The sequence below is a fragment of the Coregonus clupeaformis genome, chromosome 16 (assembly GCF_020615455.1).
Source record: "Coregonus clupeaformis isolate EN_2021a chromosome 16, ASM2061545v1, whole genome shotgun sequence".
Classification (NCBI taxonomy): Eukaryota; Metazoa; Chordata; class Actinopteri; order Salmoniformes; family Salmonidae; genus Coregonus; species Coregonus clupeaformis.
The window spans coordinates 43,030,481-43,098,054 of record NC_059207.1 but is presented as its reverse complement, the minus strand read 5'-3'; the positions used below and the strand labels follow the sequence as shown (position 1 = coordinate 43,098,054).

At 44.2% G+C, this 67,574-nt stretch overlaps 1 protein-coding gene across 2 annotated transcripts; it reads left to right on the top strand.

The window, feature by feature from the left end:
• The first annotated feature begins 10,204 nt into the window (after positions 1-10,204).
• On the top strand, positions 10,205-55,032 carry LOC121584681 (spermatid perinuclear RNA-binding protein-like). 2 transcript variants are annotated; one of them, XM_041900721.2, is made up of 18 exons: positions 10,205-10,352; positions 14,954-15,127; positions 27,149-27,387; positions 27,580-27,745; positions 28,735-28,879; positions 39,180-39,268; positions 41,737-41,832; positions 42,061-42,172; positions 42,356-42,453; positions 43,732-43,837; positions 43,930-44,013; positions 50,760-50,968; positions 51,473-51,631; positions 52,132-52,266; positions 52,434-52,574; positions 52,707-52,833; positions 53,718-53,768; positions 54,696-55,032. In XM_041900721.2, the coding sequence occupies exons 2-18, from the start codon at positions 15,125-15,127 to the stop codon at positions 54,782-54,784; spliced, it is 2,049 nt and encodes a 682-aa protein (XP_041756655.1). In that variant the 5' UTR covers positions 10,205-10,352; positions 14,954-15,124; the 3' UTR covers positions 54,785-55,032. The 2 variants fall into 2 exon arrangements, with proteins under 2 accessions (XP_041756655.1, XP_041756654.1); XM_041900720.2 differs by having other exon boundaries at positions 51,464-51,631.
• Positions 55,033-67,574: the final 12,542 nt, after the last annotated feature.

The following is a 67,574-nucleotide window of genomic DNA, read 5'->3' as shown; positions in this document are numbered from 1 at the left end:
AACATTAGAAATGTATACTCAAAAGATAAAGACATACTGTAACAAAGCCAATTGCCCATCTACTAAATCCAATATGTAGTTCATGAAGTAATAAACAGCCAATGCTTGAGAGGAAAATACTTTAAAATGGCTGAACTTTATAAGGCTGACTTTACAAGGTTCAATGGTTGTTATGGGGGCAGAATGTGGGCTGTTGTACAGTACATCTGCCCATCTGTTACATTAAGTGATGTCTGGTGACATTGTCAAGGTCTCTATAATGCAAATAACCACAAAGTCTATGAGGACATCTGGAGTATTAAAATTAAAATGGGCCCATCACTGCATTACCATCTGCCTTTTGAGATGTAAGCTTGTTCATTTATTAGGGTTTCACATGTTCAGACAAATAAAAGCTGTGTCATTGCACACCATGTACACTATACCTATCAAATCATTTTTAGACCTTCACAAGTTACTAGGGTGTTAGAGACATATGATCATAGAGATGATATACCCATGGAATATATATTTAAATAATAAAGACAACAGGCAATCTCACAGACCTTTTATTGTAGAGCTGACATGACGTTCTGATTTTATGCATTATGCATTGGCGGATTGATTAAATCCTGATGTTCTTACTCTCTAAACTCTTTGTCTTTTTATCCCTTTCTGATGGATGCAACGTTTTTTTAAGTGACACTGGGACCCCAGATGATGTGAAACAATGGTGCTTGTGTTCCGACAGCTGCAATGTTTACATCTTTGTCATATTAAAGCTCTGTGACTAGATACATGTGAATAAGGGAATGTGGATGGGAACATTTCTTAGATATCTTTTTGTGAGCCCATTGCAAACATTTTGTCAATACTACCCTGTAAAGGTGCAGATGTATCTTCTCCTTTTCACTATCATAATTCAACGTGCTTTTCATGTCTTTACCCATCAAAGCTAGTTAAACATATCTCCCTAAATTAATCAGTGTCTTATTTGTAGTGACATATAATTTGATGGGTCATGAGAAGACATCACAGGCAGTAGCTCTTTTTAATTGGTGTGATTTATCACCTTCCTCTCTGCAGTAATTCCCTGGTGAACGTACCTGTCTTCTCAGCCCTGAAAATGATTTATTTCTTGGGCCAGTGAGGTTTTGAGAATGTAGATATTTCCTTGCTGGATCCACCCAATGTTTTGTCCCAGGCTGGGCTATTAAAATGGATCCTGACTCATTATTCTGCTTGGAACCGCCTAGGTGTAACTATCTTAAAGGAAAACAAAAGGTTTGTCTGAGCTGGCCGATGTCCTCTTTTAATTCCCTTCAACAGCAGAAAGATGGACCCCTCAATTCCTTCTAAAAGGCAGTCAGGCTGCATCTAAAATGGCACCCTATTCCCTATGTAGTGCACTACTTTTGTGCACATAGGGATAGGGTGTGGGCCCTGGTCAAATGCAGTGCATTAAAATGGTAATAGGGTTCTATTTCAGACTCACACAGAGCAATCAGAAGCTGTTATCTAATTTTTTAGTGTTTTGAAGTGTTGCTGCCTTATTTTTGGAACAGATGGGTAGCTACCCACCGTTAGTCTGGCTGACATCAAACTCAAAGTCTTCCTGATTACAGTCTGGAAAGGATCCTTTATGTTGTAGACACGATGCATGGATAATGAGGGGGCTGTGCTTTTTTTCTGATTGAGTGAGAAAGACAGAGGAGAACCAAACACCCACATGGACAACACAGTCCCTGAGTGCCGCCCCCTTCCAATACAACTGTTGAATTTTCAAATCCAAACAATGAGAGGTCTCAACCCCCCAGGATTTTTGTTGTTGTTGACACAGGTGAGAGTGTTGACGAGGACAAGGCTGGAGATCACTCTGTCATGCTGATTGAGTTAGAATAACAGACTGGAAGCTTTAAAAGGAGGGTGGTGCTTGAAATCATTGTTCTTCCTCTGTTAACCATGGTTACCTGCAAGGAAACACGTGCCGTCATCATTGCTTTGCACAAAAAGGGCTTCACAGGCAAGGATATTACTGCTAGTAAGATTACACCTAAATCAACCATTTATCGGATCATCAAGAACCTCAAAGAGAGAGGTTCAATTGTTGTGAAGAAGGCTTCAGGGCGCCCAAGAAAGTCCAGCAAGCGCCAGAACCATCTTCTAAAGTTGATTCAGCTGCGGGATCGGGGCACCACCAGTGCAGAGCTTGATCAGGAATGGCAGCAGGCAGGTGTGAGTGCATCTGCACGCACAGTGAGGCGAAGACTTTTGGAGGATGGCCTGGTGTCAAGAAAGGCAGCGAGGAAGCCACTTCTCTCCAGGAAAACATCAGGGACAGACTGATATTCTGCAAAAGGTACAGGGATTGGACTGCTGAGGACTGGGGTAAAGTCATTTTCTCTGATGAATCCCCTTTCCGATTGTTTGGGGCATCCGGAAAAAAGCTTGTCTGGAGAAGACAAGGTGAGCGCTACCATCAGTCCTGTGTCATGCCAACAGTAAAGCATCCTGAGACCATTCATGTGTGGGGTGGCTTCTCAGCCAAGGGAGTGGGCTCACTCACAATTTTGCCTAAGAACACAGCCATGAATAAATAATGGTACCAACACATCCTCCGAGAGCAACTTTTCCCAACCACCAAGAACAGTTTGGTGACGAATAATGGCTTTTCCAGCATGATGGAGCACCTTGCCATAAGGCAAAAGTGATAACTTAGTGGCTCGGGGAACAAAACATCAACATTTTGGGTCCATGGCCAGGAAACTCCCCAGACCTTAATCCCATTGAGAACTTGTGGTCGATCCTGAAGAGGCGGGTGGACAAACAAAACCCCACAAATTCTGACAAACTCCAAGCATTGATTATGCAAGAATGGGCTGCCATCAGTCAGGATGTGGCCCAGAAGTTATTATTAAATATATTATTAATTATTATTAATTATTATTAAATTATTATTAAATTATTATTATTATTATTATTATTAAATGCCATTTAGCAGACGCTTTTATCCAAAGCGACTTACAGTCATGCGTGAATACATTTTTTTTTTGTGTGTGTGTATGGGTGGTCCCGGGGATCGAACCCACTACCTTGGCGTTACAAGCGCCGTGCTCTACCAGCTGAGCTACAGAGGACCACCAAGTTAATTGACAGCATGCCAGGGCGGATTGCAGAGGTCTTGAAAAAGAAGGGTCAACACTGCAAATATTGACTCTTTGCATAAACTTAATGTAATTGTCAATAAAAGCCTTTGACACTTATGGAATGCTTTTAATTATACTTCAGTATACCATAGTAACATCTGACAAAAATATCTCATAACACTGAAGCAGCAAACTTTGTGAAGACCAATACTTGTGTCATTCTCAAAACTTTTGACCATGACTGTATGTGTCACTGTCAATGTTGCCAGTACTGTAATTTGCTTTGGATAAAAGTGTCCATAATGATATTATTATAATATTATTGTCAGCCGAACAGCAGTGAGGTGTGTTAGCCATCCATCCTCTCTCCCTCCCTCCCTATAGCTGCAGTCACTTCCTCTTGACCTTGAATGCCCATGAAGCAGCAGAGTTGTTGTGAACATGGAGCAGCTCATCAAATATTTATACCCAGATCTAATTCAGGACTTCATGTGGTTTTCCTCTGCTTTGGGGCCAGGGTCTGTCTCTCTTGGGGTTGAATCTGTATGACTGCTCCAGCTTGCTTCAGAGTAATCATGGAGGAAAAAGGGAATGTTTGGAGGAGTGTATTTTATTAGATTTTTTTATATTAGCCAGTTGAATCGTCTCCCAAGGGCCTGTAGATAGTTAACAGGGAAAAAATCTTGAATTCACATAGAAATCTGTTTTAAATTCTCAAGTTTATTCGAAACATTGAGATGACCTCAATTGACTGGGAACCGTGATATCATTCACATCCCCTCTTCCCTTCCACATCAACATGCTTCCTCCTTCTGTATCACATATTACAGCTTTTAATGTTACATGTAATGTGCTCGCTGGCCTGGTAGCACCCCCACCCCCCACAATGCAGTTGATGCCCTGTCATCGCTCCAGCAGCAATCCCCTGTTGAGTGGAAACAATGTTGATTCAACTATTATTTTGCCGAGTGGGATTCTTCCTTTATTTGTGAATTTTCTCAAAATCTAAAGGCACAACCTAGATTCTAACCAATGTCTTAAGTATAGAATAAAAATACGTTGATGCTGAATAATGAACAATACCGAAATAGCCTTTGTGCAAAACAAACTTCCAGAAGTAATCAAGGCACTTCTTGCAATTCTATACATTGTGCCATATCTAATGTGTATTCATGTGATATTTGAGTGACTCAAACATTACAACAAAGTCTATGGGCTGAAAAACCTACCTAAAATGTTTTAGCTGACATAATCAGCCAGGTGTGTCTGCAGAAACACTGTGCTGGTGTGTGAAATCACACTCTACAGGATAAGATGAAACACATTGCACATCTACAGTTGAAGTCGGACGTTTACATAAACTTAGGTTGGAGTCATTAAAACTCGTTTTTCAACCACTCCACAAATTTCTTGTTAACAAACTATAGTTTTGGCAAATCGGTTTATGCATGACACAAGTAATTTTTCTAACACTTGTTTACAGACAGATTATTTCACTTATAATTCACTGTATCACAATTCCAGTGGGCCAGAAGTTTACATACACTAAGTTGACTGTGCCTTTAAACAGCTCGGAAAATTCCAGAAAATGATGTCATGGCTTTAGAAGCTTCTGATAGGCTAATTGACATTATTTGAGTCAATTGGAGGTGTACCTGTGGATGTATTTCAAGGCCTACCTTCAAACTCAGTGCCTATTTGCTTGACATCATGGGAAAATCAAAAGAAATCAGCCAAGACCTCAGAAAAGAAATTGTAGACCTCCACAAGTCTGGTTCATCATTGGGAGCAAATTTCCAAATGCCTGAAGGTACCACGTTCATCTGTACAAACAATAGTACGCAAGTATAAACACCATGGGACCACGCAGCCGTTATACCGCTCAGGAAGGAGACGCATTCTGTCTCCTAGAGATGAACGTACTTTGGTGCGAAAAGTGCAAATCAATCCCAGAACAGCAGCAAAGGACCTTGTTTCGAGGTTTTGCTCACCTGAGGTAGAGTATCTTATGATAAGCTGTAGACCACACTATTTACCAAGAGAGTTTTCATCTATATTTTTCATAGCTGTCTATTTACCACCACAAACCAATGCTGGCATTAAGATTGCACTGAATGAGTTGTACAAGGCCATAAATCAACAGGAAAACGCTCATCCAGATGCAGCGCTCCTAGTGGCCGGGGACTTTAATGCAGGGAAATTTAAATCCGTTCTACCTAATTTCTACCAGCATGTTAAATGTGCAACCAGAGGAAAAAAAACTCTAGACCACCTTTACTCCACACACAGAGACGCATACAAAGCTCTCCCTCGCCCTCCATTTGGCAAATCTGACCATAACTCTATCCTCCTGATTCCTGCTTATAAGCAAAAACTAAAGCAGGAAGCACCAGTGACTCAGTTAATAAAAAAGTGGTCAGATGACGCAGATGCTAAGCTACAGGACTGTTTTGCTAGCACAGACTGGAACATGTTCCGGGATTCTTCAGACAGCATTGAGGAGTACACCACATCAGTCACTGGCTTCATCAATAAGTGCATCGATGATGTCGTCCCCCACAGTGACCGTATGTACATACCCCAACCAGAAGCCATGGATTACAGGAAACATCCGCACTGAGCTAAAGGGTAGAGCTGCCGCTTTCAAGGAACGGGACTCTAACCCGGACGCTTATAAGAAATCCCGCTATGCCCTCCGACGAACCATCAAACAGGCAAAGAGTCAATACAGGGCTAAGATTGAATCGTACTACACTGGCTCTGACGCTCGTCGGATGTGGCAGGGCTTGAAAACTATTACAGACTACAAAGGGAAGCACAGCCGCGAGCTGCCCAGTGACACAAGCCTACCAGACGAGCTAAACCACTTCTATGCTCGCTTCGAGGCAAGCAACACTGAAGCATGCATGAGAGCACCAGCTGTTCCGGATGACTATGTGATCACGCTCTCCGTAGCCGATGTGAGTAAGACTTTTAAGCAGGTCAACATTCACAAGGCTGCAGGGCCAGACGGATTACCAGGACGTGTACTCTGAGCATGTGCTGACCAACTGGCAAGTGTCTTCACTGACATTTTCAACATGTCCCTGACTGAGTCTGTAATACCAACATGTTTCAAGCAGACCACCATAGTCCCCGTGCCCAAGGACTCTAAGATAACCTGCCTAAATGACTACCGACCCGTAGCACTGACGTCTGTAGCCATGAAGTGCTTTGAAAGGCTGGTCATGGCTCACATCAACATACTACCCACCCAATTTGCATACCGCCCCAACAGATCCACAGATGATGCAATCTCTATTGCACTCCACACTGCCCTTTCCCACCTGGACAAGAGGAACACCTACGTGAGAATGCTATTCATTGACTACAGCTCAGCATTCAACACCATAGTGCCCTCTAAGCTCATAACTAAGCTAAGGATCCTGGGACTAAACACCTCCCTCTGCAACTGGATCCTGGACTTCCTGACGGGCCGCCCCCAGGAGGTAAGGGTAGGTAACAACACATCTGCCACACTGATCCTCAACACGGGGGCCCCTCAGGGGTGCGTGCTCAGTCCCCTCCTGTACTCTCTGTTCACCCATGACTGCATGGCCAGGCACGACTCCAACACCATCATTAAGTTTGCCGACGACACAACAGTGGTAGGCCTGATCACCGACAATGATGAGACAGCCTATAGGGAGGAGGTCAGAGACCTGGCCGTGTGGTGCCAGGACAACAACCTCTCCCTCAACGTGACCAAGACAAAGGAGATGATTGTGGACTACAGGAAAAAAAAGAGGACTGAGCACGCCCCCATTCTCATCGACGGGGCTGTAGTGGAACAGGTTGAGAGCTTCAAGTTCCTTGGTGTCCACATCACCAACGAACTATCATGGTCCAAACACACCAAGACAGTCGTGAAGAGGGCACGACAAAGCCTATTTCCCCTCAGGAGACTGAAAAGATTTGGCATGGGTCCTCAGATCCTCAAAAAATTCTACAGCTGCACCATCGAGAGCATCCTGACTGGTTGCATCACCGCCTGGTATGGCAACTGCTTGGCCTCCGACCGCAAGGCACTACAGAGGGTAGTGCGTACGGCCCAGTACATCACTGGGGCCAAGCTTCCTGCCATCCAGGACCTCTATACCAGGCGGTGTCAGAGGAAGGCCCTCAAAATTGTCAAAGACTCCAGCCACCCTAGTCATAGACTGTTCTCCCTGCTACCGCACGGCAAGCGGTACCGGAGTGCCAAGTCTAGGTCCAAAAGACTTCTCAACAGCTTCTACCCCCAAGCCATAAGACTCCTGAACAGCTAATCATGGCTACCCAGACTATTTGCACTGCCCCCCACCCCATCCTTTTTACGCTGCTGCTACTCTGTTAATTATTTATGCATAGTCACTTTAACTCTACCCACATGTACATATTACTTCAACTATCTCAACTAGCCGGTGCCCCCGCACATTGACTCTGCACCGGTACCCCCTTGTATATATAGCCTCCCTACTGTTATTTTATTTTACTTCTGCTCTTTTTTTCTCAACACTTTTTTTGTTGTTGTTTTATTTTTACTTTTTTCGTTAAAAATAAATGCACTGTTGGTTAAGGGCTGTAAGTAAGCATTTCACTGTAATGTCTGCACCTGTTGTATTCGGCGCATATGACCAATACAATTTGATTTGATTTGATTTGAAGATGCTGGATGAAACGGGTACAAAAGTATCTATATCCACAGTAAAACGAGTCCTATATTGACATAACCTGAGCAAGGGAGAAGCCACTGCTCCAAAACCACCATAAAAAAGCCAGACTACGGTTTGCAACTGCACATGGGCACAAAGATCGTACTTTTTGGAGAAATGTCCTCTGGTCTGATGAAGCAAAAATAGAACTGTTTGGCCATAATGACCATCGTTATGTTTGGAGGAAAAAGGGGGATCTTGCAAGACGAAGAACACCATCCCAACCGTGAAGCACGGGGTGGCAGCATCATGCTGTGGGGGTACTTTGCTGCAGGAGGGACTGGTGCACTTCACAAAATAGATGGCATCATGAGGAAGGAAAATTATGTGGATATATTGAAGCAACATCTCAAGACATCAGGCAGGAAGTTAAAGCTTGGTCGCAAATAGGCCTTCCAAATGGACAATGACCCCAAGCATACTTCTAAAGTTGTGGCAAAATGGCTTAAAAACAACAAAGTCAAGGTATTGGAGTGGCCATCACAAAGCCTTGACCTCAATCCTATAGAAAATGTGTGGGCAGAACTAAAAAAGCGTGTGCGAGCAAGGAGGCCTATAAACCTGACTCCGTTACACCAGCTCTGTCAGGAGGAATGGGCCAAAATTCACCCAACTTATTGTGGGAAGCTTGTGGAAGGCTACCTGAAACGTTTGACCCAAGTTAAACAATTTAAAGGCAATGCTACCAAATACTAATTGAGTGTATGTAAACTTCTGACCCATTGGTTATGTGATGAAAGAAAAATAAAATATGAAATAAATCATTCTCTCTACTATTATTCTGACATTTCACATTCTTAAAATAAAGTGGTGATCCTAACTGACCTAAGACAGTGAATTTTTACTAGGATTAAATGTCAGGAATTGTGAAAAACTGAGGTTAAATGTACTTGGCTAAGGTGTATGTAAACTTCAGACTTTTTTTTCACCTCCTTTTGTAAGTGTTGAAAATAGCTGTTCCTTGTCTACTATCCTACAGCACACTCAGATGGTCGTATACGGTTCCTACAATTACAGTGTTTAGTATAGAAAGATTGAATCATGGGAGTTATTATTTTTTGGACATCATTGTATACATGCAACATTCTGTAGATATGAAGGTGTGATGTGACTTGATTAATACCAGAGACACAACTACCTGTGTAGCTAAGTATATACGCATTGTCAAAACCCTGCATATTAGCTGATCTTGTTCTGCGGTGCAATGGCTTCTCACCTTGAGGTACACCTGCTGCTGTCTGACGCAGGCTGAGAACACGTCATACTCCCTCCAGCCAAGCCTTCTGCTGATGGAGCTGAACCACAAGCAATCTCACAGCACTGAAATGAGACCATTCAATAGCACAGTACAATACTATCATATGACACAAGATACTATTATAATATGACAACTGAAAACCATAACGTCTAGCACAGTGAATCACACAGTCATGGGCTTTTAGAGTATGAATGATCCAACACTGGAGAACAAGCAATGAGAAAACTATTGATCCTTTGTTTCTTGATGATATTGCAGGCTAAGCGTCATCATCACCAATGCCTGTGTGTGTGTGTGTGTGTGTGTGTGTGTGTGTGTGTGTGTGTGTGTGTGTGTGTGTGTGTGTGTGTGTGTGTGTTTGGAGGTGATGCACACACGGCTTAAATTATCAGCTGTCAGAATGAGGCCAGTGACTCATTCTCATAAACAGAGTGTATGTGAAATGGGTGTGCAAGAGATTCTCAGCTGAAACTATAAACTAATGGTTCTTATTTAACAAACTGTATAATTATGCATGTAACATGTCGTGTAGGTCAGTTGGTAGAGCATGGCGCTTGCAACGCCAGGGGTTGTGGGTTCGATTCCCACGGGGGACCAGTATGAAAATGTATGCACTCACTAACTGTAAGTCGCTCTGGATAAGAGCGTCAGCTAAAATGACTAAAATGTAAAATGTATTACATCCACCCCTGACCTTTTCCTACCATTGAGGTTTGACATTATGTCCTGGTCTTATTTTGCACTGCTTTTCTTTGTTTTTAAGTAACACTGGTTAATGCCATGCAGTTTCTGTAGGACTATTATGTTTTATTGACTGGTTCAAGGTTGTGAATAATTCCAACTGTGAAATATTGGGACAATAAACAAGCACAACATAATTAAACAATCATTTGGACAGCCTGTTACCCACTACTTATTTTCAGTCATATTCATTCTCACACAATCACATATGCTTAGTCCAATTCTCCAAGGCATAATTTGCTTGCCAAATGCATATGTGTTGCATTTTAGCACTGAACAATAGTAACGCGCGTGCGCAACTATCCCGCTCTTCATTGCTGCCACTGTCAGTGAGTGCGGCTGATATAGTTGTGACCAAAAAACAAGCGTGTGCTGAATCCACGTCGTCCCAAACCGAGATGAAAACGGAGTTGGTTGTGAAGTCCTACCAGTAAAATTCTACCCTTGAAATATTTGGGATTTGTTACCTTGGCTTTGTTCAAGAACTGTAACTATGTAAGTATTTACTCAATGACACATTTTGCTTGAGATAGCGCAAGCAAGGATGCATATCCTGCTGCACTGTTGTCAGCGGTGCTGCTAGCAATTTAACAAGGCTTCATGCAAATTATGAACGTTTTCTAAGCATGATAGGTAGCTACTTGTTAATTTCCCGCTTTGTATAACATGCACAGCCTTCTGTATATTTTTGATTTTCTAGTGACATTCAGCGATCTACTCATTGATGTCTGTCAAGGTAACGTTAGGAATTCATGCCATTTAGCTAGCTAGCTAACGTAATATCACAATTCAAAAGAATGATTGTCAGAAACAAATTGAAAAACAGAGGACGACATGAACTTTGATGTTGGTTCGAGTTTTTGTATATTTATATTTTCACTTGAGGTTGTTTAATGTAGAAGTACTCCTGTCATATCCATGCAACTTAAAGTAATATCAAAATATTTAATAATGAAATCAATGTAAATGGAAAAAAGGCTTGCCTTTCTGTCTAACTTACAGGGGTTGGCATTTATTTATTATTATTATTTGAACTTACTCCTGAAAGTTGTAATAGTAGAATGCACAAGGTGTAATTTCGAAATTGGGTAGTGCATCAGAAGTTTGCCTCTTGTCATGTCAGCCAGTGCAGACCTAGGGGGCTATTTATAACTTGTCAGAAATGTACAGATCAACTAGCCCATGCCGGCAAAACATTTTTTGCTAGGTTTTTTAGTCCATAGATGTTGCTGTAATGTTTGTCACTCAAATAACACATGAACACAGAAGACATGGCAAAACTGCAACATTTTCTCTGCACCCAATGACAAAATGTGTAGAATTGAATGAAATGAGCTTTAAAATGGCAAAAGAAAGTCTCTATCCCATGGCAAAATTTATAAAATTGCAGGAAATAAGCTTTAAACCTGCAACATGTTCTCTCGCTGCCAACAACATGGGTGTGAACAGTTTGTGTAAGGAACAGTGCTTGTGCCCATAGAAATAGTGGTGTGCGTGCATAGGGGGGGCGGGATGTTCCCCAATGCTGGAAGGGGGGCCTCAGTGTAAAAGTTTTGGAACCCCTGCTGACAAGACTGTAGAGCAGGGCGATATGGACGAAAATCTAGATAAATTGCCTGAATTGATGCGATAATGTTATAACAATGTGCACAACAGTTTTTCTTTTTATTACCCTTTAAACTACTACTAGTTTGTTTGATTGTAGCCATCAATTGTCCCATTTAACAATCACCCATATTAGCAAACGTATTTAATTTAAAACTTCACATTTCTCTAGTATAGGCAACTTATCGTAATGAACGATATCAGCAAAATGCCTGCGATAAGTGTTCGTTATGGTCGGTGTCGATAACGTTTGGTTTATCGTCCCAGCTTTACTGCAGAGTAAGCAGCAGAGTGCACAGACTGTAGCAGGTACATGGAAACTGTAACCGGAGCCTAATTTCCCAAGGCTCCCTGGCCCAGTCAAGCTAAACTAAACGGGCATAGAGAGCACGGCTTGTAAATGAGAAGTGTGTGAGTGACATTTTGTTTTGCAATTAGTGTTATGTGTCTTGTGTATACAGACTACACCACTGTTTTCTCAACCACACATCTAACTGTGAGGCCACTGTCAACAGTGCTGAGGTGGTGATGATGCAGTTTTTGCTCTCCAGTGTCTTTTTGGGTGTTACTTTTTCAGTAATAGGAGAAGCCATACTATAATCAGCTGATATGTAATTGAAGAGCAAGATATATATATATATATATATATATTTTTTATTGCATTGACAAGTTCAAAGTTTAAAGGAAGATGCCAGTAATGGACACCTCAGACTTTCTGCAGATTATTCTATACTGCACCTGTAAGAGGTTTGCAATGCATTATCATGCTCAGTTTGTAGCTACAGAGCTAGCCAGTAGCCACATTGTTGACCAAATTCCCAAATGGAGTTCCATATAAAGGCTAGAACTCGATTTGTCTCTTGTTGTTACTGTCACGGTGGTAGGCTAGGTTTGGAGCAGGTGTGGGGATAAATAGGTCTACCTGAGGTGATACACCTCAGATGAACACTAGCTAGCTACGCCTCGTCACACACATTTTCTATTTTCTTTTATCCTCATGTCTTCTTCAGCTCTGTACTGTACGGCTCATTGAAGTCTGCCTCTAACTGTTTTCAGCCTCACTGAAATAGGACCTTCAGAGCCAAAGAGGCTTTTTTTGTGACTGTTTTACTGGCACTGAAATATCCATGCACCACGTTTTCCTCTTTCACTGTGTTTTGAACAAGCACCAAGAGGCTCTCCTCTTTCTGACACATTTAGCTCTCCCTTCAGCTCTCCCATGGAGGACTTGCTAGGTCCCTTGGGGTAGTCACTGACTCGTGGGTTGCTGCAGGCTAGTTTGTTGAAGGTTTGGTAGTGGTGGTGGTAGTGGCGACAGTGGTTGCCTTTTACCTCGGCACCAGTTAAGTGGTAAAGCTATGTGAGCAGTGGTTTAGACACGCAAACATAATCCAGAGTTGTTGTAATGATATCCCCCAAGGTTGGCCTGCTGCTAGTCCAATGGACTTGGTGGATAATATTCTCATGGATGGTGAATCTGAATCTCTGAATTGGCTTGTATCTCGAGGTCTACTAGCCTATATGTAAGCTGTGCAGATGGTGTCCACTTGATCTGCATGAAAGTTGTATGTTTTGGGCACAGATTCAGCTACGGTAGTCTGTCTGCCTTGTCCATGTAGGCCTACTTGCACAGTGTGCTGCCCGGTTGCTCTCTGTCCTCCCCAGTACTGTCATCAGAGCCCCTGTGGCTCTGTCTGATGATGTGTAGTGGATGGGGCTGTGATTGCTGCTGTTCAGTGCTCACTCATGCATGGGAACATGATGTCTCCATTACCTGGGAAAGAGACAATGATAGCTCTCAGGTCAGGACAGGGGTACTCTGCTGCAGCTCCTATAGACTCATAGACCCAAACCCAACCTGAACATTCGTATTTCTTACTGTGGTGTGTGAATAGGAAATCGGCTAGGCCTGAAACGAGGACGAGCGCACACACTAACACGCATACACGCACACGCCCTTTCTGAGCTGCTTTTAGGAACATACTTTGATAAGAGCATTGTACGTATGCTGTATGCATACAGTACATCACACATTTTTCTCATAGATCCATTAATGTATTAACGAAGGCATAATCCTAAATATAAAATGTGTTTTACTTTAAGCCGATGTTTCATAACAGATGCAGCTGTCCAGCCTAACACAGCGGGACTCCATAAATACACTTTTGAGGACAGATAAAACATTTGAGGGAACCACAACATCTTCTAGGCCAGTTGTTGCATTCAAATTAACATGCAAATTAAGTTACGTTACTATAAGAATAGACAAAACTGTCCTCAAGTAGCCTGTAACTGAGTGGACTGGAGAGTCCTTGGGCAGATGGTTTGAACGAGACCTCCTGTGTCACTCTATTAAGTCACTTTACACTGTTTTATCAATCTCGTTGAATAAGAGCAGTTGTTAGTTAACCAAAACGGAGAGCTCTATGCATTGCTCGCTGCTCAAATTGTGTGTACCACTTAGCCTAATCTGTTTTTTAAAAGCAGCCAGCTGTGCCTCTGTTACATAAGGGCCAATTTCACTGACAGATTAAAGCTTCCCCCCTCAACTAAATTGCACTAAATTAGACTACATCAAGATAATTCAGAATTGTTGGTTTCATGAACATCGATTAGGACTAAGTGTACTCTCAAGTCCCGGAATTTGACTAGTCCAGATTTGACAGTTAAAAAAATGTTTTTTTGTCGATCTGACTCCAGGACTGTGTGATCCAAGATTATTTATGGAATTGGTGTAAGTTATAACTTTGAAATCATGTTAAAACAATGTGATTTACTAAGTGAGAAGTTGACATTGTCATACATCAAATGTTGAGCGACACACCATTTGAAGTGGATAGCTATAGGCTAAATAGGCCTTATTCAGTGGGTGCTCGTCTGTCCTGGCCAGCAACATGGTGCAGACAGAATGTCATTTGGGAGTCCTCTGCCAACATAAAACCACAGCTCATAAAGTCTACTGCAGTGAAAATGACCTAAATAAACACAACCCCCAAAATAAACCTCCCTGGGTTCAAATAACCTTCCCCAAATAGAGGACATGAATGGGAAGGAGATGAGCAGACAGACCACTTCTCTAAAAGTTGGAAATGAGGCTACCTGAGCATCCTGGGTTTTAGATTTCGAGATCCTACACCGTTTGCTACACTGGATCTGAGTACCTCTCTGACGATTTGTAAAATGCAAACACATTCTAATTGTTCTGATTGGTCCCAGAAACCGATGAGTTGGGCTAGAGCCAGCACACGTGGGTAAAGCGGCATTTTGAAAATTTGTTATTGGCTTTGACACTTTGATTGGGTAGAGATTATCCAATCGTTAATTACTTTGTTTTGTACAATAGCCTACCCCTCATTTTGACGTCACAACAAATAACTTCAGTGATGGCAGTCTGACTGAAGAATGTAGCAAACGACAGAGCAGTGGAAGAATTCCGTTTGAGTCGTCAGGCAATAGACAGTGTGCTAAATGTCTATCATTGTATCCCACAGCTTTTTCCACAGCTGTGCTGATTTACCTGTATCTCTGCCACGTGGGACACGAGCTAGCTGAAGGGTCAGAGGTGACTGCATGAGGAGGCAGAGTTAAGGGACCCTGGTCCTGACCTAGTCCACAACCAGTCACACTCCTAGACCAGAGGTCTGTGGTCCTCTCCTGTAGAGATGGTGAGTTCCCTCTGTCTGTGTGTGTCAGAGGAGGCTGGTGGGAAGAGCTATAGGAGGACAACTCATTGTAATGGCTGGAATGGAATCAATGGAATGGTACCAAATACATGGAAACAATGTGTTTGACTCTTCCATTGAATCCATTCCAGCTATTACAATGCGTCTGTCCTCCTATAGCTCCTCCCACCAGCCTCCTCTGGTGTGTGTGCCTGTCTGAGTGTGTGGATGTCTGAGTTTGCTATCTTTGTCTGTGGCTATATTGTATGTTTGGGTTTGACGATCTGTGTGTATGTTTCTGTATGTCAGGTCTTGCATAAAGACAGGTTGTTTGAGAGGAGAGAGAGAGAGACGGAGAGGTGATGTGAAATGTATATGTTGTGGTTGTTGATGTGCATGCCTCTCTCTGATATAGAGTTGTGATTGCCCTACAGTGTTAATTTCACTTTAGTCAACATTAACGAGACGAGAATTCCATGTGAGACTAATGGACATTCAAGTAGACATGAAACTCCTTTTCATCTGTTTTGTCCAATCATAAGCATGCATCCCTGTGCAGAATATATAATGCAATCCTCTCATTGGCTGATAACGTATTTCTGTTGCACAGGCTGATTCTGGCTCTCCCACAAGCACACAGCTCCTGGTCACTTCAGTCACTCGTCTCGGTTTCTTTTGAGCTGATGCACAGCCAGGACACTTCAATTGTAACAAACTAACCTCAATTAGAAACAATAATGTCTTTGAAAATCTTTACTTTCATATAGGCCACTTTTGATCTGATCACATCATAAGCTCTATTTTGTCATGTGCGCTGTTATTCATCTGTGTTGGCAATGGCGACTTGCGGTTGCCTTTTCTGATTGGAAAAACAATTGCTTTTTGCTGAAATATTAGGGAGAATAGTAATACTTCTGGCATTGTAGGAAGGCTCATTTTCCCCTTTTCAAGGAAATCAATGTTATTTACCCCCATCTGACAGTTATGATTGGGAGAAAATCTGAGCTAAATGGTTTAACTTGTAGGCTTTATATCCTATAGGCTATGGTTGGTAATGGCTGGCATTGGTTACCATGTTGCCAGTTAAGGTATACGAGGCGATAATAGGCTGAGTGTGCACATGATGCAAGTAACACTTTCCGATGACCCACTGACGGGAGAGGTTGTGTTTTCTCTAGCAGGAGGTAAGCTTGGCTTCTTATATGGTGTTGAGTAAAGCTTAAACCATGTATTTAGATTGTAGGTAGGTATTGTAGTTAGGTATTATAGGTAGTTTACTCAGGTAGTTATTGTAGGTAATTATTGTAGGTAAGGACTGTATTCGGCGGACCCCGGCGAAGCACGAGGCTAGCTTACCCACTACTTGGACCAACAAAGCTAGCTAGCTAGCGGGTAGCTACCGGTAACTTTTAGCAACTTTTAGCAACTGTGGTTAGCTGTTTCCAATGTTATTTCACGCTTAAGAGTGCCTGTAATTGAGCCAGCTAGCTGCCACCTTCAGCTGTTTTTCTAACCTCATTATCATTAACGTTAGGTGGTTGGTAGCTGCTGTACTTAATTTCGGCTACTGATTGCAGTCTGCCAGTTTGGCTTTATACATAGCTTGGGCTTTGTCGAGTAAGGCTTAAACGATGTATTTAGATTGTAGTTAGGTACTATAGGTAGGCATCGTGGGCTGTATATTATTAAGTAGTATAGGTAGGCATCGTGGGCTGTTGTGGATAGCTGTTGTGTAGTTATTGTAGGTTACTTTTGTATTCGGCGGTGCCGGGTGTAGCACGAAGCTAGCTAGCTAACTCACCTCCTGGATTAGCTGGCGAGTTGCTATTAGCAACGGTTGCAACTAAAAACAATATCCTTTTAGCCAGCTACATTCGTTCGCAGCGACGCCGTTTTTCAAACAAAGTCAACACAGTAGCCATTGCTAGCCAGCCAACACTACCAGCTGGCTGTACTGTGGTAGCTAAATACAATATCTTTGTGCTAGCTACCCAACGTTTAATCATTGCTGCGTTATGAAAGGTAAGCTTGGCTTCTTATATGGTGTTGAGTTAAGCTTAAACCATGTATTTAGATTGTAGGTAGGTATTGTAGTTTGGTATTATAGGTAGCTTACTCAGGTAGTTATTGAAGGTTATTGTAGGTAATTATTGTAGGTAAGGACTGTATTCGGTGGACCCCGGCGAAGCACGAGGCTAGCTTACCCACTACTTGGACCAACAAAGCTAGCTAGCTAGCGGGTAGCTACTGGTAACTTTTTGCAACTGTGGTTAATTGTTTCCAATGTTATTTCATGCTTAAGAGTACCTGTGATTGAGCCAGCTAGCTGCTACCATTCAGCTGTTTTTCTAACCTCATCCGAGGCATTAACGTTAGGTGGTTGGTAGCTGCTGTACTTAATTACAGCTACTGATAACAGTCTGCTGTAGTTTACAACGATTCTAATTTCTAAAGTGGAAGTTGGGAGAGTTTTACTCGGGTGGTTCAGTGAAACAATTATAGTTTCTGAGGTGGAAGTTGGGAGAGTTATATATTTTTTTTTTTGGTGAGGGAGGCCTGCTCTCTCCTTTCCCTGATGTTTAGTTCATTTCATTCCGATCTCCTCTGCATTATTGTAACCATCTGCTGCAGCCTGTCAACTATGCCTCTGCCTATCCCTGTTCTCTCCTCTCCGCACAGGCTACACAAACGCCTCACACCGCGTGGCTGCTGCCTCTCTAACCTGGTGGTCCCTGCACGCACCACACACCTGGAGTTCCAGGTCTCAGGCAGCCTCTGGAACTGCCGTTCTGCCGCCAACAAGGCTGACTTCATCCCAGCCTATGCTACCCTCCAGTCCCTCGACTTCCTGGCGCTGACGGAAACATGGATTACCACTGAAAACACTGCTACTCCTACTGCTCTCTCCTCGTCTGACCATGTGTTCTCGCATACCCCGAGAGCATCTGGTCAGAGGGGTGGTGGCACAGGAATCCTCATCTCTCCCAAGTGGTCATTCTCAATTTTTCCCCTAACCCATCTGTCTATCTCCTCATTTGAATTCCACGCTGTCACAGTCACTAGCCCATTTAAGCTTAATATCCTTGTCATCTATCGCCCTCCAGGTTCCCTTGGAGAGTTCATCAATGAGCTTGACGCCTTGATAAGTTCCTTTCCTGAGGATGGCTCACCCTTCACAGTTTTGGGGGATTTCAACCTCCCCACGTCTACATTTGACTCATTTCTCTCTGCCTCCTTCTTTCCACTCCTCTCCTCTTTTGACCTCACCCTCTCACCATCCCCCCCCACTCACAAGGCAGGCAATACGCTTGACTTCATCTTTACTAGATGTTGCTCTTCTACTAATCTCACTGCAACTCCCCTCCATGTCTCCGACCACTACTTTGTATCCTTTTCTCTCTCGCTCTCCTCCAACACTACTCACTCTGCCCCTACACAGATGGTAACAGCGCCGCCGCAACCTTCGCTCTCTCTCTCCCACTACTCTCTCCTCTTCCATCCTATCATCTCTTCCCTCTGCTCAATCCTTCTCCCTCCAATCTCCTGATTCTGCCTCCTCAACCCTCCTCTCCTCCCTTTCTGCATCCTTTGACTCCCTGTGTCCCCTATCCTCCCGGCCGGCTCGGTCCTCCCCTCCAGCTCTGTGGCTTGATGACTCATTGCGAGCTCACAGAACAGAGCTCCGGGCAGCTGAGCGGAAATGGAAGAAAGCTAAACTCCCTGCCGACCTGGCATCTTTTCACTCCCTCCTCTCTACATTTTCTTCATCTGTTTCTGCTGCTAAGGCCACTTTCTACCACTCTAAATTCCAAGCATCTGCCTCTAACCCTAGGAAGCTCTTTGCCACATTCTCCTCACTGCTGAATCCCCCCTCCTCCCTCTCTGTGGATGACTTTGTCAACCACTTTGAAAAGAAGGTTGACGACATCCGATCCTCGTTTGTTAAGTCTAATGACACTGCTGGTCCTGCTCACACTGCCCTACCCTATGCTTTGACTTCTTTCTCCCCTCTCTCTCCAGATAAAATCTTGCGACTAGTGACTGCAGGCCGCCCAACAACCTGCCCGCTTGACCCCATCCCCTCCTCTCTTCTCCAGACCATCTCCGGTGACCTTCTCCCCTACCTCACCTCGCTGATCAACTCATCCTTGACCGCTGGCCATGTCCCTTCCGTCTTCAAGAGAGCGAGAGTTGCACCCCTTCTCAAAAAACCAACACTCTATCCCACTGATGTCAACAACTACAGACCAGTATCCCTTCTTTCTTTTCTTTCCAAAACTATTGAGCGTGCCGTCTTTAGCCAACTCTCTTGCTATCTCTCTCAGAATGACCTTCTTGATCCAAACCAGTCAGGTTTCAGGACTGGTCATTCAACTGAGACTGCTCTTCTCTGTGTCACGGAGGCTCTCCGCACTGCTAAAGCTAACTCTCTCTCCTCTGCTCTTGTCCTTCTAGACCTGTCTGCTGCCTTTGATACAGTGAACCATCAGATCCTCCCTCTCCACCCTCTCCGAGCTGGGCATCTCCGGCGCGGCTCACTCCTGGATTGTGTCCTACCTGACCGGTCGCTCCTACCAAGTGGCGTGGCGAGAAGCTGTCTCCGCACCACGTGCTCTCACCACTGGTGTCCCCCAGGGCTCAGTTCTAGGCCCTCTCCTTTTCTCCCCTATACACCAAGTCACTTGGCTCTGTCATATCCTCACATGGCCTCTCCTATCATTGCTACGCTGACGATACACAACTAATCTTCTCCTTTCCCCCTTCTGATAACCAGGTGGCGAATCGCATCTCTGCATGTCTGGCCGACATATCAGTATGGATGACGGATCACCACCTCAAGCTGAACCCTGGCAAGACGGAGCTGCTCTTCCTCCCGGGGAAGGACTGCCCGTTCCATGATCTCGCCATCACGGTTGACAACTCCGTTGTGTCCTCCTCCCAGAGTGCGAAGAGCCTTGGCGTGACCCTGGACAACACCCTGTCGTTCTCCGCTAACATCAAGGCGGTGACCCGATCCTGCAGGTTCATGCTCTACAACATTCGGAGAGTACGACCCTGCCTTACACAGGAAGCGGCACAGGTCCTAATCCAGGCACTTGTCATCTCCCGTCTGGATTACTGCAACTCGCTGTTGGCTGGGCTCCCTGCCTTTGCCATTAAACCCCTACAACTCATCCAGAATGCCGCAGCCCGTCTGGTGTTCAACCTTCCCAAGTTCTCTCACGTCACCCCCCTCCTCCGCACACTCCACTGGCTTCCAGTTGAAGCTCGCATCCGTTACAAGACCATGGTGCTTGCCTATGGAGCAGTGAGGGGAACGGCACCTCCGTACCTTCAGGCTCTGATCAGTCCCTACACCCAGGCGAGGGCATTGCGTTCATCCACCTCTGGCCTGCTGGCTCCCCTTCCTCTGCGGAAGCATAGTTCCCGCTCAGCCCAGTCAAAGCTGTTCGCTGCTCTGGCACCCCAATGGTGGAACAAGCTCCCTCACGACGCCAGGACAGCGGAGTCACTCACCACCTTCCGGAGACATTTGAAACCCCACCTCTTTAAGGAACACCTGGGATAGGATAAAGTAATCCTTCTACCCCCCCAAAAAAAAAGTATAATTGTAAAGTGGTTATCCCACTGGCTATAGGGTGAATGCACCAATTTGTAGTCGCTCTGGATAAGAGCGTCTGCTAAATGACGTAAATGTGCCCTTGAGCAAGGCACTTAACCCTAATAGCTCCTGTAAGTCGCTCTGGATAAGAGCGTCTGCTAAATGACTAAAATGTAAAATATAAGAGGTAAATATTGATTATTAAATGGAAAGAAATGCACTGACTGTAAATAACTCAAACTAAAAAAGGATGAAATGACTAAAATGTGACTAAGACAAACTAAGACTAAAACAAAATCTAAAATAGCTGCTAAAAGTAGCCCTTTACACTCGTACCCATATACGGGTTGAAAATGGCAGATTTGGGCACTGATAAGCACCTAAATAGTAACGCATTAGCTGTACATGAACATTATATAAATTACGTCAGAGCTCAGGCTCTGCGCTTCACAGCGCTGTATGGGTTTTGACTGACAGCCATTCTGAACTTGAGCACCGCACGCGATGAGAAGTTGCCCCCATCCCTCCCAATAATTGGGCAACTTCTGCAAAAAATATTTGTCTGAGTGAGGAAAATGCTGTAAATTTAGAGGACTCAATGTATTTTGAAAGATGAGACATTTTTTTGCGGTATTCTGTACAGCTTTCCTTCTTTTAACTCTGTCAATTAGGTTAGTATTGTGGAGTAACTACGATGTTGATCCATCCTCAGTTTTCTCCTATCACAGCCATTAAACACTGTTTTAAAGTCACCATTGGCCTCATGGTGAAAAGAATCCCTGAGCAGTTTCCTTCCTCTCCGGCAACTGAGTTAGGAAGGACGCCTGTATCTTTGTAGTGACTGGGTGTTTTGATACACCATCCAAAGTGTAATGAATAACTTCACTATGCTCAAAGAGCTATGCAATGTCTGCTTTTACATTTTTACCCATCTACCAATGGGTGCCCTTTGTGAGGCATTGGAAAACCTCCCTGTTTTTTGTGGTTGAATCTATGTTTGAAATTCACTGCTTGACTGAGGGACCTTACAGATAATTGTATGTCTGGGTACAGACATGATGTAGTCATTCAAAAATAATGTCAAACATTATTATTGCACACAGTGAGTCCATTCAACTTATTATGTGACTTGTTAAGCACATTTTTACTCCAGAACTTATTTAGGCTTGCCATAACAAAGGGTTGAATACTTATTGACTCAAGACATTTCAGCATTTTTTATTAATTTGTAAAGATTTGGAAAAACGTAATTCCATTTTGACATTATGGGGTATTGTGTGTAGGCCATTGATTAAAAAAAATACAATTTATTCCATGTTAAATTCGGGCTGTAACACAACAAAATGTCGAAAAAGTCAAGGGGTGTGAATACTTTCTGTAGGCACTGTACAAGCAAGCAAAACACCTGGGAGTCCAAATGTGCACTTCAGATTTCCAAATAAAACTCATGTCATATGCACTACCGGTCAAAGATTTTAGAACACCTACTCATTCAAGGGTTTTTCTTTATTTTTACTATTTTCTACATTGTAGAATAATAGTGAAGACATCAAAAATATTGAAATGACACATATGGAATCATGTAGTAACCAAAAAAGGGTTAAACAAATCAAAATATATTTGAGATTTGAGATTCTTCAAATAGCCACCCTTTGCCTTGATGACAGCTTTGCACACTCTTGGCATTCTCTCAACCAGCTTCATGAGGTAGTCACCTGGAATGCATTTCAATTAACAGGTGTGCCTTCTTAAAAGTTAATTTGTCGAATTTCTTTCCTTCTTTAATGTGTTTGAGCAAATCAGTTGTGTTGTGACAAGGTAGTGGGGGGGTATACAGAAGATAGTCCTATTTGGTAAAAGACCAAGTCCATATTACGGCAAGAACAGCTCAAATAAGCAAAGAGAAACGACAGTCCATCATTACTTTAAGACATGAAGGTCAGTCAATCCAGAACATTTCAAGAACTTTGAAAGTTTCTTCAAGTGCAGTCGCAAAACCCATCAAGCGCTATGATGAAACTGGCTCTCATGAGGACAGCCACAGGAATGGAAGACCCAGAGTTACCTCTGCTGCAGAGGATAAGTTCATTAGAGTTACCAGCCTCAGAAATTGCAGCCCAAATAAGTGCTTCACAGCGTTCATGTAACAGACACATTTCAACATCAACTGTTCAGAGGAGACTGTGTGAATCAGGCCTTCATGGGCGAATTGCTGCAAAACAAACCACTACTAAAGGACACAAATAAGAAGAAGAGACTTGCTTGGGCCAAGAAACACGATTAATGGACATTAGACCGGTGGAAATTTGTCCTTTGGTCTGCAGTCCAAATTGGAGATTTATGGTTCCAGCCGCCGTGTCTTTGTGAGACGTGGTGTGGGTGAATGGATGATCTCTGCATGTGTATTCCCCACCGTAAAGCATGCAGGAGGAGGTGTTATGGTCGTGGGGGTGCTTTGCTGGTGGTCACTGTCTGTGATTTATATAGAATTCAAGGCACACTTAAATAGCATGGCTACCACAGCATTCTGCAGCGATACGCCATCCCATCTGGTTTGGGCTTAGTGGGACTATCATTTGTTTTTCAACAGGACAATGACCCAACACACCTCCAAGCTGTGTAAGGGCTATTTTACCAAGAAGGAGAGTGATGGAGTGCTGCATCAGATGACCTGGTCTCCACAATCCCCCGACCTCAACCAAATTAAGATGGTTTGGGATGAGTTGGACCGCATAGTGAAGGAAAAGTGCTCAGCATATGTGGGAACTCCTTCAAGACTGTTGGAAAAGCATTCCAGGTGAAGCTGGTTGAGAGAATGCCAAGAGTGTGCAAAGCTGTCATCAAGGCAAAGGGTGGCTATTTGAAGAATCTCAAATATGAAATATAGTTTGATTTGTTTTAACACTTTTTTGGTTACTACATGATTCCATATGTGTTATTTCATAGTTTTGATGTCTTCACTATTATTCTACAATGTAAAAAACAAAACATGAATGAGTAGGTGTCTCCAAACCTTTGACTGGTACTTTATATATATACATACACTGCTCAAAAAAATAAAGGGAACACTAAAATAACACATCCTAGATCTGAATGAATGAAATAATCTTATTAAATACTTTTTTCTTTACATAGTTGAATGTGCTGACAACAAAATCACACAAATTATCAATGGAAATCAAATTTATCAACCCATGGAGGTCTGGATTTGGAGTCACCCTCAAAATTAAAGTGGAAAACCACACTACAGGCTGATCCAACTTTGATGTAATGTCCTTAAAACAAGTCAAAATGAGGCTCAGTAGTGTGTGTGGCCTCCACGTGCCTGTATGACCTCCCTACAATGCCTGGGCATGCTCCTGATGAGGTGGCGGATGGTCTCCTGAGGGATCTCCTCCCAGACCTGGACTAAAGCATCCGCCATCTCCTGGACAGTCTGTGGTGCAACGTGGCGTTGGTGGATGGAGCGAGACATGATGTCCCAGATGTGCTCAATTTGATTCAGGTCTGGGGAACGGGCGGGCTAGTCGATAGCATCAATGCCTTCCTCTTGCAGGAACTGCTGACACACTCCAGCCACATGAGGTCTTGCATTAGGAGGAACCCAGGGCCAACCGCACCAGCATATGGTCTCACAAGGGGTCTGAGGATCTCATCTCGGTACCTAATGGCAGTCAGGCTACCTCTGGCGAGCACATGGAGGGCTGTGCGGCCCCCCAAAGAAATGCCACCCCACACCATGACTGACCCACCGCCAAACCGGTCATGCTGGAGGATGTTGCAGGCAGCAGAACGTTCTCCACGGCGTCTCCAGACTCTGTCACGTGCTCAGTGTGAACCTGCTTTCATCTGTGAAGAGCACAGGGCGCCAGTGGCGAATTTGCCAATCTTGGTGTTCTCTGGCAAATGCCAAACGTCCTGCACGGTGTTGGGCTGTAAGCACAACCCCACCTGTGGACGTCGGGCCCTCATACCACCCTCATGGAGTCTGTTTCTGACCGTTTGAGCAGACACATGCACATTTGTGGCCTGCTGGAGGTCATTTTGCAGGGCTCTGGCAGTGCTCCTCCTGCTCCTCCTTGCACAAAGGCGGAGGTAGCAGTCCTGCTGCTGGGTTGTTGCCCTCCTACAGCCTCCTCCACGTCTCTGGCCTGTCTCCTGGTAGCGCCTCCATGCTCTGGACACTACGCTGACAGACACAGCAAACCTTCTTGCCACAGCTCGCATTGATGTGCCATCCTGGATGAGCTGCACTACCTGAGCCACTTTTGTGGGTTGTAGACTCCGTCTCATGCTACCACTAGAGTGAAAGCACCGCCAGCATTCAAAAGTGACCAAAACATCAGCCAGGAAGCATAGGAACTGAGAAGTGGTCTGTGGTCACCACCTGCAAAACCAGTCCTTTATTGGGGGTGTCTTGCTAATTGCCTATAACTTCCACCTGTTGTCTATATCATTTGCACAGCAACGTGAAATTTATTGTCAATCAGTGTTGCTTCCTAAGTGGACAGTTTGATTTCACAGAAGTGTGATTGACTTGGAGTTACATTGTGTTGTTTAAGTGTTCCCTTTATTTTTTTGAGCAGTGTATGTGTGTGTGTATATGTGTGTGTATATATATATATATTACACACACAGTGTATTCAGATCCCTTGACTTTGTCCACATTTTGTTACGTTACAGCCTTATTCTAAAATGGATAAAAAAAATAAAAAAAAATCAATCTACACACAATACCCCATAATGACAAAGCTAAAACAGTTGTTTTTATTGACCTAAGTATTCAGACCTTTTGCCATGAGACTCGAAATTGAGCTCCGGTGCATCCTGTTTGCATTGATCATCCTTGATGTTTCTACAACTTGATTGGAGTTCACCTGTGGTAAATTCAATTGATTGGACATGATTTGGAAAGGCACACACCTGTCTATACAGTGCCTTGCAAAAGTATTCATCCCCCTTGGTGGTTTTCCTATTTTGTTGCATTACAACCTGTGTAATTTAAATATATTTTTATTTGGAATTCATGTAATGGACATACACAAAATAGTCCAAATGGTGAAGTGAAATGAAAAAAATTCTAAAAGAAATTCAAAAACATAAATAATTGAAAAGTGGTGCATGCATATGTATTCACCCCCTTTGCTATGAAGCGCCTAAATAAGATCTGGTGCAACCAATTACCTTCAGAATTCACATAATTAGTTCAATAAAGTCCACCTGTGTGCAATCTAAGTGTCACATGACTGTCACATGATCTCAGTATATGTACACCTGTTCCTGAAAGGCCCCAGAGTCTGCAACACCACTAAGCAAGTGGCACCACCAAGCAAGCGGCACCATGAAGACAAAGGAGCTCTTCAAACAGGTCAGGGTCAAAGTTGTGGAGAAGTACAAATCAGGGTTGGGTTATAAAAAAATATCTGAAACTTAGAACATCCCACGGAGCACCATTAAATCCATTATTAAAAACAGGAAAGAATATGGCACCACAACAAACCTGCCAAGAGAGGGCCGCCCACCAAAACTAACGGACCAGGCAAGGAGGGCATTAATCAGAGAGGCAACAAAGACACCAAAGATAACCCTGAAGGAGCTGCAAAGCTCCACAGCGGAGATTGGAGTATCTGTCCATAGGACCACTTTAAGCCGTACACTCCACAGAGCTGGGCTTTACGGAACAGTGGCCAGAAACAAACCGTTGCTTAAAGAAAAAGATAAGCAAACACGTTTGGTGTTCGCCAAAAGGCATTTGGGAGACTCCCCAAACATATGGAAGAAGGTACTCTGGTCAGATGAGACTAAAATTGAGCATTTTGGCCATCAAGGAAAACACTATGTCTGGCGCACACCCAACACCTCATCACCCCGAGAACACCATCCCCACAGTGAAGCATGGTGATGGCAGCATAATGCTGTGCGGATGTTTTTCATCGGCAGGGACTGGGAAACTGGTCAGAATTTAAGGAATCATGGATGGTGCTAAATACAGGGAAATACTTGAGGGAAACCGGTTTCAGTCTTCCAGAGATTTGAGACTGGGACGGAGGTTCACCTGCATCTTCAAAGTGGTAGGCATGTTGTGTATATCAAATGATACAAACCCCCCCCAAAATCCATTTTTATTCCAGGTTGTAAGGCAACAAAATAGGAAAAATGCCAAGGGGGGTGAACTTTCGCAAGCCACTGTATAAGGTCCCACAGTTGACCGTGCATGTCAGAGCAAAAACCAAGCCATGAGGTCGAAGGAATTGTCCGTAGAGCTCCGAGACAGGATTGTGTCGGCACAAGGTGTTACTGTCAAATATATGCGGTGTAAGATGGCTTGTCTGGCCCAGCAAACGCCTAATTGTAACTGGCCAAGTCATTTGGAGTACAAAGGATCCCATGTTCTGAATGACTTTGTTCTTCCTTCCTCTCAGAGGTCCATCCGATTGTTCGCCAACGACGACCGCCACGTCATGGCAAAGCACGCCAACATCTACCCTTCGCCAGAGGAGCTGGAGGCTGTCCAGAAGCTGGTGTCCACCGTGGAACGTGCCCTCAAGCAGGTGTCAGACTGGATGGACAACCTCAACGCCTCCCTAAGCAAGGCCCCGACCCCCACCACCAGCGACGCCAAGGATGCTGGAGACTTTACCGGCACCCGCAGCACCACAAAGTGAGTAGTCCTCTCCCATGTCACAAAAGCTTGAGACACTCTACATGGTAGGTGAAAATGTGTAGGCTACATAAATGTAATTTCAACATATGACGAGCGTCTGAAAGCAAATGTTTTTTATTTCCACTGTTAATGGCATCCTTTTAAACTAGTGTTATGTGGCTGATTACTGCTCTGCTCTAACCTCACCAGGCCCCAGAGTGCGTCGATCCTGTGTGGGGTTGTGCGTGTGGGTCTTGTGGCAAAGGGCCTCCTGGTTAAAGGAGACATGGACTTGGAGCTGGTCCTGATGTGCAGAGACAAACCCACCAAATTACTGCTGTACACTGTCAGCGCCAACCTGCCTGTGCAACTACAGGTCTGTTTTCACTCAAGCATTTTACATGTAACTGTAACATTTTAAAATTGATGGGATGGCGCATTATCCAATGTGAGTTCCGAATACCACTCCTTTAGGTAGTGCAGTGCAGACCTGAGCCTACCACCACTGCTTTCTGTAATGTAGTGCAGACCTGAGCCTACCACCACTGCTTTCTGTAATGTAGTGCAGACCTGAGCCTACCTCCACCACAGCTTTCTGTAATTTAGTGCAGACCTGACTACCTCCACCACTGCTTTCTGTAATGTAGTGCAGACCTGACTACCTCCACCACTGCTTTCTGTAATGTAGTGCAGACCTGACTACCTCCACCACAGCTTTCTGTAATGTAGTGCAGACCTGACTACCTCCACCACTGCTTTCTGTAATGTAGTGCAGACCTGACTACCTCCACCACTGCTTTCTGTAATGTAGTGCAGACCTGACTACCTCCACCACTGCTTTCTGTAATGTAATGTAGTGCAGACCTGACTACATCCACCACTGCTTTCTGTAATGTAATGTAGTGCAGACCTGACTACACCCACCACTGCAGTTTCTAGTGCTTTGCAGAGCTGACTACTGTACTGTACACGGTCTCCCCGTGCTCCCCCCTCCCCATCAGCCAGTTAAATACACCCCCAACCTGTGCAGGTTATCATCAAGGGACAATTCCATTTGCACCTTTCGGCTTCTCAGCACAGGGGGTGGAGAGAGGTTGTCACAGAAGTGGAGAGATGGTTCATTCTTCAAAGGAACTAGCTACAAGACTAGATAATACACCTGAATCTTTCTCCTTTTGAACATAATCACTACAAAACTGGAAAGACAAAATAAGATGCCATGCAAAGAAAATCGAATTGGAAGTTTTAGTATGATGCCTATAAAGTTGAAACATTAGTAATATAATAGTGTGTGTGATGTAAATGTGTTGAACCTGCCACAGCTGGCTTATGATCTGCCTCAACCCTGGTTGGTTGCCCTTTCAGACGCTGACAGAGGACAAGTATGAGGTGCGGTCGAGCGTGTCGGAGTCAGCCATCCGGGTGGTCAACACCAACGACCCCAAATTCACCCTGAAGATCACCCTGTCCTCTCTGGCCATGGGAGAAGAACACACTGCCACAGACCAAGGTATTTACCCCTTCGGTCTGTCCTCACCATGAGAGACGAACACACTGCCACAGACCAAGGTATTTACCCCTTTGTCTGTCCTCTTTGAGCCATGAGAGACGAACACACTGCCACAGACCAAGGTATTTACCCCTTCGGTCTGTCCTCACCATGAGAGACCAACACACTGCCACAGACCAAGGTATTTACCCCTTCGGTCTGTCCTCACCATGAGAGACCAACACACTGCATCAGACCAAGGTATTTACCCCTCTGTCTGTCCTCGCCATGAGAGACAAACACACTGCCACAGACCACGGTATTTACCCCTCTGTCTGTGCTCTCTGGCCATGAGAGACAAACACACTGCCACAGACCACGGTATTTACCCCTCTGTCTGTGCTCTCTGGCCATGAGAGACAAACACACTGCCACAGACCAAGGTATTTACCCCTCTGTCTGTCCTCGCCATGAGATGTTTTTTCTGTCTTATTTAACCTTTGAAGGAATTAATGATTTGAATGTATGATTTTATCCAATAATTATAACAAACATAACTGTTTCTGCTGGAGACAACATAATATGCTTTTAAAATCTATTAAGGATGTACACAGTAAAACATTAACCCTTATTTCCATTGTGGTCCTCTCCTTAAATTAGCAAGGCAGAGTTGAGAGAGGAGGATGAGGAGAGGTGGGGGAGCAAAGGAAAGAGGAGGAAGAGGCGAAGTAGGGAGACTGCAGGAATGAGGGTAGTACAAAGCAAAGGGGAAAGATGAGTGGAACGGGGTGTGGAGAAAGGAGACAAGGGAGGGTGATGGGGGGGGTTGGAGTGGTCAGGAGAAAGGGGAGGGACGTGAATCTGTTAAGTGTCTCTGTGGTAAGAGCTGAAAGCGTAGCTCTGTTGGGATACAGCAAGTGTAAAAAGAGCTGTCTCTGCTCGGGTTTCTCCTACAGCATTCTGTCTCATCATTCTTGTCTAACAGAGAGTCTGGGTGCTTATTCTATCCTTCCCCAACATCCAGTTAGTGGGAAACTGGAGACTGAGAGGAGTGCTTATGCTGTGATTTTAAAAAATGAATGAAAGGTGAGTCAGACGTGAAGAGCAGCCATTATGTAACACCTACTGTAGTGTGTCGACCCCACTGGGGGAGACTGAAAGGAAGGTTTTCAGCATTCTGTACAAAAGGTCGTTGCAGCATAAATAGTGCATTGAGTGTTAAGTCTAAAATACTGGAGCAGATAAATTCTAGGAGAGAAAGATTTGTCCTAAGCCTCCCAATACTCCACACAGCACAAGCAAATAAGTAACCAATACAATATGCCAGCACAAGTTATCCGGCAACCTCTAGTTTTGGGGAACAACCCAAGTAGAACATTGACTGACTATACTGTAGTTTGTTCTATCCATAGAATTTGAATTAGGATTATATTTCTAAGGTTCCGTCTGGCCTCACAACTAGTTGTGGTACTTACCATAGCATCCTCAACCCTGAGGAAGGCACATTGCCCCGAAACAGTTCTCTCCATTTAATGTTTGGGAGTATATCTGCAAATGTCTATATTTTACCACAGCACTCCAGCCCAGCTTCTGTGGATTAACAAACCTGGGAGCCCCGTGCTGGGAGCCAGCCTAGCTACGAGGCCCAGCGCAGGACGCCTGGGTACAAGGGGCTCCCCCTATAAAACCACTCTCTGTCTAGCCCTAGACATCGCTCCTCTCCCCCCTTCTGTTCACTGTACTTCTCTTCTCTGGGTTACTGTATACCATGAAATTCACAAACTGGTATCCAACTGCCTTCTTGACTCCCGATATTCACCATATTTTGTAATTTGTTGAAGACTGGTGGTCTATGCACATTGATATTCGAGGCCTCTCTCTAACTTTGCAGTTGATCTGCTCAGAATGACATCCCATAACTTCATGTTGTAAAGTCAGTGGTATAAATTTTCTTTGGTTTTTGGTCACGAATCAAAATCTAAGCTGATGATGTCCGGGAGCACTCATTGGGGTTGTCTTATTGGAATGTGGTACTTATGATTGATGGCTTCTTCATGACCTGCCGCTGGTGGAGAGAAAGTTCTACATAGGAAGGGCTCATGAGGTTCCATTCGCCTGGTTTCTTGGACAATCTCATATTGCCGCAGCAAATATCACAAAAAATCCCTGAGAAATCCTGAAAGGATTGAGATATAGTGTATATTCAGTGCCTCTATTGTCCTATTTACAGTGGGGAAAAAAAGTATTTAGTCAGCCACCAATTGTGCAAGTTCTCCCACTTAAAAAGATGAGAGAGGCCTGTAATTTTCATCATAGGTACACGTCAACTATGACAGACAAATTGAGGAAAAAAAATCCAGAAAATCCCATTGTAGGATTTTTTATGAATTTATTTGCAAATAATGGTGGAAAATAAGTATTTGGTCACCTACAAACAAGCAAGATTTCTGGCTCTCACAGACCTGTAACTTCTCCTTTAAGAGGCTCCTCTGTCCTCCACTCGTTACCTGTATTAATGGCACCTGTTTGAACTTGTTATCAGTATAAAAGACACCTGTCCACAACCTCAAACAGTCACACTCCAAACTCCACAATGGCCAAGACCAAAGAGCTGTCAAAGGACACCAGAAACAAAATTGTAGACTTGCACCAGGCTGGGAAGACTGAATCTGCAATAGGTAAGCAGCTTGGTTTGAAGAAATCAACTGTGGGAGCAATTATTAGGAAATGGAAGAAATACAATACCACTGATAATCTCCCTCAATCTGGGGCTCCACGCAAGATCTCACCCCGTGGGGTCAAAATGATCACAAGAACGGTGAGCAAAAATCCCAGAACCACACGGGGGGACCTAGTGAATGACCTGCAGAGAGCTGGGACCAAAGTAACAAAGCCTACCATCAGTAACACACTACGCCGCCAGGGACTCAAATCCTTCAGTGCGAGACGTGTCCCCCTGCTTAAGCCAGTACATGTCCAGGCCCGTCTGAAGTGCATTTGGATGATCCAGAAGAGGATTGGGAGAATGTCATATGGTCAGATGAAACCAAAATATAACTTTTTGGTAAAAACTCAACTCGTCATGTTTGGAGGACAAAGAATGCTGAGTTGCATCCAAAGAACACCATACCTACTGTGAAGCATGGGGGTGGAAACATCATGCTTTTGGGCTGTTTTTCTGCAAAGGGACCAGGACGACTAATCCGTGTAAAGGAAAGAATGAATGGGGCCATGTATCGTGAGATTTTGAGTGAAAACCTCCTTCCATCAGCAAGGGCATTGAAGATGAAACGTGGCTGGGTCTTTCAGCATGACAATGATCCCAAACACACCGCCCGGGCAACGAAGGAGTGGCTTTGTAAGAAGCATTTCAAGGTCCTGGAGTGGCCTAGCCAGTCTCCAGATCTCAACCCCATAGAAAATCTTTGGAGGGAGTTGAAAGTCTGTGTTGCCCAGCGACAGCCCCAAAACATCACTGCTCTAGAGGAGATCTGCATGGAGGAATGGGCCAAAATACAAGCAACAGTGTGTGAAAACCTTGTGAAGACTTACAGAAAACGTTTGACCTGTGTCATTGCCAACAAAGGGTATATAACAAAGTATTGAGAAACTTTTGTTATTGACCAAATACTTATTTTCCACCATCATTTGCCAATAAATTCATTAAAAATCCTACAATGTGATTTTCTGGATTTTTTTTTCTCATTTTGTCTGTCATAGTTGACGTGTACCTATGATGAAAATTACAGGCCTCTCTCATCTTTTTAAGTGGGAGAACTTGCACAATTGGTGGCTGACTAAATACTTTTTTTCCCCACTGTATGTCCTTGCAGTCCCTGGGCCAAGATCCTTAGCAGATCCTGTACTTTATCCCCTGGCTCAGACCATGAAGGCCCTCAGTATACTATTAGGATGTGGGACACGGAATGAACCTATGTTGTGATACTGGTTGACCCTGGCCTGTGTCTCTCATTGGCTCGTCTGTTAGTCCTCCACCTCTTCCAACCTGTTCAGCTTTCACAATGGACTCTACAGCAACGATCTGCAAAACCACACACAGAGTGCTCTTACAAACCCTTCCGTAAATACAGTATACTGCTGCACATGGCTACTTTTTTTTAATCTTTAGGATGTCAACATAGCAACAAGTGAAAAACGTTACAAACCTATAAATAATCTCTCCTGGCGCGATATTTTCGTTCTGGGTTGCCTAGATTAGGTTATAATAGGTCCTCACATTAGGAAATTAACACCTTTTAGAACTTTTATTTCATAATTGATCGCCAGGACAGACCCTCCATTTGTTTATTCAGAAGCCGGACATTTTTTTTTAAATTTTTTAAAAAATGTTTTAATTTTTATTTTTTTAATTTTATATATATTTTTTCAAACAAAGTCAACACAGCAGCCATTGCTAGCTAGCCAACACTACCAGCTGGCTGTACTGTAGTAGCTAAATACAATATATTTGTGCTAGCTACCCAACGTTTAATCATTGCTGCGTTATGAAAGGTAAGCTTGGCTTCTTATATGGTGTTGAGTAAAGCTTAAACCATGTATTTAGATTGTAGGTAGGTATTGTAGTTAGGTATTATAGGTAGTTTACTCAGGTAGTTATTGTAGGTAAGTATTGTATTCGGCGGACCCCGGCGAAGCACGAGGCTAGCTTACCCACTACTTGGACCAACAAAGCTAGCTAGCTAGCTAGCGGGTAGCTACTGGTAACTTTTAGCAACTGTGGTTAGTTGTTTCCAATGTTATTTCACGCTTAAGAGTACCTGTGATTGAGCCAGCTAGCTGCCACCATTCAGCTGTTTTTCTAACCTCATTATCCGAGGCATTAACGTTAGGTGGTTGGTAGCTGCTGTACTTAATTACAGCTACTGATAACAGTCTGCTGTAGTTTACAACAATTCTAATTTCTAAAGTGGAAGTTGGGAGAGTTTTATTCGGGTGGTTCAGTAAAACAATTATAGTTTCTGAGGTGGAAGTTGGGAGAGTTATATTTTTTTTGGTGAGGGAGGCCTGCTCTCTCCTTTCCCAGATGTTTAGTTCATTTCATTCCGATCTCCTCTGCATTATTGTAGCCATCTGCTGCAGCCTGTCAACTATGCCTCTGCCTATCCCTGTTCTCTCCTCTCCGCACAGGCTACACAAACGCCTCACACCGCGTGGCTGCTGCCTCTCTAACCTGGTGGTCCCTGCACGCACCACACACCTGGAGTTCCAGGTCTCAGGCAGCCTCTGGAACTGCCGTTCTGCCGCCAACAAGGCTGACTTCATCCCAGCCTATGCTACCCTCCAGTCCCTCGACTTCCTGGCGCTGACGGAAACATGGATTACCACTGAAAACACTGCTACTCCTACTGCTCTCTCCTCGTCTGACCATGTGTTCTCGCATACCCCGAGAGCATCTGGTCAGAGGGGTGGTGGCACAGGAATCCTCATCTCTCCCAAGTGGTCATTCTCAATTTTTCCCCTAACCCATCTGTCTATCTCCTCATTTGAATTCCACGCTGTCACAGTCACTAGCCCATTTAAGCTTAATATCCTTGTCATCTATCGCCCTCCAGGTTCCCTTGGAGAGTTCATCAATGAGCTTGACGCCTTGATAAGTTCCTTTTCTGAGGATGGCTCACCCTTCACAGTTTTGGGGGATTTCAACCTCCCTACGTCTACATTTGACTCATTTCTCTCTGCCTCCTTCTTTCCACTCCTCTCCTCTTTTGACCTCACCCTCTCACCGTCCCCCTACTCACAAGGCAGGCAATACGCTTGACTTCATCTTTACTAGATGTTGCTCTTCTACTAATCTCACTGCAACTCCCCTCCATGTCTCCGACCACTACTTTGTATCCTTTTCTCTCTCGCTCTCCTCCAACACTACTCACTCTGCCCCTACACAGATGGTAACGCGCCGCCGCAACCTTCGCTCTCTCTCTCCCACTACTCTCTCCTCTTCCATCCTATCATCTCTTCCCTCTGCTCAATCCTTCTCCCTCCAATCTCCTGATTCTGCCTCCTCAACCCTCCTCTCCTCCCTTTCTGCATCCTTTGACTCCCTGTGTCCCCTATCCTCCCGGCCGGCTCGGTCCTCCCCTCCAGCTCCGTGGCTTGATGACTCATTGCGAGCTCACAGAACAGAGCTCCGGGCAGCGGAGCGGAAATGGAAGAACACTAAACTCCCTGCCGACCTAGCATCTTTTCACTCCCTCCTCTCTACATTTTCTTCATCTGTTTCTGCTGCTAAGGCCACTTTCTACCACTCTAAATTCCAAGCATCTGCCTCTAACCCTAGGAAGCTCTTTGCCACATTCTCCTCACTGCTGTCTGGCATCTCTGCATGTCTGGCCGACATATCAGTATGGATGACGGATCACCACCTCAAGCTGAACCCTGGCAAGACGGAGCTGCTCTTCCTCCCGGGGAAGGACTGCCCGTTCCATGATCTCGCCATCACGGTTGACAACTCCGTTGTGTCCGCCTCCCAGAGTGCGAAGAGCCTTGGCGTGACCCTGGACAACACCCTGTCGTTCTCCGCTAACATCAAGGCGGTGACCCGATCCTGCAGGTTCATGCTCTACAACATTCGGAGAGTACGACCCTGCCTTACACAGGAAGCGGCACAGGTCCTAATCCAGGCACTTGTCATCTCCCGTCTGGATTACTGCAACTCGCTGTTGGCTGGGCTCCCTGCCTGTGCCATTAAACCCCTACAACTCATCCAGAATGCCGCAGCCCGTCTGGTGTTCAACCTTCCCAAGTTCTCTCACGTCACCCCCCTCCTCCGCACACTCCACTGGCTTCCAGTTGAAGCTCGCATCCGTTACAAGACCATGGTGCTTGCCTATGGAGCAGTGAGGGGAACGGCACCTCCGTACCTTCAGGCTCTGATCAGTCCCTACACCCAAACGAGGGCATTGCGTTCATCCACCTCTGGCCTGCTGGCTCCCCTTCCTCTGCGGAAGCATAGTTCCCGCTCAGCCCAGTCAAAACTGTTCGCTGCTCTGGCACCCCAATGGTGGAACAAGCTCCCTCATGACGCCAGGACAGCGGAGTCACTCACCACCTTCCGGAGACATTTGAAACCCCACCTCTTTAAGGAATACCTGGGATAGGATAAAGTAATCCTTCTACCCCCCCCAACAAAAAAAACAACAAATTATTGTAAAGTGGTTAACCCACTGGCTATAGGGTGAATGCACCAATTTGTAAGTCGCTCTGGATAAGAGCGTCTGCTAAATGACTTAAATGTAAATGTAAAATGTAAATACTAGCCATACATTTGAAATGGCCAGTGTGGCCACTAAATTAAAAAGCTAATGATCTTAGAACAAGAATTCGCCATTGAAGAAATCAGAAAAGCAATTTGATTTCCAACTCGCTCTATTTTCCCCAGTTCAATAAACCAAGCAAGGAATTAACATTTAAAACCTAAAAATAAGTGGATCTTACCGTCCAATTTCATTAGTCGACATTTATATAAATATTTGCGAGAATCTGTCCCAACGGTTGGAGTCAATTATCCATCAAAAAATACAATTACTCATTCTAAAAAAGAGGTACGAGCTAATGTAATTAATGCCAAAAAGGCATTTGATTGTGTGGAGTGGGGCGATCTTTTTGTACCTTTTGAAATAGCCAGTATTGGTTGTGGTTCTAGCTGCAGGCCTACAGTGGGGGAAAAAAGTATTTAGTCAGCCACCAATTGTGCAAGTTCTCCCACTTAAAAAGATGAGAGAGGCCTGTAATTTTCATCATAGGTACACGTCAACTATGACAGACAAAATGAGGAAAAAAAATCCAGAAAATCACATTGTAGGATTTTTAATGAATTTATTTGCAAATTATGGTGGAAAATAAGTATTTGGTCAATAACAAAAGTTTCTCAATACTTTGTTATATACCCTTTGTTGGCAATGACACATGTCAAATGTTTTCTGTAAGTCTTCACAAGGTTTTCACACACTGTTGCTGGTATTTTGGCCCATTCCTCCATGCAGATCTCCTCTAGAGCAGTGATGTTTCGGGGCTGTCGCTGGGCAACACAGACTTTCAACTCCCTCCAAAGATGTTCTATGGGGTTGAGATCTGGAGACTGGCTAGGCCACTCCAGGACCTTGAAATGCTTCTTACAAAGCCACTCCTTCGTTGCCCGGGCGGTGTGTTTGGGATCATTGTCATGCTGAAAGACCCAGCCACGTTTCATCTTCAATGCCCTTGCTGATGGAAGGAGGTTTTCACTCAAAATCTCACGATACATGGCCCCATTCATTCTTTCCTTTACACGGATCAGTCGACCTGGTCCCTTTGCAGAAAAACAGCCCCAAAGCATGATGTTTCCACCCCCATGCTTCACAGTAGGTATGGTGTTCTTTGTCCTCCAAACACGACGAGTTTAGTTTTTACCAAAAAGTTATATTTAGGTTTCATCTGACCATATGACATTCTCACAATCCTCTTCTGGATCATCCAAATGCACTCTAGCAAACTTCAGACGGGCCTGGACATGTACTGGCTTAAGCAGGGGGACACGTCTGGCACTGCAGGATTTGAGTCCCTGGCGGCGTAGTGTGTTACTGATGGTAGGCTTTGTTACTTTGGTCCCAGCTCTCTGCGGGTCATTCACTAGGTCCCCCCGTGTGGTTCTGGGACTTTTGCTCACCGTTCTTGTGATCATTTTGACCCCACGGGGTGAGATCTTGCGTGGAGCCCCAGATCGAGGGAGATTATCAGTGGTCTTGTATGTCTTCCATTTCCTAATAATTGCTCCCACAGTTGATTTCTTCAAACCAAGCTGCTTACCTATTGCAGATTCAGTCTTCCCAGCCTGGTGCAGGTCTACAATTTTGTTTTTGGTGTCCTTTGACAGCTCTTTGGTCTTGGCCATAGTGGAGTTTGGAGTGTGACTGTTTGAGGTTGTGGACAGGTGACTTTTATACTGATAACAAGTTCAAACAGGTGCCATTAATACAGGTAACGAGTGGAGGACAGAGGAGCCTCTTAAAGAATAAGTTACAGGTCTGTGAGAGCCAGAAATCTTGCTTGTTTGTAGGTGACCAAATACTTATTTTCCACCATAATTTGCTAATAAATTTATAAAAAATCCTACAATGTGATTTTCTGGATTTTTTTTCTCTATTTGTCTGTCATAGTTGACGTGTACCTATGATGAAAATTACAGGCCTCTCATCTTTTTAAGTGGGAGAACTTGCACAATTGGTGGCTGACTAAATACTTTTTTCCCCCACTGTATATACAGTAGATGTTGTAATTGAATGTGAATTCCATTGCCAATTTGCCACATAAATTATTTGGGGGAGATGGAGAGGTTATCTCTCTTACTAAGCTCGGAGTTCTTTAGTGTGGTCTGCAGTCCGTTTGTTCGGCCCAGAGCAATCACCTCCTAGCTAGCTGCTCCCGAGAAACTGAGCCTTCACTTCCTTTCTAGGGTGGCGTCCTCACTCTGATGTTTATGTTCTATCGTTCTGCCGTTGCGTTTTATTTTCTCCCACGGCTCAGTTCCAGCCATGGCACGGCAGGGTTGATCCCACAGGAAGCCTGTGTGGAAACTCTTTAGTAAACATAAACATCTGATCGACCTGCAAGACAGAAAATACTAGCATGGCGTCCTACTACAATACATGACAAACTAATTAAATTATGACTCAATTCCATTTTACAATTTCAATTCCAAGGCTTTCCAACTACTTCTCTAAACATCCTTGAGATCCTCGAGACAATAGTTACAGAACTAATCTCCAGACATTATCCCCTTACATTCTTCCCATCTAAAATATCTGTCATGTGTCCTGAGATGTGGCCATGCTCTCATTTTCGTTGTCCTGCACTGAACTGACAACACACTAATCTGGTGGTGAAGCCATCTCAGTGCCACTGAACTGCATCCAGACTGAGTGTCCATCCGGCAGGGCCACAGCAGAAGCATGCATGTGCTCACATTTACTCCTGTAACAGTTCTGTCAGCTTCTGTGCAGGAGGGGAAAAATCACAGAAACTTTCAAACTCTAGAATTTCCCCTCAACTCATTCTATCAGATCAGTGGGATGCTAATTATAGCCGGCCACCCTACTTGCCTGTAGGGTATCTGTCCTAAATGGCACCCTATTCCCTAAACTTGCCTGTGTGTCTGTGGATACATCCTAAATGGCAGCCTATTCCCTAAAGTGCTCTACTTTTTACCAGCGCCTGCATAGGTAATAGGGTACCATTTCAGATGCAGCCTGTGTCTGTGTGGCAGTCTTTCTGAAGGTACACTAGGCCAACACAATACATGTCCTCATCCTGTCCCTCTCTCCAGAGAAAGGCGTGGAGGAGTTTGATGAGGTGCTGGACGGGCGACGGTGCCAGGCCGCCCTGGCAACACTCAGACACACCAAATGGTTCCAGGTCTGTTCTGATTTTATGGTTTGATATTCAATTCATATCTCATTCATATAGAACAGTTTGCTCCTTAGGGGGATATTTGGGGAACATTAAATGGCTTAGGGGAGAGTGGGCTAAGTTTTGAAATGTTTTACATTCAGCATCACTCCGTCAAGGGAAATCTAGCATTCTTTCTCAAAAATATATATACATATATTTCAGGATGTTTTGTATCCCTGGAAAAATCAGAATTAATGTAAACATTACAGATTAAAACATGCTTGTTCAAAAAAGTGGTATCTTGACACCACTTACTCGGGTATGGGGTAAGTTAAACCGCCTACACATTTCTGTCCTGAATGAAATATTAACACTACCTTTTTACAACCATGTCTATCTTTATTTCCCAAACACAATTCAACACAATCACAAATGCATTTTTGTCGATTTTAATAATTTTAAGCATCTTTTAACACAGCCTTAACGCCTAACAAACACGTTGTACTTTCTTAACACTTTTAACATAGGCCCTGTTGTTACCTCATATCACAGCGATAATGCCTTGCATTACGTCTGGGAAGATAACATGTGCCATTGGTTCAACTTACCCCATGGCTATTGGCTCAACTTAATGCAATGCAAACGTTTATACTATATTAGCCCACATAGCTACAAGAATGCACTTTCATATTGTAGCTTATAGATGATGTATAGAACAATCTTAAAATGATCTACACTAAAAATAATATAAATGCAACATGAGTTACAGTTCATATGGAAATCAGTCAATTGAAATAAATTAATCAGGCCCTAATCTATGGATTTCACTTGACTGGGAATACAGATATGCATCTGTTGGTCACAGATACCTTAAAAATAAGGTAGGGGCGTGGATCAGAAAACCAGTCAGTATCTGGTGTGACCATTTGCCTCAAGCAGCGCGACACATCTCTTTCGCATAGAGTTGATCAGGCTGTTGATTGTGGCCTGTGGAATGTTATCTCACTCCTCTTCAATGGCTGTGCGAAGTTGCTGGATATTGTTGGGAACTGGAAAATGCTGTCGTACACGTTGATCCAGAGCATCCCAAACATGCTCAATGCGTAACATGTCTGGTGAGTATGCAGGCCATGGAAGAACTGGGACATTTTAATGTTCCAGGAATTGTTTACAGATCTTTGGGACATGAGGCCGTGCATTATCATGCTGAAACATGAGGTGATGGCAGTGGATGAATGGCATGACAATGGGCCTCAGGATCCCGTAATGATATCTCTATGCATTCAAATTGCCATCGATAAAATACAATTGTGTTTGTTGTCCGTAGCTTATGTCTGTCCATACCATAACCCCACCGCCACTCTCTTCACAACGTTGACATCAGCAAACCGCTCGCCCACACGACGCCATATACTCTGTCTGCCATCTGCACGGTACAGTTGAAGCCGGGATTCATCAGTGAAGAGCACACTTCTACAGCATGCCAGTTGACATCGAAGGTGAGCTGAAGTCTGTTACGACGCCGAACTGCAGTCCGGTCAAGACCCTGGTGAGGACAACGAGCACGCAGATGGTAGTGGGTTCGATCCCCGGGACCACCCATACGTAAAAATGTATGCACACATGACTGTAAGTTGCTTTGGATAAAAGCGTCTGCTAAATGGCATATAAAAATGAGCTTCCCTGAGACGGTTTCTGACAGTTTGTGCAGACATTCTTCAGTTGTGCAAACCCACAGTTTCATCTTTTGTCTGGTGGCTGGTCTCAGACGATCCCGCAGGTGAAGAAGCCAGATGTGGAGGTCCTGGGCTGGCGTGGTTACACGTGGTCTGCGGTTGTCAGGCCGGTTGGACGTACTGCCAAATTCTCTAAAAAGATGTTGAAATGAACATTCAGTTCTCTGCCAACATCTCTGGTGGACATTCTTAGTCAGCATGCCAACTGCACGCACCCTCAAAACTTGAGGAATCTGTGGCATAGTGTTGTGATGATGATGATGATGATGATGATTATTATTATTGTCCCCAGCACAAGGTGCACCTGTGTAATGATCATGCTGTTTAATCAGCTTCTTGATATGCCACACCTGTTCGGTGGATGGATTATCTTGGCAAAGGAGAAATGCTCACTTACAGTGATGTAAACAAATTTGGGCAAAACATTTTAGCGAAATAACCTTTTTGTGCGTATGGAACATTTCTGGGATCTTTTATTTCAGCTCATGAAAAATGGGACCAACACTTTACATGTTGCGTTTATTGACCTCTTCCTAAATATTTGGTCAAATGACTAATTTTGTTTTATGGTTTCCTAGAAACAAGTTTGGCTCAACTTACCCATTTGGCTCAACTTACCCCACTCTCCCCTAATATCCTTTGTATGACTGAAGGATTGAGGAATCCTTTTGGTAGACTGTACATGTTGTTTTAGCATCACTGGACTTTAAACGTATTTAGAGTATGTTCACATTGTCTTGTCGCTCCCCCATGTAGGCCAGAGTGACAGATCTGAAGTCATGTGTCATCGTCATGCGTATTCTCAGAGACATGTGCAACAGACAAACTGTGTGGGAGCCTCTCAAAGGATGGGTAAGTGGTCCAGGGAGAGGAGGAAGAGGTGTGTGAGAGTACATAATGTATATTTTGTGCTGTACATGTTGATGTCATCGAGAACAGATAGAGAAAGAGAACAGATCTTTCTCTCTCTTTCTCCCCCCCCATACAGCTGATCTGTTGTCTCTCTCCCTCTCTCCCCCTACAGCCCATAGAGCTGATCTGTTCTCTTTCTCTCTCTATCTATTCTCTCTCTCTCGACAGCCCATAGAGCTGATCTGTGAGAAGGCCATAGCCACCTGTAACCGGCCCCTGGGGCCCGGAGAGGCCCTGCGCAGGGTCATGGAGTGCATCGCCTCAGGGATCCTCCTCCCAGGTTAGTCACAGGGACTAGGAGGTTTTATATCCAGATCTCCCCTGGGAAAGAGGTCTGCATTTAATTGGGACTTTCTGGTTAAATAAAGGTTAAATAAAAATATTACTCGTCCATTCACTAGCCCAGTAAGCCCAGACAATGTAAGAAGCTTTTTGAATGTTTGATTTTTGACTGCTGTTCCAGATGGGCCGGGAGTTCACGACCCCTGTGAGATGGAGCCAACAGACACCTTGTCAGTGATCACTGGCCAACAGGCTGAGGCTATCACTCACAACGCACAGGTGAGACACCTTAACAATACATCTAGACATTTACACACCTACAATACTGTAAAGTCAGACTTGTATACATCAGGAAAGAAATTACACTGCTCTCCTCGTTGTTACCTTCCCCCCAACATTGATTGGATGATGTTGGTACGGCCACTCCAGAGGCCCAGTCCAGGTCTGTCGTTAGATCAGTGCTACTGCAGCACTTCAGACTCGACCTCTACAGCCCCTTGGAGCTGAGGAGAGGAGACTGACGATGAGCCCACTAATGAGCGTGGGAAAGCACTCCCAGCACACCAGCAGTGCTTAGTGCTGCTTACTACATGAAACACTTCTAGACTGACCCTGGCCCTGAGCAGATTGCAATGTGATGGTATAGGGATGGTAGAGGAAGGTGAGGATCTCTCCATTTCTCGCTCCAGACAGGATGAAATCTGTTCGTCCTTGCACTGTACAGTAAGTCGACGTTGTTGTGAGTGTGAATCTGCTCCCAATGTAAAAACTTTTCCCAATCCAATAAAATGACTTAACCCCCTTAAGTCGATTTCCCCATAACATCTGACGGTTTAAGCTAAATATATCTGCATTGGATGCGTCTCAATCCACTGCATCTGCCTATGTCGCACTTCCGCATCTGTGGTGACGGAGCTAGAGCGCTGTTTGTCAGACATCCCAAAAATCGGTCTTCTCACAGACGTCTGTAGCGTCCGAACGGTTTGGGCAACAAAAAAAAACTGGTATGACCCATCTGTGTAAAGGTGAGACGCCCACAGGCCTCACAAGACTCATCTGAAGTTCCCCCGGTACCAGTTCAAAGAAATGTATGGAAGTACTGTGTATATATGGAGACTGTTTAGTGACAAAAATAAGGGGTTAAATACATGTAAAAAAAAAAAAATAAACTCAGATGTAGGATAGAGAGTTCAGAACAAACTTCCTTTAGTTATTTTGGGTGGGGGACTATCTGTTCCATGTAGTGAAGCTGTTTTTGTAGGGGCTAATAGCAGTAAGGCCAAATAAAAATTTTAATCACATTTTTGATAATTCAAGGGGTCTTAAAATTAAAAATCTAATAGCAAAATGATCCTTGGTATGACCTTAAAACAATTCTTATAGGTTAAATACACACTATTGATTGATAATTTTCCATTTAATTCAAAAGTTAATTACATCCTAGTAGGTATTTCTAGTGTCACTCTTTCCTAGAGGGGTTGTGGGTGTTTTTGACTCTAGTTTTGTGCCCTCATTCTGTGTGGTGTTTTAATACTGTGTTTCTTCTGTGTGTTTCAGCATGCGCTACGTCTCCTGGCCTTCGGACAGCTTTATAAGGTTCTGAATATGAATCCTCTCCCTCCAACCAAACCCTCACACAGACTCTCAGGGTTAGACAAAAAAGGTGTGTGTATCCACATGTGAGTGTGTGTAAATACAGAGATCTCAGGTGGTATCTGCTCTCCTGAAGGTGAATCCATACTTTGTGTTCCACAGGAACCTGTCAGAAAAGGCAGCATGAAGATGGACACACTTACGACAGACAAGTCTTCAAGAAGACGAAACACAACCTGATGAGAGGTCAGATTCACTGTTGCTCTGGCTCAACTGATCTGAATCCTTTTCCTCTCTATTCAGCCTGGAGAACAACTTGAAGTAATGTAGAAGCATAGTCTTTCTGAAGATCAGCCTATGCCCATTGACCATACAAGAACTCTGGTACATTCCAGAATGTCATTACTCAAAAACAGCATTTTGAGTGGGGTATTCATCCCATACCACCTCTCACCCACCCCTCATGACTAGTAAGGATGTAATTAAATACCCCCTCACTGTGACACCAATCCCACAGGGCTTTAATCTCCCACAGTTCAAAGCAGGTGACTGAGAGATGGGAGTTGAAATGGACTGGGGATTAATCCCCCCCTCCAGGCAGTCTCACACAATTATCTCTCTACCTCTCACAGGACACCCTACCTCTCACAGGACACCCTACCTCTCACAGGACACCCTACCTCTCACAGGACACCCTACCTCTCACAGGACACCCTACCTCTCACAGGACACCCTACCTCTCACAGGACACCCTACCTCTCACAAGAAACCCTACCTCTCACAGGAAAGTATTCAGACCCTTTGTTTTGTTACGTTATAGCCTTATTCTAAAATTGATTCAAATATTGTTTTCCTCATCAATCTACACACAATACCCAATAATGACAAAGTGAAAACTGTTTAAAAAATTTTTTTTGCACATTTATTAGAAACATTTAAACAGAAATACCTTATTTACAGACTCGAAATTGAGCTCAGGTGCATCCTGTTTCCATTGATCATCCTTGAGATGTTTCTACAACTTGATTGGAGTCCACCTGTGGTAAATTCAATTGATTGGACATTTTTTAATTTTTTATTTCACCTTTATTTAACCAGGTAAGCCAGTTGAGAACAGGTTCTCATTTACAACTGCGACCTGGCCAAGATAAAGCATAGTAGTGCAATAACAAAAAAAAACAACAACACAGAGTTACATATGGGGTAAAAAAACATAAAGTCAGAAATACAACAGAAAATATATATACAGTGTGTGCAAATGTAGCAAGTTATGGAGGTAAGGCAGTAAATAGGCTATAGTGCAGAATAATTACAAAAGTATTAACACTGGAATGCTAGATGTGCAAGAGATTATGTGCAAATAGAGATACTGGGGTGCAAAAGAGCAAAATAAATAACAATATAGGGATGAGGTAGTTGGGTGGGCTAATTTCAGATGGGCTGTGTACAGGTGCAGTGATCGGTAAGGTGCTCTGACAACTGATGCTTAAAGTTATTGAGGGAGATAAGAGTCTCCAGCTTCAGAGATTTTTGCAATTCGTTCCAGTCATTGGCAGCAGAGAACTGGAAGGAATGGCGGCCAAAGGAGGTGTTGGCTTTGGGAATGACCAGTGAGATATACCTGCTGGAGCGCAGACTACGGGTGGGTGCTGCTATGGTGACCAATGAGCTAAGATAAGGCGGGGATTTGCCTAGCAGTGATTTATAGATGGCCTGGAGCCAGTGGGTTTGACGACGAACATGTAGTGAGGACCAGCCAACAAGAGCGTACAGGTCACAGTGGTGGGTAGTGTATGGGGCTTTGGAGACAAAACGGATGGCACTGTGATAGACTACATCCAATTTGCTGAGTAGAGTGTTGGAGGCTATTTTGTAAATGACATCGCCGAAGTCAAGGATCGGTAGGATAGTCAGTTTTACGAGGGCATGTTTGGCAGCATGAGTGAAGGAGGCTTTGTTGCGAAATAGGAAGCCGATTCTAGATTTAACTTTGGATTGGAGATTCTTTATGTGAGTCTGGAAGTTGAGTTTACAGTCTAACCAGACACCTAGGTATTTGTAGTTGTCCACATACTCTAGGTCAGACCCGTCGAGAGTGGTGATTCTAGTCGGGTGGGCGGGTGCCAGCAGCGTTCGATTGAAAAGCATGCATTTAGTTTTACTAGTGTTTAAGAGCAGTTGGAGGCTACTGAAGGATTGTTGTATGGCGTTGAAGCTCGTTTGGAGGTTTGTTAACACAGTGTCCAATGAAGGGCCAGATGTATACAAAATGGTGTCGTCTGCGTAGAGGTGGATCTGAGAGTCACCAGCAGCAAGAGCGACATCATTGATATACACGGAGAAAAGTGTCGGCCCAAGAATTGAACCCTGTGGCACCCCCATAGAGACTGCCATAGGTCCAGACAACAGGCCCTCCGATTTGACACACTGAACTCTATCTGAGAAGTAGTTGGTGAACCAGGCGAGGCAGTCATTTGAGAAACCAAGGCTATTTAGTCTGCCAATAAGAATGCGGTGGTTGACAGAGTCGAAAGCCTTGGCCAGGTCGATGAAGACGGCTGCACAGTACTGTCTATTATCAATCGCGGTTATAATATCGTTTAGGACCTTGAGCGTGGCTGAAGTGCACCCGTGACCAGCTCGAAACCGGATTGCATAGCGGAGAAGGTACGGTGGTATTCGAAATGGTCGATTATCTGTTTGTTAACTTGGCTTTCGAATACTTTCGAAAGGCAGGGCAGGATGGATATAGGTCTGTAGCAATTTGGATCTAGAGTGTCACCCCCTTTGAAGAGGGGGATGACCGCGGCAGCTTTCCAATCTCTGGGGATCTCAGACGTTATGAAAGAGAGGTTGAACAGACTAGTAATAGGGGTAGCGACAATTTCGGCGGCTAGTTTTAGAAAGAAAGTGTCCAGATTGTCTAGCCCAGCTGATTTGTAGGGGTCCAGATTTTGCAGCGCTTTCAAAACATCAGCTGTCTGAATTTGTGTGAAGGAGAAGCGGGGGGCATGGGCAAGTTGCAGCAGAGGGTGCAGAGTTGGTGGCCGGGTTAGTGGTAGCCAGATGGAAAGCATGGCCAGCTGTAGCAAAATGCTTGTTGAAATTCTCGATTATTGTAGATTTATCGGTGGTGATAGTGTTTCCTAGCCTCAGTGCAGTGGGCAGCTGGGAGGAAGTGCTCTTATTCTCCATGGACTTTACAGTGTCCCAAAACTTTTTGGAGTTAGTGCTACAGGATGCAAATTTCTGTTTGAAAAAGTTAGCCTTTGCTTTCCTGACTGCTTGTGTATATTGGTTCCTAACTTCCCTGAAAAGTTGCATATCGCGGGGGCTATTTGATGCTAATGTTGTACGCCACAGGATGTTTTTGTGCTGGTCAAGGGCAGTCAAGTCTGAGGAGAACCAGGGGCTATATCGGTTCTTAGTTCTGTATTTTTGAATGGGGCATGTTTATTTAAGATTGAGAGGAAATTACTTTTAAGGAACAACCAGGCATCCTCTACTGACGGAATGAGATCTATATCCATCCAGGATACCTGGGCCAGGTCAATTAGGAAGGCCTCCTCGCTAAAGTGTTTTAGGGAGCGTTTGACAGTGATGAGGGGTGGTCGTTTGACCGCGGACCCGTTACGGACGCAGGCAATAAGGCAGTGATCGCTGAGATCCTGGTTGAAGACAGCTGAGGTGTATTTAGAGGGTATGTTAGTCAGGATGATATCTATGAGGGTACCCATGTTTACGGATTTAGGGTTGTACCTGGTAGGTTCGTTGATAATTTGCGTGAGGTTGAGGGCATCTAGCTTGGATTGTAGGATGGCTGGGGTATTAAGCATATCCCAATTTAGGTCACCAAGCAGTACAAACTCTGAGGATAAATGGGGGGCAATCAATTCACATATGGTGTCCAGGGCACAGCTGGGGGCTGAGGGGGGTCTGTAGCAAGCGGCAACAGTGAGAGACTTATTTCTGGAAAGGTGGATTTTTAGAAGTAGAAGCTCAAACTGTTTGGGCACAGACCTGGATAGTATGATAGAGCTCTGCAGGCTATCTCTACAGTAGATTGCAACTCCACCCCCCTTTGGCAGTTCTATCTAGACGGAAAATGTTATAGTTGGGGATGGACATTTCAGAATTTTTGGTGGCCTTCCTGAGCCAGGATTCAGACACTGCTAGAACATCAGGGTTGGCAGAGTGTGCTAACGCAGTGAATAACTCAAACTTAGGAAGTAGACTTCTGATATTTATGTGCAAGAAACCAAGACTTTTGCGATTACAGAAGTCATCAAATGATAGCGCCTGGGGAGTAGGAGTGATACTGAGGGCTGCAGGGCCTGGGTTAGCCTCTACATCACCAGAGGAACAGAGGAGGACTAGAATAAGGATACGGCTAAAGGCTTTAAGAACTGGTCTTCTAGTGCGTTGGGTACATAGAATAAAGGGGGCAGATTTCCGGGTGTTATAGAAAAGATTCAGGGCATTATGTACAGACAAGGATATGGAAGGATATGAGTAAAGTGGAGGTAACCCTAAGCGTTGGGTAACAATGAAAGAGATAGCATCGCTAGAGTCATCAATTGAGTCGGTCTCCGCGTGTATAGGGGGAGGTGCAAATGAGCTATCTAAGGCAGGTTTAGCTAGGCTGGGGGGGTCTACAGTGATATAGTACAATTAGAAATAACCGAAACAACAATAAACTAACCATGTTTGGGCTGAGGCTAAACATAAACAGGATGTAGTACCGTAAAAAGGAACAGTCCAGCAGATATCAGCTGTATAGCTGAGTTATCATAAGGTCCGGTGGTGAAGCACTAGTAAGAGGCCACGGCTAGCGTGTGCTAGCGGGCCAGGGCTATCAGATGGATGGAATCTTCGTGGTTAACGTCGTAACCACATCAGACGATTTCGTCGGCAGACCAGTCGTGTAGGATCGGCGGGGCTCCGTGTCAACACTAGGTGGTCCCGTCCGGTTGACAGAGAGGTAGATAGCCGGGCGATGGGCCTAGTTCAGGATGATTAGCCAGACCACAGCGTCCATTTAGTTGAAGCTAGCTGGTAGCGATGAATCCGGAGTTAAAGGTCCAGTGATTCAGTGATTCCGGCGGAAAAACTGATATGTTCTGGGTCGATAACGCGCTGTGCAGACTGGCCGAATATCCGGTGATCAATGTCCAGTGATTAAAATTAATCCCGCAGAAAAAAAAAAAAAATGTTCTGGGTGAAACACCGCTAGCTGTGGCTAATAGCAAGTAGCTAGTTAGCTGGCTAGCTAGTTTCAACTGGAGATTCTAGATTCTAGATAACAGCGAGTCAAGGTAAGTCAATAATAGAATCCGTTCCACATTGAGTGAGGCGGGTTGCAGGAAAGTATATCTTGTAGAAGGATGAAAAGTCTGATAGGGAAATATGTACGAAAAAATTAGGGTATTTACAGGCTATTTACAGACAGACGATAAAAACACAACTGCACTACTACGCCATCTTGGGAAACTTGATTTGGAAAGGCACACACCTGTCTATATAAGGTCCCATGGTTGACAGTGCATGTTAGAGCAAAAACCAAGCCATGAGGTCGAAGGAGTTGTCCGTAGAGCTCTGAGACAGGATTGTGTCGAGGCACAGATCTGGGTAAGGGTACAAAAAAATGTATGCACATTGAAGGTCCCCAAGAACACAGTGGCCTCCTTCATTCTTAAATGGAAGAAGTTTGGAACCACCAAGACTCTTCCTAGAGCTTGTTGCCCAGCCAAACTGTGCAATCGGGGGAGAAGAGCCTTGGTCAGGGAGGTGACCGAAGGGCACTCTGACAGAGCTCCAGAGTTCCTCTGTGAAGATGGGAGAACCTTCCAGAAGGACAACCATCTATGCAGCACTCCTCCAATCAGGCCTTTATGGTAGTGTGGCCAGACGGAAGCCACTCCTCAGTAAAAGGCACATGACAGTCCGCTTGGAGTTTGCCAAAAGACACCTAAATACTCTCAGACCATGAGAAACAAGATTCTGGTCTGATGAAACCAAGATTGAACTCTTTGGCCTGAATGCCAAGCGTCACATCTGGAGGAAACCTGGCACCATCCCTACGGTGAAACATGGTGGTGGCAGCATCATGCTGTGGGGATGTTTTTCAGCGGCAGGATCGAGGGAAAGATGAACGGTGCAAAGTACAGAGAGATCCTTGATGAAAATCTGCTCCAGAGCACTCAGGACCTCAAACTGTTGCCAAGGTTTACCTTCCAACAGGACAACGACACTAAGCACACAGCCAAGACAACGCAAGAGTGGCTTCGTGACAAGTCTCTGAATGTCCTTGAGTGGCCCAGCCAGAGCCCGGACATGATACCAGAGCTAACATCTCTGGAGAGACCTGAAAATAGCTGTGCAGTGACGCTCCCCATCCAACCTGACTGAGCTTGAGAGGATCTGCAGAGAAGAATGGGAGAAACTCCCCAAATACAGGTGTTTCAAGCTTGTAGCGTCATACCCAAGAATACTCTGCTGTAATCACTGCCAAAAGTGCTTCAACAAAGAATTGAGTAAAGGGTCTGAATACTTATTTTGTAAGATTTTCCATGAACCTGTTTTTGCTTTGTCATTATGGGGTATTGTGTGTAGATTGATGGGGAAAAAAATTCATCAATTTTAGAATAAGGCTGTAACGTAACAAAATGTGGAAAAAGTCAAGGGGTCTGAATACTTTCCGAATGCTCAATACATTACAGGACACCCTACCTACATTACAGGACGCTCTCCATGTATTACCACCACCTCCCACTCTGACATACCTGTTCCCTCCCTCAATATTACTCCGCGTCTGCCTGGGTATTTAGATTAGAACACACCTTGAACACCTGCCGTGCTGATCTAGTACAGAATTAGACCTAGAAAGTACTGTACAGAATGAAGCTACTCAGTTGTTCAGAATCACAATGTACCACATACTTTTGATTGATGTTATTGAAAGCCTGTGTGGTCTCCATGTTTCCTCCTCCTAGTTCTGGACAGTGAGATGACGGAACCCAACCACCCCATGAATGCCCTGATGAGACTGAACCAGGTCCACCCGGGGCTGCAGTACAAGCTGTTGTCCCAGTCCGGCCAGGTCCACTCTCCTGTCTTTACCATGTCTGTGGACATCCAGGGCACTGTCCACGAGGCCTCTGGCGCTTCCAAGAAGACTGCCAAACTAAAAGTAGCACTTAAGGTAACAAACCTATTTCTTTAAATGTCATGGGATAAACAAATGGAATCACAGGAGGTTGGTGGCACCTTAATTGGGGAGAATGGGCTTGTGGTAATGGCTGGAGCGGAATCAGTGGTATGGAATAAGATGCCATTCCATTTGCTCCGTTCCGGACATTATTATGAGCCCATTCTCCCAATTAAGGTGCCACCAACCTCCTGTGATTCCATTTGTTTATCCCTCAGCAGCCTCCTGTGAATGGAATACATGTTACGAGAGGATGAAGACTAACAGTTAGGACAGGCAGAGGACAGAGAAGTGGATTTTGAACAAAGATGGAGAATCATCTGTACATGCACTGTAGCACTGTGACACGGACAGTATTACATTGACTCATGGCAGATATGACAAAACTGTTGTGTGCGCTCTACCATGATAGCAAGTGCTGCTCCTCTAGATCTTACAGTGCATATTATTTGACCACCCCTTTATGGTCCTCTTGCTGATGTTCTTCAGGTCCTACAGGCACTTGGTTACCCAGCTGGCTTCGATGTGGACCTGGACTCCCTGAGCGCTGACGAGAGGTCTGACGGCGAGGGACGCAACCACATAAGTGAGAGAAACGACAGAATGTCCACCAGCTCCAGAAGCAACTCTGTCAGCTCCTCCACAGACACATGCGAGGTAACCACACAACCGTCACACTAACAACACAAGGTAACCACACAACCGTCACACTAACAACACGAGGTAACCACACAACCGTCACACTAACAACACGAGGTAACCACACAACCGTCACACTAACAACACGAGGTAACCACACAACCGTCACACTAACAACACGAGGTAACCACACAACCGTCACACTAACAACACGAGGTAACCACACAACCGTCACACTAACAACACGAGGTAACCACACAACCGTCACACTAACAACACGAGGTAACCACACAACCGTCACACTAACATGACTACTTGTTCTATATCATAGCAGAATTTGAAAACTCAGTATTCAGGTCCAGATTGTCTGTTGACTTTCATTGTGATTGCTTATATGTTAGATTGGTGTACATCCCTAATGAATGTTTTGTGTGGTTCACCGACTGGACTCATCTCTAACAACAGTGCTCAGTTGAACTATACAGAGGTAGTGATTTCCCCCCTATTATCGTCCCTAGGCCCGCATCCCCGGCCCTCTCCTCACGGCAGGGGGCAAGAACCCAGTGATGGAGCTGAACGAGAAACGCAGAGGCCTGAAGTACCAACTCATATCAGAGACTGGCGGCAGCTATGACAAACGCTTCATCATAGAGGTCTTTATCCACACACACACACGACAGCCTAGCACTTGCTTGACTTTTTACTTTACATTATTTTCATCTGACAGGAAAAACTAATCTAGAACCCTGCTATTTCACTGGGCAGTGAAATGGCCCTAATGTAGTTCTGAATGATTGACAGTATGTGGTGTGTACTGTAGGTGGAAGTTGATAAACAGAAGTTCCGAGGCTCTGGGCCCAATAAGAAAGCAGCAAAGGCTAGTGCCGCCCTCGCTGCTTTGAAGAGACTCTTCTCTGATTCAAAAGACCCCCGCAACAAGAAAAGGAGGCCCACCACACCGGTGAGTGGAAAAACATCAGTCAGCACATCCATATAATTCATATTAGCATATTAGTCCTGCAGCATACGTCCGAATGTAAAGAAATGTGTGGAAAGGTGATGCCATAACCGTAATGAATGTGTGTGTTTGCAGGTGACGAGAACTGTGTCGTCAACCGTGTCTATCCCAGTCCATGCCCACAGCAGGCCTAGAAGCAGGCCAGTGATGCACAGAGCACCCTACATCAGCGCTCCTCCTACCCATGGGTACCTCCCACTAGGTAAGACCAGGGGCTTGGTGTGTAAGTGCGTGGTCCGTCGGGGTTGGGGTCAATTCCATTTAAATTCCAGTCAATACAGGAAGAACACTGGAATTCCAATTCTCTTCAGTGCTTTTAAATTGTGAACATTTAGATTTTTTTGGAATTTGTTTTACTTTCTGAATTGACTGGAATTTAAATGGAATTGACTCCAATCCTGGTGTCTGTTAGGTTGTCGCTATACACTGAGTATACAAAACATTAAGAACATCTGCTCTTTCCATGACAGACTGACCAGGTGAATCCAGTTGAAAGCTATGACGTTATTGATGTCACTTGTTAAATCCACTTCAATCAGTGTAGATGAAGTGGAGGAGACTGGTTATAGAAGGACTTTTAAGCCTTGAGACATGGATTGTGTATGTGCCATTTTGAGGGTGAATGAACAAGACAAAATATTTAAGTGCCTTTGAACGGTGTATGGTAGTAGGTGCCAGGCGCACCGGTGTGTGTCAAGAACTGCAACGCTGCTTGGTTTTTCACGCTGAACAGTTTCCTGTGTGTATCAAGAATGTCTAATAAAAGCATGAGCTGGCACACTCTCAGAGAAAATTATTTAGTGTAGAGGTGCTGACCAACGGTGAATAAACTGTAAGCTATAAAAACAACGAGTCACACATATGTATAACCTCCCAGTAATCTATGGGGTAAAAAACCACCAACGTTTCGGCATTACTGTGCCTTCTTCACAAGGCACAGTAATGCCGAAACGTTGGTGGTTTTTTACCCAATAAATTACTGGGAGGTCATGCATCTGGAGTATTAGGAAGATGTTCCTAATGTTTGGTATACTCAGTGTATAAATACTGCTCCTGTAACCCAAGTTCTTTGACCTCTGTTTTCAGACTATGGAGCTCCATATGGCTATGGTCCTGCAGCTCCCTTCCCTGCCTATGGTAAGCAGGGGCCAGCAGCTACTAGACAGTGTCATGCATGTGCTTGTTGTTCCAGCTCACCTTTCCATTTTCTGGTTTCCTGATTTCTTAATGAGGGTGGTCAGACACAGAACAGTCAAATGTGAGATCCACATTTAATCCGCACCTTTCCATTTTTTCTCTTTAGCGATACAGCCCACTTGGCGGATACACAGGGCTAGACTATGTTCTAAGTTTAATTTGAATGGATAGACTACGTTTGTTTTATTTTCTTTGTAGGTTTTTGCTCAAGAATGCCCTCAGTAATGTTCCCTGTTCTACAATTGTCCACAGTCTTCACTGTCTCCCACCACTACTACACGATTTAGGACAGCTTTTCACCCCTATGTGTACAACTTAGACAGAGAAACTTAAAAAAAATACGATAGGATTGTTTTGATTTAATATTTTGTTAGTTAGTTTTTTCTTTGGAATTATGTTATATTTTGAAGGGTACAAAAATACTTGAATGAATGCACTGTAAAATCTATCTTGTTCGTTGGATATTGGTTGTCCATACATTTTTGTTATTAATACGTATTTTGTTCCTAATCTATACATTTAATTGATTACTTGAGTTGTTTGAGACTTATTTTGAGATAAAATGTAAATGTAAAATATACACAAAAAAAAAATATATATATTCACCAGTTGAGCACCAGTACTTTGTGACCTGCCTAACATTCTGAAATTCACAGCGAGACCCATGTCACCACTTTATCTCCACCGCAATCCTCTCCCATTCTTCACCTAATCCAACACAGCAAATCACTCCAGAATCACACCACATTATCATGACCAAAAATGGCCTCATGTCTAGTGTGTAACTGCTTCCTACAGGCCATGGTTGTAACCACGGTCTCTCTGCTCCCTCCCCTTCTCTGTCTGTCTGTCTGTCTGTCTGTCTAGGTGGTTTGTACATTGACAGTGCCTTTTACCAGCCACAGACAATTGCCACTCCTATTATAATTCACCTGGGTCCTCAGGATTTCTTCTGACCTCCACAGTCAGCGGGGGATGACTTGACATTTTGAAACTTCCTGTTTCCTGTCTGACCAGGCTTTATCTACCTTACTAAGGGCTGTGTCCAGATTCTCCACCTTTCTACCGTATTGTGCAAGTGCACACTAGGGTGGAGAATCGGGACCCATCTCTCTGAGCAGACATCAATCCGAGAAGAAGAAGCAAAACATCGTCAGGGTTGGAATTTTCAAATGTGTAGCAATACTTGACTCTCTTTATATCTACTTGAAATAGTGGAAATGTGTTGTTTGGGAATGGACTTGGCACAACACTGCAATATTCATGTGATACAGTGGGGGAAAAAAAGTATTTATTCAGCCACCAATTGTGCAAGTTCTCCCACTTAAAAAGATGAGAGAGGCCTGTAATTTTAATCATAGGTACACGTCAACTATTACAGACAAATTGAGAAAAAAAATCCAGAAAATCACATTGTAGGATTTTTAATGAATTTATTTGCAAATTATGGTGGAAAATAAGTATTTGGTCACCTACAAACAAGCAATATTTCTGGCTCTCACAGACCTGTAACTTCTTCTTTAAGAGGCTCCTCTGTCCTCCACTCGTTACCTGTATTAATGGCACCGGTTTGAACTTGTTATCAGTATAAAAGACACCTGTCCACACCCTCAAACAGTCACACTCCAAACTCCACTATGGCCAAGACCAAAGAGCTGTCAAAGGACACCAGAAACAAAATTGTAGACCTGCACCAGGCTGGGAAGACTGAATCTGCAATAGGTAAGCAGCTTGGTTTGAAGAAATCAACTGTGGGAGCAATTATTAGGAAATGGAAGACATACAAGACCACTGATAATCTCCCTCGATCTGGGGGCTCCACGCAAAATCTCACCCCGTGGGGTCAAAATGATCACAAGAATGGTGAGCAAAAATCCCAGAACCACACGGGGGACCTAGTGAATGACCTGCAGAGAGCTGGGACCAAAGTAACAAAGCCTACCATCAGTAACACACTACGCCGCCAGGGACTCAAATCCTGCAGTGCCAGACGTGTCCCCCTGCTTAAGCCAGTACATGTCCAGGCCCGTCTGAAGTTTGCTAGAGTGCATTTGGATGATCCAGAAGAGGATTGGGAGAATGTCATATGGTCAGATGAAACCAAAATAGAACTTTTTGGTAAAAACTCAACTCGTCGTGTTTGGAGGACAAAGAATGCTGTGAAGCATGGGGGTGGAAACATCATGCTTTGGGGCTGTTTTTCTGCAAAGGGACCAGGACGACTGATCCGTGTAAAGGAAAGAATGAATGGGGCCATGTATCGTGAGACTTGAGTGAAAACCTCCTTCCGTCAGCAAGGGCATTGAAGATGAAACGTGGCTGGGTCTTTCAGCATGACAATGATCCCAAACACACCGCCCGGGCAACGAAGGAGTGGCTTCGTAAGAAGCATTTCAAGGTCCTGGAGTGGCCTAGCCAGTCTCCAGATCTCAACCCCATAGAAAATCTTTGGAGGGAGTTGAAAGTCCGTGTTGCCCAGCGACAGCCCCAAAACATCACTGCTCTAGAGGAGATCTGCATGGAGGAATGGGCCAAAATACCAGCAACAGTGTGTGAAAAACCTTGTGAAGACTTACAGAAAACGTTTGACCTGTGTCATTGCCAACAAAGGGTATATAACAAAGTATTGAGAAACTTTTGTTATTGACCAAATACTTATTTTCCACCATAATTTGCAAATAAATTCATTAAAAATCCTACAATGTGATTTTCTGGAATTTTCTTTCTCATTTTGTCTGTCATAGTTGACGTGTACCTATGATGAAAATTACAGGCCTCTCTCATCTTTTTAAGTGGGAGAACTTGCACAATGGGTGGCTGACTAAATACTTTTTTCCCCCACTGTATCACATGAATATTGCAGTGTTGTGCCAAGTCCATTCCCAAACAACACATTTCCACTATTTCAAGTAGATATAAAGAGAGTCAAGTAAGTTTTTTCCCCACTGTATATGAATCTATGTACAGTGTGTGTGTGCTTTTTGTGTGTTTAACCCAATAAGAGTGTGATTTGAATTCATGTATACTGTACCAATGAATGTATGTACAGTTATGTATCAAGTACATTTGTATACAATACTATATATAGTACCAGTCAAAAGTTTGGACACACCTACTCATTCCAGGGTTTTTCTTTATTTTTACTATTTTCTACGTTGTAGAACAATAGTGAAGACATCAAAACTATGAAATTACACATATGGAATCATGTAGTAACCAAAGAAGTGTTAAACAAATCAAAATATATTTGAGATTCTTCAAATAGCCACCCTTTGCCTTGATGACACCGATCATACTGATCACTTATCGTAGGCATTTTGCTGATATCGTTCAATACAATAAGTATTCTATGCTAGAGAAAGTCTGAAATGAAATAAGTTTCTAATATGGGTGATTGTTAATGGGACAGTTGATGGCTACAACCATCAAACTAGTTGTAGTAGTTTAAAGGATAATTGTAAAAAACTGTGGTGCACTTTAATGTTATAAATCATTATCGCATCAATTCAAGCAATTTATCGAGATATGGATTTTTTTCCATATCGCCCAGCTCTATGTATACCAAAGGCCTTATGTTGGAATTTTAATGAGATGCTCACAGAGAGAGAGTGGGGTGTGGTGAGGTGTGGTGGTGTCTCTCTGTGTTACAGCCTGTCTAACCCACTGAATGATATGGGCTACATACTATGTTTGATGGTCTCCATGAAACTCCTTCCCTGAGCAGACAGAAAGTGTCTTTCCACTGCCATGTTTCCATTCGTAACAGGATTACGACGTTCTTTCACCTCAAATAAAACCATGCCGATCTGAAGTCAAGACAAGTGGTTTTCCCAGGTCAAGTGCCATCCAATGCTTCAGTTTTATATAGGACTGCAGGGATGCCTACTTTACATTCCATGCCGTGAATACCGCGGCCCCACCTCATATCTGGACTGGCGAATGAGAGCCACCAGGATCAGGGTAGTTTATCTCTGAGGCCTTGAAGGAGGCCTTTCATCTAGCAGGATGACATGACAGTAATAGAAAGCAGTGCAGTGTAGGGCCAAGCTGAGCCCAGCAGAGCCAGGAGAGAGATCGATATGATCCATGCTCCTGGCGAGGCTCTGGGATTAGGGTTGAGTAGCGGGAACCGGGTTACCCGGTATAAATAACTGCGAGAAACCAGTAAATTCTAATACATAATTTCTATGAACAGTATGACGTGAAATGGAACTGTTAAACTATATGCGATGTCTAAATCTGTCTTCTCTATGGCCTTCTTTCGGCTATCTGTATGATCAATCATCAATGCTCAGGGTGGGGACAGACAGCGCATCTCAGTATGGAGCGCAGTTCACAATGCATGTATCATCTCATCACCCTTTGCCTTGATGACAGCTTTGCACACTCTTGGCATTCTCTCAACCAGCTTCACCTGGAATGCTTTTCCAACCGTCTTGAAGGAGTTCCAAAAATATGCTGAGCACTTGTTGGCTGCTTTTCCTTCACTCTGCAGTCCGACTCATCCCAAACCATCTCAATTGGGTTGAGGTCGGGGGATTGTGGAGGCCAGGTCATGTGATGCAGCACTCCATCACTCTCCTTCTTGGTAAAATAGCCCTTACACAGTCTGGAGGTGTGTTGGGTCATTGTCCTGTTGAAAAACAAATGATGCCCAAACCAGAAGGGATGGTGTAACCGCTGCACAATGCTGTGGTAGCCATGCTGGTTAAGTGTGCATTGAATTCTATATAAATCACAGACAGTGTCACCAGCAACGCAGCCCCACACCATAACACCTCCTGCTTCATGGTGGGAAATACACATGCAGAGATCATCCGTTCACCCACACACCGTCTCACAAAGCCACGGTGGTTGGAACCAAAAATCTCCCATTTGGACAAAGACAAAGAACACATTTCCACCGGTCTAATGTCCATTGCTCGTGTTTCTTGGCCCAAGCAAGTCTCTTCTTGTTATTGGTGTCCTTTAGTAGTAGTTTCTTTGCAGCAAATCGACCAAGAAGGCCTGATTCACACAGTCTCATCTGAACAGTTGATGTTGATGTGTCTGTTACATGAACTCTGTGAAGCATTTATTTGGGCTGCAATTTCTGATGCTGGTAACTCTACTGAACTTATCCTCTGCAGCAGAGGTAACTCTGGGTCTTCCATTCCTGTGGTGGTCCTCATGAGAGCCAGTTTCATCATAGCGCTTGATGGGTTTTGCGACTGCACTTGAAGAAACTCAAAAGTTCTTGACATTTTCCGTATTGACTGACCATGTCTTAAAGTAATGATGGACTGTCATTTCTCTTTGCTTATTTGAGCTGTTCTTGCCATAATATGGACTTGGTCTTTTACCAACTAGGGCTATCTTCTGTATATCCCCCCTACGTTGTCACAACACAACTGATTGGCTCAAACGCATTAAGAAGGAAATAAATTCCATAAATTAACTTTTAAGAAGTCACACCTGTTAATGAAGTTGGTTGAGAGAATGCCTAGAGTGTGCAAAGCTGTCATCAAGGCAAAGGGTGGCTACTTTCAAGAATCTAAAAAATAAAATATATTTTGATTTAACATTTTTTTTGGTTAATACATGATTCCATATGTGTTATTTCATAGTTTTGATGTCTTCACCATAATTCTACAATGTAGAAAATAATAAAAATAAAGAAAAACCCTTGGATGAGTAGGTGTGTCCAAACTTTTGACTGGTACTGTATGTGTAAACATCCCCACAGCATGATGCTGCCAACACCATGCTTCACCGTAGTCCAATTTTACAAATGTCCTAGTAGCAGTTAATAGCATTACTCTACTCAGGCCAGCACATTGACATCTTGAATGATATCTACAACCAGGAAGTAATAGCTCTCTCAGTTTCTGTCTCCATCTTTCTCTCTCATTCACACACGCACGCAATCCTGTAACAGTGAGCAAGACGTACATGTACTTTTCAAAATGTTCTGTATTTTCGGTAATTTTCGGTAATTTATGTATCTACAGTTGTAGTCGGAAGTTTACATACACTTAGGTTGGAGTCATTAAAACTTGTTTTTCAACCACTCCACAAATTCCTTATTAACAAACTATAGTTTTGGCAAGTCGGTTAGGACATCTACTTTGTGCATGACACAAGTAATTTTTCCAACAATTGTTTACAGACAGATTATTTCACTTATAATTCACTGTATCACAATTCCAGTGGGTCAGAAGTTTACATACACTAAGTTGACTGTGCCTTTAAACAGCTTAGAAAATTCCAGAAAACGATGTCATGGCTTTAGAAGCTTCTGCTAGGCTAATTTACATAATTTGAGTCAATTGGAGGTGTACCTGTGGATGTATTTCAAGGCCTACCTTCAAACTCAGTGCCTCTTTGTTTGATATCATGGGAAAATCAAAAGAAATCAGCCAAGACCTCAAAAAAAAATGGTAGACCTCCACAAGTCTGGTTCTTCCTTGGGAGCAATTTCCAAATGCCTGAATGTACCACGTTCATCTGTACAAACAATAGTACTGAAGTATAAACACCATGGGACCACGCAGCCGTCATACCGCTCAGGAAGGAGACGTGTTCTGTCTCCTAGAGATGAACGTACTTTGGTGCGAAAAGTGCAAATCAATCCCAGAACAACAGCAAAGGACCTTGTGAAGATGCTGGAGGAAACGGGTACAAAGGTATCTATATCCACAGTAAAATGAGTCCTATATCGACATAACCTGAGCAAGGGAGAAGCCACTGCTCCAAAACCACCATAAAAAGCCAGACTACAGTTTGCAACTGCACATGGGGACAAAGATCGTACTTTTGGAGAAATGTGCTCTGGTCTGATGAAACAAAAAAAGAAATGTTTGGCCATAATGGAGGAAAAAGGGGGGATCTTGCAAGCCAAAGAACACCATCCAAACCGTGAAGCACGGGGGTGGCAGCATCATGCTGTGGGGGTGCTTTGCTGCAGGAGGGACTGGTGCACTTCACAAAATAGATGGCATCATGAGGAAGGAAAATTATGTGGATATATTGAAGCAACATCTCAAGACATCAGTCAGGAAGTTAAAGCTTGGTCGCAAATGGGTCTTCCAAATGGACAATGATCCCAAGCATACTTCTAAAGTTGTGGCAAAATGGCTTAAGGACAACAAAGTCAAGGTATTGGAGTGGCCATCACAAAGCCCTGACCTCAATCCTATAGAAAATGTGTGGGCAGAACTGAAAAAGCGTGTGCGAGCAAGGAGGCCTACAAACCTGACTCAGTTACACCTGCTCTGTCAGGAGGAATGGGCCAAAATTCACCCAACTTATTGTGGGAAGCTTGTGGAAGGCTACCTGAAACGTTTGACCCAAATTAAACAATTTAAAGACAATGCTACCAAATACTAATTGAGTGTATGTAAACTTCTGACCCACTGGGAATGTGATGAAAAAAATAAAAGCTGAAATTAATCATTCTCTCTACTATTATTCTGACATTTCACATTCTTAAAATAAAGTGGTGATCCTAACTGACCTAAGACAGGGAATTTTTACTAGGATTAAATGTCAGGAATTGTGAAAAACTGAGTTTAAATGTATTTGGCTAAGGTGTATGTAAACTTCCGACTTCAACTGTATCTTCAGAAAGTCTTGGATCCTGTTTGTTTTGGTTTAATGGCATTACATGCACTTGATCAAATGCTGCTGGTATTGAATGTCCTCTGTCAATTATGAGTAGAATATGTAACCAAAATGTGTTGTTTATGTGCACACATCCATGTAGTGTGCTTATGGTATGACATGTTATATCCATTATGTTCTCTGAGCAATATTCAGATGGAGTTGTGATTAGATTTGTCTGTGAGAATGTTTTCTTTGTAAAACACAACACAACTTTCCGAAACCTGAGCGCTCCTTCAATGGCAGCTTTCTGTGATACCCTCCAGTTCAATTATTTGTCATTTTCTGGACATTCCCTTTTCTTATATTTTTGTGAATGTTTCTTATTGCCCTCAACTATTTCAACAGACTTATGAGTGTCGTCTCAATCCTAGAATAAAGGGTGGACTATACCTGTTATTAGTGATTACTGCTCTTGGACTTACATTTACATTTTACATTTTCGTCATTTAGCAGACGCTCTTATCCAGAGCGACTTACAAATTGGTGCATTCACCTTATGATAGCCAGTGGGACAACCACTTTACAATATATCCGGGGGTTTTTTGGTGGGGGAGGGTAGAAGGATTACTTTTATCCTATCCCAGGTATTCCTTAAAGAGGTGGGGTTTCAAGTGTCTCCGGGAGGTGGTGAGTGACTCCGCTGTCCTGGCGTCGTGAGGGAGCTTGTTCCACAATTGGGGTGCCAGAGCAGCAAACAGTTTTGACTGGGCTGAGCGGGAACTGTGCTTCCGCAGAGGTAGAGGGGCCAGCAGGCCAGAGGTGGATGAACGCAATGCCCTCGTTTGGGTGTAGGGACTGATCAGAGCCTGAAGGTACGGAGGTGCCGTTCCCCTCACAGCTCCGTAGGCAAGGACCATGGTCTTGTAGCAGATGCGGGCTTCAACTGGAAGCCAGTGGAGTGTGCGGAGGAGCGGGGTGACGTGAGAGAACTTGGGAAGGTTGAACACCAGAAGGGCTGCAGCGTTCTGGATGAGTTGTAGGGGTTTAATGGCACAGGCAGGGAGCCCAGCCAACAGCGAGTTGCAGTAATCCAGACGGGAGATGACAAGTGCCTGGATTAGGACCTGTGCCGCTTCCTGTGTAAGGTAGGGTCGTACTCTGCGAATGTTGTAGAGCATGAACCTACAGGATCGGGTCACCGCTTTGATGTTAGCGGAGAACGACAGGGTGTTGTCCAGGGTTCTTTGCATTCTGGGAGGAGGACACAACGGAGTTGTCAACCGTGATGGCGAGATCATGGAGTGGGCAGTCCTTCCCCGGGAGGAAGAGCAGCTCCATCTTGCCGAGGTTCAGCTTGAGGTGGTGATCCGTCATCCACACTGATATGTCTGCCAGACATGCAGAGATGCGATTCGCCACCTGGTTATCAGAAGGGGGAAAGGAGAAGATTAATTGTGTGTCGTCTGCATAGCAATGATAGAAGAGACCATGTGAGGATATGACAGAGCCAAGTGACTTGGTGTATAGAGAGAATAGGAGAGGGCCTAGAACTGAGCCCTGGGGTACACCAGTGGTGAGAGCACGTGGTGCGGAGACAGATTCTCGCCACGCCACCTGGTAGGAGCGACCTGTGAGGTAGGACGCCATCCAAGAGTGAGCCGCGCCGGAGATGCCCAGCTCGGAGAGGGTGGAGAAGAGGATCTGATGGTTCACAGTATCAAAGGCAGCAGATAGGTCTAGAAGGATGAGAGCAGAGGAGAGAGAGTTAGCTTTAGCAGTGCGGAGAGCCTCCGTGACACAGAGAAGAGCAGTCTCAGTTGAATGACCAGTCTTGAAACCTGACTGGTTTGGATCAAGAAGGTCATTTTGAGAGAGATAACAAGAGAGTTGGCTAAAGACGGCACGCTCAATAGTTTTGGAGAGAAAAGAAAGAAGGGATACTGGTCTGTAGTTGTTGACATCGGAGGGATCGAGTGTAGGTTTTTTGAGAAGGGGTGCAACTCTCGCTCTCTTGAAGACGGAAGGGACATAGCCAATGGTCAAGGATGAGTTGATGAGCGAGGTGAGGTAAGGGAGAAGGTCTCCGGAAATGGTCTGGAGAAGAGAGGAGGGGATAGTGTCAAGCGGGCAGGTTGTTGGGCGGCCGGCCGTCACAAGTCGCAAGATTTTCTGGAGAGAGAGGGGAGAAAGAAGTCAAAGCATAGGGTAGGGCAGTGTGAGCAGGACCAGCGGTGTCATTTGACTTAATAAATGAGGTTCGGATGTCGTCAATCTTCTTTTCAAAATGGTTGACGAAGTCATCCACAGAGAGGGAGGAGGAGGAGGATTCAGCAGGGAGGAGAAGGTCCCAAAGAGCTTCCTAGGGTTATAAGCAGAGGCTTGTAATGTAGAGTGGTAGAAAGTGGCTTTAGCAGCAGAAACTGAAGAAAATGTAGAGAGGAGGGAGTGAAAAGATGACAGGTCGGCAGGGAGTCTAGTTTTCCTCCATTTCCGCTCAGCTGCCCGGAGCCCTGTTCTGTGAGCTCGCAATGAGTCGTCAAGCCACGGAGCAGGAGTGGAGGACCGAGCCGGCTGGGAGGATAGGGGACATAGAGAGTCAAAAGATGCAGAAAGGGAGGAGAGGAGGGTTGATGATGCAGAATCAGGAGATTGGAGGGAGAAGGATTGAGCAGAGGGAAGAGATGATAGGATGGAAGAGGAGAGAGTAGCGGGAGAGAGAGAGCGAAGGTCGCGACAGCGCATTACCATCTGAGTAGGGGCAGAGTGAGTAGTGTTGGAGGAGAGCGAGAGAGAAAAGGATACAAAGTAGTGGACAGAGACTTGGAGGGGAGTTGCAGTGAGATTAGTAGAAGAACAGCATCTAGTAAAGATGAGGTCAAGCGTATTGCCTGCCTTGTGATTAGGGGGGGACGGTGAGAGGGTGAGGTCAAAAGAGGAGAGGAGTGGAAAGGAGGAGGCAGAGAGAAATGAGTCAAAGGCAGATGTAGGGAGGTTAAAGTCACCCAGAACTGTGAGGGTGAGCCATCCTCAGGAAAGGAACTTATCAAGGCGTCAAGCTCATTGATGAACTCTCCAAGGGAACCTGGAGGACGATAAACCCATTCATCCATCCGTTTTCTCTTGAGCTGTTACTGCTTACCACAGGATTCTGTTTTGTATGAGCATACAGTGGGGAGTGTCTGTGTACAGTACAAATTTAAATTTAGCATTAAACAAACCTGTTAAAGAGAGGCTTGGACATGTGAGCTAGTCTGCTTTACAGGCCTTGTCACCTGGAGTCAAGCTCTCCACAGTAGCCACTAGAGCCCCTTGCTTCCAGCTTTACCCATTTAGCAGCTTGTCCTGAAGTTGGCCCCGAATGGGACCTAAAATAAGCTTTAGTTGCATCGGCACAGACTGGGCAGGCGAGCGACTGCCTGACCCAGAGGAATGGTGAAGTCCTAGACACACAGGATCATATCGGATGGATCTGCAGAGACGCTGGTATTTTTAGCAGTGTGAGCCAAGCAGGAGGTGGTGTACGCTTACGCAACGTTGGCACTTGCCACTTATGTCAGTGGCAGTAGCTTTGCTGCGGTCTGTCATCCTATCTTTTCCCTGTGACTCTCCCAATAAAAAATATAAATTTGTATTAATCTCCTTTTGGTCTGTGACCACTGATAGATGAAAGTACATTTTGGCGCACCAGGCTGTGTTTAAAGACATGGGTGTAAGAACAAGAGAATATATTCATTTTTAGCATGTGGTAGTTACAGTGGGGGGAAAAAAGTATTTAGTCAGCCACCAATTGTGCATGTTCTCCCACTTAAAAAGATGAGAGAGGCCTGTAATTTTCATCATAGGTACACATCAACTATGACAGACAAATTGAGAAGAAAAAAAATCCAGAAAATCACATTGTAGGATTTTTTATGAATTTATTTGCAAATTATGGTGGAAAATAAGTATTTGGTCACCTACAAACAAGCAAGATTTCTGGCTCTCACAGACCTGTAACTTCTTCTTTGAGGCTCCTCTGTCCTCCACTCGTTACCTGTATTAATGGCACCTGTTTGAACTTGTTATCAGTATAAAAGACACCTGTCCACAACCTCAAACAGTCACACTCCAAACTCCACTATGGCCAAGACCAAAGAGCTGTCAAAGGACACCAGAAACAAAATTGTAGACCTGCACCAGGCTGGGAAGACTGAATCTGCAATAGGTAAGCAGCTTGGTTTGAAGAAATCAACTGTGGGAGCAATTATTAGGAAATGGAAGACATACAAGACCACTGATAATCTCCCTCGATCTGGGGCTCCACGCAAGATCTCACCCCGTGGGGTCAAAATGATCACAAGAACGGTGAGCAAGAATCCCAGAACCACACGGGGGGACCTAGTGAATGACCTGCAGAGAGCTGGGACCGAAGTAACAAAGCCTACCATCAGTAACACACTACGCCGCCAGGGACTCAAATCCTGCAGTGCCAGACGTGTCCCCCTGCTTAAGCCAGTACATGTCCAGGCCCATCTGAAGTTTGCTAGAGTGCATTTGGATGATCCAGAAGAGGATTGGGAGAATGTCATATGGTCAGATGAAACCAAAATAGAACTTTTTGGTAAAAACTCAACTCGTCGTGTTTGGAGGACAAAGAATGCTGAGTTGCATCCAAAGAACACCATACCTACTGTGAAGCATGGGGGTGGAAACATCATGCTTTGGGGCTGTTTTTCTGCAAAGGGACCAGGACGACTGATCCGTGTAAAGGAAAGAATGAATGGGGCCATGTATCGTGAGATTTTGAGTGAAAACCTCCTTCCATCAGCAAGGGCATTGAAGATGAAACGTGGCTGGGTCTTTCAGCATGACAATGATCCCAAACACACCGCCCGGGCAACGAAGGAGTGGCTTCGTAAGAAGCATTTCAAGGTCCTGGAGTGGCCTAGCCAGTCTCCAGATCTCAACCCCATAGAAAATCTTTGGAGGGAGTTGAAAGTCCGTGTTGCCCAGCGACAGCCCCAAAACATCACTGCTCTAGAGGAGATCTGCATGGAGGAATGGGCCAAAATACCAGCAACAGTGTGTGAAAACCTTGTGAAGACTTACAGAAAACGTTTGACCTGTGTCATTGCCAACAAAGGGTATATAACAAAGTATTGAGAAACTTTTGTTATTGACCAAATACTTATTTTCCACCATAATTTGCAAATAAATTCATTAAAAATCCTACAATGTGATTTTCTGGATTTTTTTTTCTCATTTTGTCTGTCATAGTTGACGTGTACCTATGATGAAAATTACAGGCCTCTCATCTTTTTAAGTGGGAGAACTTGCACAATTGGTGGCTGACAAAATACTTTTTTCCCCCACTGTATATTATAGCACTTCCAAGCCAAAGCCTTAGACAATGTTTTGTAAATATAGACTGCTCCAAACCATTGAGAACATAGAACTGAAGGGGCCCAGTTTGATTGTTTGGGACAGATCCTTATGAGTTGTGGCACAGTCCCCTTATAAATCCTCTGATCACGTATTTACCTTTTGGTTGGTCATTTTTTCAATTAATTCCAATGCATCCCGGACCCAGATTAACCCTAGCTCTGGATTAAATTATTCTCAATGGATTAATCTGGGTCTGGAAAAGTGGCCCATAGAGTCTACATAGGCCCAATAATTGATTTAAACTGTGCAGAGGGAGTGACGAGACTTAATATGGTTCCAGTCCAGATCAGCAGTGGTCTCCACATCACTTTACAGCTCTCTTGTCAATCATTTTATTATTGGTTTAATCAGTAATTACAAACAGTACCTCAAACATTAGCATTCAACCTCTACTTAGTAAAAGTAGCACACCAACACACCTGATTCAACTAATGTCAACTTCTCAAGGGCTTGATTATGATTTTTTGTTGTTGAATCATGTGCTGCTCTGGAACCAAAGCCTGCACATCTGGGAAAAGCACTGTTCCAAAATAACATTTGGATGTGGAGTGTGGCAGCACTACCCTCTACTGGCCTTTAGCCTCATTACACGATCAGGGCTGTCAGTGGAGGTACCAGTTTAGATTTCTCTCCACAAATTGACTCCACTTTCAAATATACTGAACAGAAATATAAACGCAAAAGTGTTGGTCCCATGTTTCATGAGCTGAAATAAAAGATCCCAGAAATGTTCCATAC

Bases quoted from the DNA above. Each gene is read 5' to 3' on its own strand.
- LOC121584681 (XM_041900720.2), top strand. The intron at 42,454-43,731 runs GTGAGACACCTT...TGTGTGTTTCAG, and splicing joins CTATCACTCACAACGCACAG to CATGCGCTACGTCTCCTGGC. The intron at 52,267-52,433 runs GTCTTTATCCAC...TGTGTACTGTAG, and splicing joins ACAAACGCTTCATCATAGAG to GTGGAAGTTGATAAACAGAA.